The 72,089-nt window shown below is 34.8% G+C and overlaps 4 protein-coding genes across 6 annotated transcripts; 2 read left to right on the top strand and 2 right to left on the bottom strand.

Annotated features, from left to right (window-relative positions):
* The first annotated feature begins 26,405 nt into the window (after window positions 1-26,405).
* On the top strand, window positions 26,406-32,193 carry LOC108987745 (protein PIN-LIKES 6). The gene is made up of 11 exons (XM_018960779.2): window positions 26,406-26,709; window positions 27,007-27,435; window positions 27,542-27,621; window positions 27,721-27,845; window positions 28,118-28,239; window positions 28,402-28,590; window positions 29,205-29,279; window positions 29,750-29,850; window positions 30,971-31,023; window positions 31,243-31,431; window positions 31,759-32,193. The coding sequence occupies exons 2-11, from the start codon at window positions 27,244-27,246 to the stop codon at window positions 31,878-31,880; spliced, it is 1,248 nt and encodes a 415-aa protein (XP_018816324.1). The 5' UTR covers window positions 26,406-26,709; window positions 27,007-27,243; the 3' UTR covers window positions 31,881-32,193.
* A 1,260-nt stretch (window positions 32,194-33,453) lies between these two features.
* Window positions 33,454-36,928, bottom strand: LOC108987626 (E3 ubiquitin-protein ligase Praja-1). Of its 2 annotated transcripts, none has more exons than XM_018960594.2 (2): window positions 36,570-36,928; window positions 33,454-35,553 (listed from the first exon to the last, which is right to left on the bottom strand). In XM_018960594.2, exon 2 carries the CDS (start codon window positions 35,545-35,547, stop codon window positions 33,841-33,843), a length of 1,707 nt encoding a protein of 568 aa, XP_018816139.2. In that variant the 5' UTR covers window positions 35,548-35,553; window positions 36,570-36,928; the 3' UTR covers window positions 33,454-33,840. The 2 variants fall into 2 exon arrangements, with proteins under 2 accessions (XP_018816139.2, XP_018816214.2); XM_018960669.2 differs by lacking the exon at window positions 36,570-36,928 and adding an exon at window positions 35,972-36,278.
* Window positions 36,929-48,498: 11,570 nt separating this feature from the next.
* Window positions 48,499-52,646, top strand: LOC108987537. Of its 2 annotated transcripts, none has more exons than XM_018960501.2 (6): window positions 48,499-48,949; window positions 49,528-49,707; window positions 49,905-50,024; window positions 50,778-50,969; window positions 51,486-51,650; window positions 51,858-52,646. In XM_018960501.2, the coding sequence occupies exons 1-6, from the start codon at window positions 48,746-48,748 to the stop codon at window positions 52,254-52,256; spliced, it is 1,260 nt and encodes a 419-aa protein (XP_018816046.1). In that variant the 5' UTR covers window positions 48,499-48,745; the 3' UTR covers window positions 52,257-52,646. The 2 variants fall into 2 exon arrangements, with proteins under 2 accessions (XP_018816046.1, XP_035543936.1); XM_035688043.1 differs by lacking the exon at window positions 48,499-48,949 and adding an exon at window positions 49,295-49,437.
* A 3,475-nt stretch (window positions 52,647-56,121) lies between these two features.
* Window positions 56,122-64,419, bottom strand: LOC108986275 (RING finger and transmembrane domain-containing protein 2-like). The gene is made up of 9 exons (XM_018958847.2): window positions 63,956-64,419; window positions 63,066-63,712; window positions 59,948-60,024; window positions 59,495-59,663; window positions 58,790-58,878; window positions 58,448-58,612; window positions 58,201-58,278; window positions 56,899-57,002; window positions 56,122-56,527 (listed from the first exon to the last, which is right to left on the bottom strand). Exons 2-9 carry the CDS (start codon window positions 63,685-63,687, stop codon window positions 56,422-56,424), a joined length of 1,410 nt encoding a protein of 469 aa, XP_018814392.1. The 5' UTR covers window positions 63,688-63,712; window positions 63,956-64,419; the 3' UTR covers window positions 56,122-56,421.
* Between the last annotated feature and the right edge of the window lie 7,670 nt (window positions 64,420-72,089).

Here is a 72,089-nt window from a genome sequence, read left to right as displayed (position 1 = left end):
GATCCATGTTATTATTCTAAGTTTTCATTAATATCTAAAACGTTCATGTCATATTATATTACCATATTTCATGAAGCATGCATATATGTTATGAAATATGAGTCAAACATGTAACTAATTTTTGTCACGACCCCAATGCTAGAATGAGAGACTATCCTAGGGGAACTCCCTCATCCAGTTTGGAATGTATAATGGAATGGAATCCCTTGGATTGAAAAAGAACTGTCAACGGATTTTGAATGGGATCAAAAGATTTCCGAAGTGAAGTCGAAAGCACCTAACTCTGGTGGGTGCGAAATGAATAAATACTCTTGTAATGGTTAATTCGAACTATCTGAGTATCTTTGTATGGCGTATACATAGCTGGTCTAAAAACCTATGATGTGGTGTGGTAACCAGTAGGAGCACACAGTTTATGGGGAACCGTGAAGCGTCCACCCTCTGTAAGAATAAGAACAAGAATAAACAAGATGTTTTATGAAAGCAAGCATGTCATGAAGTATGAGATTCTGATGATGTTGACTTTTTGTTTTTCAAACAAGTTCATGGCAATCATGCATACATGTCATGTTTATTATTGTGCATACTTTGTAAACTATTAGTAGATTAGTAGTATAACTTATTGAGATTTGTGAAAATTTTATATTGGTAGTCCCAACTACCATTCCCACCCAAAATGGTAAAAGTTGTGTCGGGTCATCATGAAGATGAATGATCAAGCCTAGACGAAATCGATTAACGAGGGATTGGACCTTTGAGGAGATTATGGAGATCATCCTCTAATTTTTTAATATTATTTTGTTGTTGATAGTCGAGCTGCGTAAGCAACTGAACCTGTAGATTGGAGACTTTGTAGACATTTGTAACTAAGAAGGTCCTACTCCACTACAATATTTTCTTAGTTTAAGGTTATGTCTTTTATGGATAATGAACTAGCATTTATGTTTAATGCTATGAAAAGTATTTTGGGATTTTAGTTTATTCTGGTGCAATTTATAATTGAACAAATTTTTTGCTGCGATTATTACTACTGCTATATGCATGCTAGGTACATTACATATTATATATCATGAACTCCGTATGTAACCTTGCATTGTATGTCCTAATACTTCAGTCTTAGTTCAAGCTGAAGCGGAGGTTGGAAGCATCACATGTGCTTTGTATATTTTTGCTGCACTCATTGCATCAAATTCGTTCTGTAAGCTGCATCACAACCTACATAGAAATATAAGACTTGAGTTGTGTCACCTACGATGAAATGGAGTGACGATTGAGGACGTCATGAATTTAAGGAGTGAAGATTGTGATACCCTATTCTTAATGAGTATAGGTGGTAAATAGGATCTCATATTGTTTATATATATATATATATATATTTCTATTCAAATCTAGAAGACTATTCCTTGAGACTACGAAAGATAAAAATCCGTAAAGATAGAATCGAAGAGAAAATTACAGCTAGGCTACGATTCAGTGGTCTGTTGTCTCAACAATCCTCTACAACGACATGTCATGATAACGTTTACTTCTAAAAATCCGATACCTATCGATCGGATTGATACCGATACCCCTCTTCAATAAGCTTTTGGTACGAAGGCTTTTGACCCAACAAAGAAATTAAGAACCCATCTTTGAAGCATGAGACTCTATCTGCATACCAAAGTTGATGGGAGGATTGAGTCTAAGCAAAAGTGTGGGACATGAATAATAGAGCCTTCTTAATTAGTAGAAGTACTTGGAGGTTTGGTTTTAAGAAATTAATTCGTTTAGACATCTCAGAACCCCGACACGTATATTACCATGCATTAATTCTTCAAACCCATTAACAACCCATCATATAAACATATATATATATATATATATATTATATTGTGAAAAAATTCAATATTGCTTTAGTTTTGCTACTGGTACATTGAATAGGAACAAAAAATACATGCCTATATATACAATCTTCTTCCTTCTTCTATTTAAATCACAACCTAGAGTCCTCCTCTAAGGGCCTGTCAATCTATGGTGCATCAAGTGCAGGGAGGGTTACTCTTCCAATGGCTTTTGAAGAGCTAGCTCTCCATTGAATAAAGCAATATGGCTGCCAATCTGCTTGTAGAATCACTGCAATCCCAGCCCCTCCAGGGGCAATATATATATATATATATATATATATATATGTATATCAATCATCCATGAATCATAATTGCGGTGTGATGCTACTTTATATATAATAAGTTTAATTATATTTTGATTATTTGAGATTTAGCTAACTACAAGAGAACTTAATGACCACAAACAGGGCAGATCTGTGGAATGAGCTTGGAGGACTACATTATGTCGCCCTCACCTCCCTCGGAGAGATCTTCACTTGGTCTATTCTAATTCTTTTTTTTTTTTCTTTTAATAAGTTGTTCTAGATTTACTTTATACTCTCGAAATAGAAGACCTCATGATTTGCTCATATTTCAATTATGATTTTACTAATCTTATATGCATTTTGGTTGTTGGAACTAAAAATACTTCATTGATAAATCAATAAAATATGGTGATCATTCACCAGCCATGGTAGAATTTACAAATGTAGCCAATGTTGCTAGTTCGTGTAGGAATTGAATGGTTAGATAGTAGTTATAGATTGAAAGTCAATTGTTTGGGATTGTTTGGATTTGTTCTGGAATTAGGATTATCAACATCATATATATAAATGTATATATATATATATATATATATGCCAACATATCTATATATATGAGAGAGAGCTCAAGTAGTATTGTATGTAGACAGATTTGACTCTTGATCTCTCTTGCAAGTATATTTGGTTAGTTATGTCAAAGCTGCATGAAAATCCTGAAGAAACCAAACAGTTGCATCCCAGGTAAATTTTCTCCAGCAAAGTGTTTGGTGTGAGCTAAGATCACTCTGTTTTGTAAGAGTCTCATGTTGGCATAATGTTAGTTCATTGCTTAAATATGTAGTTGAAGTCAGATTTTCACGTGTCAGAAATTTTAACACAGTGTTGTCTATTACCTACCACCTTTAAAACAGAATGAATGGATTAATTAACTGAGATGGTTTAGAAGTCCAAGCTCAGTTGTCACACCTTATTTCTGAAGTAGGGTTCTTTTTCATTGACAAGAGAAAAAATAATAAATTGGTGAGTTTTTGCCCTTTTCCTAAAGATTAAGTAATCCTCCTCTTCTATTAGAAAAATCATGTTTTGCCTATCAAAATATGGCAGACTTTAGTATTCAGTAATCTACAAACCTATGGGTCAATCTTTTTAGAAGTGACCTAGTGCGTGGCAATAGCATTAGCTGCTATGGGTGGATTTGATAAGTGAGCACTTATCTGAAGTAATTCATGATTGCTAGTAAAATAGGTTGTCTAGAATTTATGTTTTGAGTTTCACCTTCCTTCTCTCACATCTTTCTTCTATATCATTGTGTATTTGAGTGGATAATCATAAGGAAGGAAAATAGGATATGTAAATAGGATTAAACCCACCTGTTAGAGCTCAAAGTACATCAGGAAATTTGTGATGTTTTCTATTTTTGCTACAGTAGTTTTCCCTTCATTTTTAGCTTATATCTTCACTCTACATGGCTGGAACTTTGGCTTATATTTCATTTGTAAGACGACTAAGTTCAGTTTAGTTTAAAACTCCATCATTTTTCCCTCTCTTACGTCACGTTTAGCACCTAAAAAGATAACAGTCAAGTGTCTTCCAACCTCATCTGTCCTTACATTTTTCCCCTAATACTTGTTTAATTGGGTGTGTAACCAAGTGGAAGGAATGTAGAAACATGCAGAATTATGTATATCTATATATACACACATAAATACATACATATATAAAACTTTGTTTCTTCTTTTCTCTTCTAGTTGATAGGCTTATAGTTCTTTTAACTTCTGAAAGGCCCAATGGCAAATTGGTGAACTTTTTAGCTTTATGGGATTGGATTGTATGTGTATGGAGGATGGGTATTGGATGTGCTTTGTCCTATGAATGTATTGTTCATCTTCTAGCTCAAAATTTCTAAAGTAGATTTTTATTGACATTTTTGAAGTAGCTCAACATTTCTATATTTTATATACAATTGGTAGATTGATGTTTGCATGTCTATGAAAGTGGTATTAAATGGATCAAATGGTTGCAGTGATATTAAATGGAGTTCCACCCACCTTGCCAGCTTGTAGTCAATTGATAGTTGCTCTGTCTACTTAAATAGATGTATTGTTATTTGACTCTATGAGGAGTGCAAAAATTTGTTAGGCTTTGATGTGATGGAAAAACTTGATATATGTGAATCTTCAAAAATTTGGATGAATTAATGAATGTCCTTTATTAAATTGGAATGTACCAAAGATGATTGCACATAGTTGTTTTGATGTGGATCCTAGATGCATGCTCATCAGAGTAGATAAGTCATCAAATTCAGAAAGATTTTGTCCTTGGGGACACTTGTTATTGATTTTTAGATCATTTGTAAGTCTGGTTTTGTGCTTCCCACTTGTGCAATTGCATTTTTGAACAAGAACATATAGGTAGTGAGCTTTTATCATTTTCCAACAAAATCTCTCATTTCATTGCTTTATATATATGTATGTATGTATATATATATATATATATCTGTGTGTGTGTGTATGTAGTATTAAAACAACAGTCATTGTAAGGGATTGCTACACTATTTAGGTGAATTAATTATATCTTACAGTTATATATACATATATTATATATAAGTGTAACTATATATAATGCAGCATGCAGCATTCCCTCACATATATTATATATATATGTGAAAGGGGTTGCTGCATTATTTTGGTTAGAGATGAAGTATAGCTTGGGTATAGTTCATCTCTATTTTTGTGCATTTTTTTTTTTTTGGGAACACCATTTTCGGGGAGTAAATGTCGCCGAAAATAATTTTTTTCATCGATTTAACTTATTTGCAAAAAACTTTAATCGCCTTTAGCGACAATAATCGCTGGGACTACATAATAGCAATGATAATTTTAATCGCTGGGAAAAATAACTAGTCATTTACGAAAATTTTACAACGTTTTGTAACAATATATATCATCGTAATTGATTTTTTCAAAAATTTAATGGTAAACGGAATGACCATTTTTGTCAATTTTTGGAACAATTGCGCAAAAATCGCCGAAAATAGTAGTTTTTTGCGACAATTTTTGCCTATCGTTGAAATGGATTAAAACAAACACTTTAATTTCATCAAAAATGCAGTGAATTAAAAATCACCGAAAATGCTTAAATGTAGCGATTAATAAGAGTATTTGCGACGATTTTGAGCGCTAGAAAATGCATGATTTCTTGTAGTATAAATATTTATAACTTCAACATTCCCTTAGAGCATCCACATTGGTCTATGCAAAGTCATATTTGCATAATATGAGCCTAAATTCCTCTACATTGACTTATGCATATCCAAATATTTAGCTAGCTATGAACAATGTTTATGTAAATTTGGAGATATACTATTCGCTCTACAAAATATATTTTACTCATTATTTCGCTTTCCTCCCATTCTCTCTCTCGACATCACCCCTCCCAACGGGATTATTTTCATCTTGAAAGTATTCACTTCTCCCCTACATTCTTTCCTCTTCTCCATCCCTCTCTCGACTCGAACAACCCCAACGGAAGATCAAACCCGTGCAACTCTCTCTCACGACGGCTGTCGACGAAGCTTGCGACGGCTCTGGACTCATCACGGTTGGGTTTTCTGTTGGCTCTCTCTATTTCATGTATGAAATCACTAGGTTGAAAAGCAAGTATTTATCCTTCTGTTTCTTCATGGTTTCGATGTGCTATTATTCCTTCACGGTTTCGATGATGTTGTTATTTCTTCATTTGTTGTTCTTGGTTTTAGATTTGGGTTTCGATGATGCTAGTTTTAGATTAGGGTTTTTTCATTTTAGACCTCATGGACTAGATTTTCTATTCATGCTTTTAGATTATGGTTTCGATGATACTACTATCCAATCATTTAGTCCTTTGATGAGTTATAGAATAAAGAAAACCCCTACATGTAAATTTTAGCCATTGAACTCATGCTTTGTTCTTTTTAAAAAATGATTTTCTAATTGCGTTTTGTCTAGGAAATCAAATTTCTCTGTTTGCATCCATTATCAAATAACATGTTTGGAGTATATTTCCTTTTGTGGTTGTAGTTAAAAATCCTAGTCTTAAATATTGATGCTAATGTTCATATGGGTTATATTCATGATTTGTCCCACTGATTGTTAAATATTGATGCTAATGTTCATATGGGTTATATTCACCTACATGATTTTACCCATGCATTCTTTCAACTATGGTCTATAGCAATACAGCAAGTGCACTATGGTTCTTTTTGGTTTGTTATTGAAGCCCTACAAAACCATAAATCTAAAAGTCTAGTCATGAGTCTATTATCTTGGCCCTGTTTTGCTTAATATGTGCTATTTTAGTAACATTTTGTCCTTCAATATTTTGTTGAAGGATGAACAATTTAATTGATGAGGATACTTTCTTCACCACACTATTGGAAAGTGGTGAGGGTAGTATTAACAACTCTACTATAGATGCTACTTTCGTTGAGGGTGCTTTAGTTGTATGCTTTGTTTTGTGCAGTTTTTGATAATTTTTTTTTATTGTGGTGACATGTTTTGGGTATTGTTGTACTGCTGGTTGCTATGAAATGGAAATCATTTTGTTGCTGTTTGCTGGTGGTGGAGCCGTTGGAGGACCCAATTCCAATGCTGGTTTTTGTTGTTGCTTGTTGGCAGTGGAGCCGCTGGAGGACTTGTTGATGGTTGTTAGATGTGGTTGTTGTTGCTGGAAATCTTTCATTCCATACTCTTGCTGGATATTTGTGTTGTAATGATCTTGGAGAAATTTGTATTGTAATGAATTTGTATCAAAATCTATTTTTTGGAACTGTATCAAGTTGATTTTGATACATAGAATTTGTATTAAGTTCACATTACAAACTATTTTTGAGCACAGAAATTGTATTAATAATTTAATACATGTTAATATGTGTTGTTTATGAGCACATGGGATTCATTTTTTGTGTATATTAATTTGATGTATTTTATTATATATGGAATTGCTAAATTTATATGCATAAAATTGTATTAATACATGTATACATAAGGCTAAGGAATGCATATTGATATGATCATCAATCGTGATCTCCAGTTTTTGTTTTGAACCTTTTAATAGGCTGACTTTGTATTACCCGCTCTTAGACTTGTGTCCTCCATTTTAAAGTAAATGGAATCGGAGAGCCTAGAGAAAACTTATGTTCTTTAACATTGGTCCATTAAAGGAATGTATTGATCAAAATCATAGCCACGTTACAACCTGCCAATGTGAGGATGTTAGGATAAACAAATTTGCTAGAAATGCAAGGATGCGCCACATATACAAAAAAAGGCAGGCAGTGCACATCAAAACGGATAAGTCATCTAATATTTGCTATAAAATAGATGATTTAAGAGATATTTAGTAAAACCTTATGTATTGGACCATATATATTCTGTTACAATAGAGAAATTCTTCATCGCAGTTTATATTTTATAGTCAAAACTACTTGTAACTACAGGAGACTCTTTTTATATCACACACCTAAAAAAGAAGCATAAAGGAAGTGCTGAAATTAAAAGGATTAATAAAATAAAATAAAAGGATATTATATGAAATAAAGTCATCATGATTTATGTATAAAGGATTGGAATGGATGGTTGGTTATACAACACCCAATATTGAAGATAACACTAGTTCTAAGGTGAGACAGATTGGTTCTAAACTAGATTGAAGATAACAATGGTATATTCTTATTCTCATATCATTTCTTATTAATAATTGATTAAATCAACAAATGAGGGAACTGATTTTGCACATTTGAGAGAGATAGGCTAAAAAAATTTCTATAACAATAATCGAGGGAAAGAGCACCCCGAGATATCTAATCGGATCCCCCAAATATGCTTGTATGGACAATGAGGAGAGGCATGAAAGTGAGGAGTTAAAAAAAACTAGTCTCAATTCACTTATAGAGATGTTATTTCCAAGAAGGCATAGCTTAGAGATGAAATGCCCGTACATAAGGCTAAGGAAACCATAGAGCAGAAATCTGCAAGTCATGTTAGACTCGAGCTAAACTGTTTTTCATTTCTTTCACTTTATTTCCTGATGCTTCTAGAGCAAGTGAAGGTAGATTATGTCCATATTATTGTTAGGTTAAAATAGATCATGAGTAGCTCTAGATAGTAATAGTTTTTGGAAGGATAATAAAAGTAGAATCAAGATGAGATCAGCTAAGGGAGGATCGGGAAGCAGTTTTAAAAAAAATCAAAGAGAAACATTTCCCAATAAATAAATGAAAAAGATTGGATAAAAGGGAAAAACTAATCAAATGAAAGTAAAAGCGGTATAAGATAGAGGGTGGCTAGCGTCTTCATAGACGGGAGCAAAGTTATAAAAGAAAAAGCAGATCAAAAGTAGAAGAGAATATAACAATTAGATCAGGAGATTTAGTTTGTGATTGAGAGGGAGAAAGAGAGTTTAGGAGTGATCAAAACCCACCTTGGTCCTCCACATAATGCGTTAATAACACAAACTCCTAATCTTTTGAAAAGCCACAAGCGACAAATTCCCTTCTTATGCTTTTAAGGGTTCAACAATTTAAAGTAGAGAAGATAATGATCTTTTGGTGATTCTAAAGTAGCAACATAATTAAGGTTTAAAGAATAGATGCTCATATTTGTTGGTGTGACACAATTCACTAGCTAAGAACTTAATCATTCTGTAAATTGCTTGATATATATATATATATAACTCTAATTCTGAATTGAAAAAAAAAATAACTTAGATTTAAAGAAATGTGTCCTATAATTAAATCTTAGGAATTTTAGCACATCTTCATAACTTGTAAGATTAAAAAAGATCTCCTTCATTTCATTACTAAACAAGGCTTTAGAAAGCCTGATTTTGCTTAGTTGTAATGGCGGTATAAGAATCATGATTTTCAGAGGAAAAGTTATATTTGAACGCATGTAGATGTCGAGGATACACCATTTACATTATCAAATCCGCTATGTCCGAAATGTATATAGGAATCACGAATTTCAGGAAAAACAAATTATATATGAACGCATGTAGATGTCAAGGATACACCATTGACAGTATTGAATGTTGTTATTTTTTTTTCTCTAGTAAACACCTAAATTTATTTTTTTATATAGTTATCGACGTCATTGATAAGAAGAAAAAGAAATCAGTTATCATTGTCTTGTAAATTTTACGCTTATTTTCTATTTTCGGGCGCAAATAGAGAGAGAGAGAGAGAGAGAGAGAGAGAGATACTTGCGCTGGTATGTTCCAAGATGTTGTACTTGTCTGCCAAGGTCTTCCAAGCTATTTTGGCAGAACTAATCTCCCGAATTGCAGAAAATGCATCCACCCCATAGGCAATATCTAAGCTATTTTGGCCAAACTAATCTTCCAAGCTATTTTCTTTAAATCTTAGATGCTCATCTAAGATTTTCTTTAAACCTTTTTCCTGTCAGGGTAACTTTAACGTTTTGCTTCCAAGGGTGAAAATATCCAGTTGTATAGGGTTCGGGAAAGTTCTATTTTAGTGGCCAGATTTGTTTTGATCCACAATTCTTGTATGTTACCCTATTCATTGATTATTATACGTGTTTAAATGTCAATATAAAAAGGGATTTTACATGGCAAAAAGTCCAAGTGTATCCTTCTTCTATGTGTGCTGATGGTACAGTTAAGTGGCTTAAGCATTGCTAATAGTTAAGGTGTGATCATCAATCCCTCTATCTTTATGAGGCTGAGTTTTGGACCTTTAGACTCTAGCCTTAATTTTTTTTTTTCTTGTCATTAGTAAGTTATATAAGCAGACCTATATGTGAAATGTCCCGTAGCGTGTGGAAATCCCCAACTTTGTGCAACAACTTCATAAATTCATATACTATAAGGAAAAATGGCAGCACTTTCTTCAAGCATTATAAGAAATCACTTGGTAAATAAGGTTAAAAAAACTAGGCCATAAATTCTACAAGGAAAAGCTTCTGATAAGCCAAAAAAAATATATATATTTGGTGAATTAAAATTATCTAATATCCACAACTGATTGAGCAGCTCAAACACACGAGGCAGATACACAACATTAAACCCGTAAAAAAATAGAGAAACATGCACATCAGTTTCACAGAGGACAAAAAAAATTATTGTAGATCTAAAAACGACAACATAATGCGACCTACTTGCGAATGGGGGAAGATAAATGCAATGGCAGCAAGAGATACCTGGAGCCTCGATCGATCATTTTTTAAAACCCCAAAATATTAACTTCTATGTCGAAATGGAGGCACAAAATTGAAATTTGTAAGAGCTGGAAACGTAGGACCTTGCTTCCCAAAGAGAGACAATAGGAGCAGTAGAGAACACTAGGGTAGCCGATTGTGGGATTTGAAGTTCTGTGAAATTGGTGAACCAAGAACAGAAGGGAGAAGGCCGATGTGGGGAAATGGGACTCGAAAAATGGGCCAAAAGCTCACGACGAGGAAGTTGACGCCATAAGATAACGCTGGAGAGGTCAGATCTTGCAGGGTTTGAAAATGGAGTATGTTGGTGCAATGGGTTGAAGTGCAGAAGAGTTCTCGCGCATCGAAGTGACATGGGGGAAATAAAGTTGGGGGGAAAATAAAAGGTATTTCGTGCGTTTGGCACCCATGCTTCAATCTTGGTGAAAATCACAGCAACGAAAAGAAAATTTCATCTTACAATGCACAAAATCGTCACAAGTAACATATTAATTCGTCGCAAAAACTCATTTTAATGAAAACCCAGCGTTTGAGGTAGACACGATTTTAGACGACTGTAGCAAGTTCTAAATTGACGAAATAAAGATCTTTTGCGTCGTTTTTTTTTTTCCACGATTTTATAATCGTTGGAAAATACCAATTTTCTTGTACTAGTATTGGATGCTATGAAATTGTATTTAGATAAAAAAAAAAATTAATAATATCTTAAATATGCCTAAATAGTAAAAATAAATATATAAAAGATATGATTTTGTAGAAGCTTATGGTTGATGAAATGAACCCTTATTATGGTTGATAAAATATATAAAATACTCATATGAATGCTTTTAACAGAATATATATTATGGAATGAACCCTTATTAAAGAATCAATGCCTAATTTGCCAGCTCTTGGATCTGGTACTGTTACTGTATGCAGTAGGCATGCAGAATCAATTCCTAATTTGCCAGTATATATCCAACTGGAATCAATTAAAACAAAGAAAATAATATTCCCTTCTGAGCAAAATGAAAAATTATTTGTCAAATTATTAGCCTTCAATTAAACTTCTTGTCGTAAGCCAAAGGCAGGACTGGATCGAATCTTTGGAAATTGGGACAAGGTTGGAATTTAGTGAGAGTAATTAATTCTAAGGAAGTTGATCTGCGGGGATCAATACTCTCAATCCCAGGCCATTAAGCTAGCCGGATCGACAAATTTGATTCGCATCATATGACTCCCACAAATTTATAATGAAGCTAGCGCCAGTACTTTGCATGCGCAGATAATGCCAGGCCCAGTTTTAATTTTCTAGCTAGCAAGTTTGCATGAGCCAAATTACCTAAATTTTCTTTTCCATTGTATTAATTACTACTACTACTTATATAATTAAGTATATAGTACAATATCTGGTCTTTACAGCTCTATATATATATATATATATATATATATATCCACAGTAGCAAGTGCGCATGCAGAATATATATATAATTCAGGAATTAGTACTACACGTTTAAATTGTAGAATATTCCTAATTCGCCTTTAATTTAGTCATTTCGTGTACCCGATGATCATCCAAGATCTGTTTCAATCGAACCAAAAATAAAACGTGTTAAATTGCAATTTAGCATCGTATATAAACGATCGATCGAGAAGAAACTAGTCGCAGAAAAAGATTCTGATAAGTATATCTTACTCAACTTTATATATAATGGTACCGCGAAAGAAAGATTGCGACTTCAAATTAAGTGATATCAATACATGATCATGATACTCCATTCCCATGATTAGAAAATCAAGAGAAAAGCTGACAAGTACTGATCAGACGTTCCGTAAAAGCATCCTGATCATCTATCTATATATTAATCCTGGTACATGATCATATATATAATATATCATCAAGGTTGGTTAATGATAGATTTCATGGTCATTATATATATATATACTAATAAAGTGGTTTGTTCCTAAGAATAAATTAAATCTCGGTAAACATGATGGTTTTAATTGGCCGTAATTAGTACGTACAGCTTTAATTATGTCATGTCATTAATCATGAATGTGTTTAATTATATATATATATATATATTTATGGTACTGATGTAGCATGGTAAATATGGTTGATGTAAACCAGACACAATATTACGTAGCAAGCTAGCAGCTTGCAGTAATAGTACTAGTAGTACTCATGATGGCGCGCATGGTTAAATATTGGCAGCATTCATATATGCAGTTAAAAGCAGGCACGTACAGCAATTTGGACCCTGAGATTTAACATAGAAATTAATATACGCATCTGTCCAAACCAATCAATTAATTGATGAAGAAGTGATCGAGCTGGGTAGCGTCGACGAAGCTCATCAATAATGCTAGCTTCTAGCTAGGAGGGAAGCTTCCAATGTCTCTGTCGGCAAACAATAAATAGTAGCTAGCTCATGAGAATCAAAAGCCTTTACCGGACAAACATTTTTTGGAATATTTGGTTGGGACAAAGGGACAAATTAAAGGGACTTCCCCAGTCCGACCCCGGCCAATTCCTAAACGTCCCCACCACGTTAAGCACATATACATGCAGCCACTTCCCTGCAAGTCTCCAAAATCTCCGAGATAGAGATCATATGTATTAGGGCACGCAAGGACAGTTTATAATATATATGCATGACACATCTAAATCAACCCTCGGCCCCACGGATCAATCACTATGGGTGGGGAGTGTGACCTACAGCTAGCTAGCGAAGCAAACCTTTATTTCACATACTTTTCCTCGATCGCGGCCCTCTCATGATCTTCATCTGATCTTTAATGAGTAGTGTTATAAATCATATTTTTATTTTATTTTAATCATATTAAATAATATGTGATATATTTATTATTATTAAATAATAAAAAAAATATATAATAAATAATTATTTAATGATAATAAATATGTCACATCATATTTAATAAGATAAAAATAAGATGATAATATAGTGTATAAAAATTTTTTTAAAAAAAATAATTTCAGCTTTAAGCTAATTTTGTCTCTGAATTTAAAACTTTAAGAGATCAGATATTTAATATACATACAAATATATCATTTAGATAATATTAAATATTGAATAAATATCGTCAATCCATTTAATTTGTGTAGTACTGATCTCTGATCTAGCTCTCTTTTACACAAGCCTCGAGCTTAAATTTAGATTTCTCGATCGATCAGTATTATTTGTTAGCTAGATACGTCACATGATGTATATATATATGCGTCCTGATCAAGTCTGATCAATTAATTAAACAAGTCGTATATATACTAATTAAAAAGACCAAAATGATGATCGATGGAGATCCACAATAAGTAAGCCTTCTTTCACATGCAACGCATGCACTGTCCATCACATGAAAGTGATTTATTATAATAAATTTATACGCAAGAGCTAGTGCTCGCGGAAGCGGTAAGCTTTGATTACTTCTTTCAAACGAGCACCACAACAAGTACTACTCGATCGTAGACATACATGCATACGGGCATGCAGAATGTATGAAAACGTACAAGTACCGTTGATAGCAGCTTCTTCCATTTTCATTCTAGATCAGAGTTTGAATTAAGAGTTTTACTATATACAAGTAAGTTTACGTATCAATTTATATATTAATATTGTTGCTTTTATATTATAAATTTAAATTAGTACTGTTTTCAATAAAATTTATTTTCTGACCAATCATATTGAATGAATGCGCGTATTAATACACAAAATCACTTACAATTATACTTTTTCTTGAATCAATTGGACTAAGCTAGCTAGCTTAACAGCACTCACAAAGGATTTTTTATCCTATTCTTTGTGCATATTTGGAATTATAGAAAAAATAATTTATAGTTTTATAAGGGCTTATAATTTATAGTTTAAGTAATAAATTATATTATTAAAAAATTATTTATTATTCAGTAATCATATTTTTAAAACACTTTCAAACATGTTACGTACATTTGTTTAGAAACAAATTAAAAAAAAAATTATGAAGTAGAAATGACCATCCTTTGATTTTTTTTAAAGATTATGAACATATTCTTAAAATTTTGAAAATTGAATTATCTTAAAGTTGTATGGATATTTTCATCTATTGATAGTTTTTTAAAATTTTAAATAGAATTCCAGATTATTCGAAAAAGCACGTTTGAGGAAATGATATCATCGTAATTTTTAGCTTATTTAAGATTAAAAAGTCTTTTAATATGTAACACATAAACAATCTAATTTTTCTATTAAATAGCTTTTAAGGCTATTTAAAATACTTTTTAAGACTCCTAACGCAATCCTAAATAGGCTCTTTAAAATACATCACCAAAACCCATTTTTCCTATTTTATATATTCACTTTTACAATATATTATACATCAACTTATCTATTTTTTCTTTATATTATTTAAATATTATACTTATACATTAGTTAATTTATTTTTTCTTTATATCATTTAAATATTATATTTTTTATTCATTTCAAATATTTCATTTAACTATCAATGAATTTATAATATATCTTCATATATAATGTCATACAATTACGCCTTATACACAAAAAATAAAGATTTATAAGCCAAATAAAAATTAAAAATTAATTAAAAATATAAAAAAAAAATGAGATTATAGTATGATAATATTAAAAAGTATATATACTTATTTCTTTTATGGCACATTTGCAATGTCTTTACATCTTTCAATATTTTTAATATTCCCTATTAATGTGATTGTAATGTGTTTGTCCAGTGTCCACACTCTAAGAGCATTAGCATTGGTCTATGCATATGCATATGCAAAGTTATATTTGCATAATATGACCCTAAAATCTTCCACATTGGCTTATGCATATCTAAATATTTAGCTACCTATGAATAGTGCTTATCCAAATTTGGATAACTACTATTCACCCTACAAATTATATTTTAATAATTATTTATCTCTCCTCCAACTCTCTCTCACACAATCCTTTCATTTTCTCTCTCCTTCAACAACAAAACAAACATTCACTTGCACATGCATTTTATTATTATAATATATTTTTTTTTTTTCATCTTATTATATTTTTAATATATTATTATTAAAAAATTATATTTTTTATTATTACATTTGTATCATTAATGTCAAATGTATGTAGTGGATATTAATTGTAAAATATATATAAAAAAAATTGATTTTAGCAAAAAAGTAATAATAATATTTTATTATTATTTTGTTTCAAATATGCATAAGCCAATGTGGAAATTTTGCTTGAATGGCAAAGTGGAGATGCAAAAGAGGTAATTTTGCATATGCATATGCATAAACCAATATCAATGCTCTAAATGATAAAAATAACCTAAATCAAAAAAATAAAAATCAGAAAATGAAAACAAAATGAGTTTATTAAGAATTTTTCACACTTGGCTTATTAAACTTTGAGATAAGATGCCACTATGGCAGGAAATAGTGAAAAACAATTAGCAAAAAAAGAAATCCTTACTAAATACAAACGGTTTGGCGCACTAAATCGAGTATTGACCCTAGCATAGTTTTCTTTATTGAAAAGAAAAATAAAAGAAATAAAATTTTGAGAGAAGAATGATGTCCTCTATCTCACGAAAATTATTTTTGTCTCAATTTGCATTATTTCATTAAACGGATGCCTTATATGTCAGCATCGGTGAGCGGTTTGGTGCACGAACTCGCTTGCAAGAAGACTTTTCTAAAAAAAAAAATGCTGGAAATAAAGAAAGAGAGAAATGGTGAATAAAAAAATTTTAGATAGATGAACAATTCACTCTACATGTAGTGGGTTACTGTAGTGAGTTGTATTTTAGATTTCCTTATACATGATCAGATGGAATTTCTTTTTTAAGCAATTCTTCAAATAATTTACATTGCTTGTATAATACATAAGCCTTTGAGAATGCTCTGCTTGAGGGACTTTCTATTTATAGAGACTGGTGTTTCTTTAAAGCATGGTCTTGTGTACTTTCGAAATTACATTAGTCAAAAACTTTAAATGCAAGCATAAAGGGGAAGGCCTCGTGCAAGCCAACCAGCATGTATTAATGATACACTGCCTTTAGTGAATTGAGAGGTTTTAGAAGGATGCAAATACGCTGCCTCGCGAGACAGAAATCCCTCATGATGAAATGATGCGTTTCATTAGTGTTATCCTAAGCCCCCTGCTCGATTCTTTCTCAAGGCACCTAGGGAAAAAACAAACGATTCTTTCTAAGGAGAAAAGGAAGTGAAATGAAGGTATTGAAGGGACGCACACATATTGGAGACAAACTAAGGTTTTTAAAAGAGGTTTTCATAGAAAGTAACCCAAATGGGTTTCCACCAAGATTTAACTAGAAAGTTCTAGAGAGAGAGAGAGGGAGAGGAGATAGAGAGGGAGATGGAGAGGGAGAGATGCATTACCAGTTGAAAACAGGTTTGTTTTCCAAGTGGTTTGAAGTATAAGAGAAATGTGAGAGGCAAACTCTTGAAGAATGCGAAATGGGTTTCTTTCCAAGTGGTTTGTGTATGGAAATGGACACTGTATTTTTCTTTTTTCTTCCTCCGTTTTTAGTTTTATTTTTTTTAATATTATAAGCACTGACGTGGCGGAATGCCACATGAGCATTCTGCCACGTTAATGGCATGCGCAATGCCTCTACACCTGTGCCTATATGTAGCAAAAACATTAATTGTCAATAGTCATAGTTGTTTCTTGATCTGAATTGCATCTTGTATCAGCGTTCTTTTCTCTTCTTCTTTTTTTTTTTTTTTTTGTTTTCTTCTTTTTAACTCCACAATTTTTTTACATTTTCACTCTTTATCATTCTTGTCAAAATATATAGATTAATTTTAGTCTGTTGGTCTTCAAAATTTTTGAAATGGGCTTTTTCGAAGTACTTGTTTTAATTTGTTTGGTTCTTTAATTCATCTCAACTCATCTCAACTCATCATTATAACTTTTTTAAATTTCAACGTAAAATATAATAAACAATTCAATTTTTTCAAATCTCAAAGTAATAATAATATTAAAAATTAATATTCTAACAATATTTTATCATCTCAACTCAACTCAACTCAACTCACTTCAATATCTAAACACAACCTTAAGTTCAGATAACTTGGTGTTGGGCGAAATTATGACTAATAGGCGAGGAATGAGCCACCAGCGACTAAAGACCAGTCACGTGTGGCTTACGGAACAAATGGCGATTAAAGGACTGAAGTACCTTAAACGTAACGTATGGGCTTAGAGATAAAAGTCAACCATCATAGGCATCTCTATAATATCGAGGCCTTTCAATTAGGATAAACCCTACAAGGACATAACCGACATCGAAACCTAACAAACCATATTACGATGAGATTTGAATCTGTGAAGATACATCCAAGCAAGATATCCACGTTGGATAAACGCCATTAATGGTCAATCATGCTAGAGAAGGTAATATATCAAAACTGAGAGTCATACTATGAAGTCTTGTCAATTAAGTTAGTCCAACCTCTATAAATAGCCAACCAGGTAAGCATCATAGATGAATTCTTTGGATTGTAGAAATAGTATAATATATCGCTGACTTAGGTATCAAAATATTTTTCATTGAGTACCCTAAATTATTCTTTCTGATTTCAGGTTGTTAGTGAACTTTGCAAACATACTGAAAATCGTGTCAACACTTGGTTTAGAAAAATGACAAAAATAACAATTGTGCATCTCTTGATATACTATTCAAACTTAAGGATTCATTATTATGTATAAGATAGTACCTAGATTAATTACTTTAATATAATATGAAAAAAGAACACTATGAAGTTATTAATGATCACGAAGAATTGAGTATTTAGTAGAGGTGCTACTCACACCTTTGGGCGGGGGTACAATTTGGGCCCCCGAACCCCCAACACCACCCCCCATGGATGGGTGGGCCTGTCCCGATGTTGATGGGCAAATTGATCCCCACAATCGTCCGTCCACCCTCACCCACCAACCAAATCATAGTCAACCACCAAAAATCGGAAACCAAACAAAAATCAAGATCATTCAACCACCAACTAAACAAAAATCAAAGAGACCAAACCAGTGAACCATGGTGAACAAAAACAAACCATATATATATATATCGCTTGAGATCGACGGCAAGAGAGAGAGAGAGAGAGAGAGAGAGAGAGAGATCCTGACAGCAACCGACTGGGGGCAATGGCAGGCGAACATACATCATAATAGAGAGATTGAGAGAAGACTCACTAAGTGGCGTGGCATGGCGTGGAATGGTAGGTTGAATGGATAGAGAGAGAGGAAAGAGTCAAAGAGACAAACGCGAGGCGGGGAGGGGAGGGGTTTTATATCAAACACTATAATAAAACGACATCATTTATTAAAATAATTTATTTTTTAAAATATATATATATATATATATATAAGTGGGCCGAAGGAGGTATTTCTCGGGCCCCCATCTCATCTTAGGTGTAGGCCTCCACCTGCACCCCGCATCTGAACAGTTGAGCCCTAGGCCACCTCTGGCGGTTGTCGGACTGGTGGCGGAGCCCCACCATCTATCCCTAGTATTTAGAAAATTCCGGCCTCTCTTTTATCCCCCATTTCTATCAAATTAATATAGGATCGATTATGCCGTACTTACTGAAGAATCAAGTATTTATTAATCAAATTATTTACTCCTTTGCAACCAGATTGTAAAGGATCGAGCTGCCTGCACGGGCGGCTTGGGTTGTCATTTTGGTCCGTAAGGACTGGATAAAAACATTGGCAACGGTGGCTAAACATTTCTTTTGGCATTCATTATGGAGAATATTTAAGATTGGGGACACCTACAGTACTACATATATATATATATATATATTAATCTAGAACATATCACCCGGCCACAAATTAAGGATAATTTTTATTAAATATACATGATATCCATATCGAAGCTGCGGGTTTTTCTTTTCAAGTACGATAAGCTGATCGATCAGATACAAGCTAGCTAGAGAAGTGATATTCCAGTTCATTGATCCCATTAAAAACTATATGAAGTTGTTTCTAGGTCATATATATGCGTGCATGCGGTTTGATCTACTAATTTTCCTATTCCAACTCCAAACATCTTAATTTACACGTATGACCATTAATTCAATCTCAAATATATCATCAAATTAAACATTTTACTCACCTTAGCTTGGCCATAATCTCCATAACAAACAAAAATGAAAACAACTTCTACAAATTAATCTTCTCACAAGTACAATAATTTCTTGCTTTGATCATATTTTCAATGGAATCCACCCCTAATATTAAAACATCCATCTTTAGGCTATGATGCCACGTACGTACTGCATGTATATATAATATATAACCTATATTTAATTGAATGAAGCATATTGATTAATTCTATTAATTATATATATAGTAATTACAGTAAATTATACGTGTCATCCTATGTATAATATATATACAAGATGTTATCCAATAACGTAAATATATAATCCAAATGATAAATTAATGACAAGTATTATAACTAGAGAGGATATCCCGACTGGTTAGCCCCCACATGGGCCTGGGCCTTTACTCTAGCCTAAAGCATGCCCCATTATCGAAAAGTCCAATGATATTATGAGGATCCGGTCCATTGCCAATACCGATTGAGTAACCACTCAGCGGTGGCAGAGGATAAAAACAATTATTGTTTGAATCTAATAAGGGATAAACCTTATCTCCAGATTTGAATTCGAATGATGGATAACTATTATCAGATAGAGAACAAAAGCAGTACAGGGAGCTCCATATAAGGAGGGAACCCAGGTACGTAAAGGGGATCGGATTCTTGAGAATTACAGTATTATTTTCAATGATTGACTTAGGCATCGGAGGTGTTTCATCGAACCCCCAAGCCGTCTACTCTTTGGTTGCAGGTGATCGTAAAGGGATGGCGGTGAAACACATCCATAGCAATAACATATGACACTAGATCCTTGGGCTTGGGATTAGGATTGCGCATATGACAGTAAGATTATAAAAGCTAAAAAAATAGAAGAAAAATAATTAGATATTAAAATTTATATAAATACAAAAAAAAATTAAGGGAGAAAAATAATTGTTCAAACCTATGGGCCTATGGGAAATGACAATGGTAGGTCCAATACCACAAAGTCATACTGCAGCACAGGTAGACGTCGTCTCATGTATTGCTACAATAATTAAATTTGAAATTAATACCATATAAAATTATGAATAAATCAAAATAAGAAAATGAAATCAACGATTATTAGATCTAGATTGATCACCACTCTCCTCCTCGTCGGCCTTCTCATAGACAAGAACATCCAGAACATGAATTTTCGTCCAGTAGATCTAATTCTGCTTGCAAATCAATGCCTCTACAGTAATAACAGACAATGAACTCTGGAATAGATCCAATATGTGCCCTTCGGTACTAAAGGCCGACTTTGAGACACTAATAGGGACGGTCAAAATGCTGCGGGATATCTCTCCAAGGACGAGATACTTTACGGCATTCGTCTTCCACCATGCTAATATATCAAAGTCTCCTGTATATGGGTGAAGATCTGCTATCAAGTATCTGTCTACCTCCAATTAAGCCTCTGTAAATTGACGGACTAGTAGTAGTTCTGCTCCAACCTCTCAAACCATGCCAACCTACACCTCCTCCCTACCCCAGCTTCTAGAGGAGGCAAGGGGGGGAAAGGGGTAACTGTAGGTGTAGGTGTATTACCACTCCTTATCACGGTAAACTTATCAAACAGTCTAGTCAAGGTTTCTCTAACACTTGTCGCAACAAGCTCAGCCCATGGGTTCCCGTGCGCAAGTGTCAAGTCATATACTATGCCATCAATCTTATACTAGGAGTCAAGAGCAACAATCACATATAACAAAATATTTAGCCTATTCAAATCTCTCCAATATTTGTCATATTTGACCTTCATCATCAATGTCATCTATTGCATCCTAATATGGTCACCCCTACACATTTCATCAAATTATTCTTTCATCATACATATTTGCTTAAAGAAATCATTAAATGTAGGGTATAAAAAACCAAAAAGCCTCAAGGTGACCTTACAGAAAAGCCTCAAAAAATCTACAAAAGTAGCAATAACCTCTTAGTTATCATCAATAGGCTTTCCTAGTCCCACGTACTCATCAAAATATTTGACATATTGAATGTCTTTATCACCCAATAATGCAAATGTCGCCTTATATTCTTGGGCCGCCTCTAACATAAAAAAATGTTGAGTTTCATCTTGTAGGAACATCAATACAAATGCCATTCTTGGATATTATGCCCACATTCCTCACAGCAGCCTCGCTCTAATCTAGCAGGAGAAGATCTCACAAATCTTACAGTCATTTTGACCTGTGCAATCGAGTCATCAAAATCTTTCAAACCATTAGTGACAATTAAATTCAGAATATGTGCAACACATCTTATATACAAACAGTCACCACCCAAGATTGTCTTATTTGCCTCTTTAAGATAGGTATTAAGATGTCCTAAGGCGACATTGTTAGACGATGCATTATTAATTGTAACTGTTAAAACTCGTGTCAACATCTGCTCCTTTATTACAGTCTCCAAGGCCTTCCCTATTGTCTCACTTTTGTGATTGGTAATTTGACAAAATTTTATAATTTTTTTGTGTAGTGTCCAATCACAATCAATAAAATATACAATCAAAGACATGTAATTATAATTTTGGACAGATGTCCAAGTATCGATAATGAGGCAAACTACTTGACCAACCAATTGGCTCCTCAACAAATCTTTTTCTTTCTTGTACTTCTTTTTAATATTTTTTGACACTGTATGGCGAGAAGTAGGTTCTAAGTAAGTAGAATATTCTTGGGACCTTTTCCCCTCTACAAACTGAAAAAGGTAACTCATCTATGATCACCATATGAGTTAACTTTCTCCTACACTTATCGGGATCATACTTAGTATACCCTTTCAACGTTGAACCCCCACTACTCTCATCCGTCATTTTTTTTTTAGTTCAATCTTTAGTCTAGATTGACTCTTTTCTTGTAATGATTTTAATATTGAACTCTTCTTATATTATTCTTCTAAATAGATATTTAATTAGGATGTACCATGTTTCCTACATTGACACCTATAGACTTTACCACAGTGGTTACACTTAGTTTGGTTGTTATTGGGGTCACCACCTTCTAATTTGGTGAAGTGAGACCAAACTATGAAAATTGATTTTTTGCTTTGTTTAGGCAATGGGGCAAGGCAAGGATCCGTAGGCGTAGTGGAAGAGTCTGTAGGGTTAGTGGCAGGTGTAGGATTAGGTGCTGGGGTAAAGGTAGAAGAGCTATCACTAAAATCTGTAATTAAGTAAATATCATAACAACAATTAAAACTATGCAACAATCACCCATGCAAACATTTTAATTATTTAAGCAAGCATACACATTAGGTACAAAAATAGTGACAGGTAACCCAACAAACATTTTAATTATATAAGCTAAAACAGTACTGTTTATAAAAATGAAAATTATACAACATCAGATGTGTTATTATTACGTCATATTCGGTACAAAATAATAATTACTAATATAATAAAACAAACATGTTATGTAATCAGTAATCCTCACTCTTATATTAAATGTTTGAGTTTGACTTACATCTTAAAATCAACAGAGTAGTACCTTAAACTACTGATGATTTCTTTCAATTTCAACTTCCATCAATCTGAATCGTTAAATACTTAAATGTAATCAAATTTTCTAGAATTTTCAAATCAATTATCTAAAATGCTAATTCAAGTTCAATAATAATAATAATAATAATAATAAAGATTCTTCTGTATGATGTGTTTCATTGTTTTATTATGCAAATAAATTGAAAAAAAATCAATTGAGGGTTAATTTAGGGTTACAATCTAAAACCCCAAAGTCACAACTCTGACAAAAATTTAATAATAACATCAAAACACATGCACAAATCAATTCTCCACAGCACATAATTCACAATCTCCTCCTCCAACTCCTCCATTTAATTTCATCATCCATAACTCAACCAAAATAAAATAAAAAATCAAGTGAAAGTCAGTGAGAGTTCGAGAATCAATTTAGAAACTTACCTTTGGCGACGGAGATGCAGACAGATGGCGACAGGCCTGACGGTGTACAACGAAGTCACAAACGGAGCGGGAGATTGAAAGCAACGGCAATTGAAGACACAGAGATGAGAGAGAGAGAGAGAAGGGGGAGTGAAAACAAAGAAGGGGAGTGGCTCGGGGGTCACCCGGGACTTAACACCGCATACCAAAACGAAGTTGGGCTATTTTAAAAAAAAAAAAACTCCAGTCATAAAACAACGCCGTTTTTTCATAGACAAAACATCGTCGTTTTATGACTAGGGTTTTTTTAATATATAAATAAACATAAATATATTTATATTTATATATATAGTGGGGCGGGGGAAAAGCGGGTCGGTGTTGGGCCCAGCTCGCCCCCACCTCCACTGGGTGGCCAGATGCGTACAGGGCCACCCGCCCCCCGCATTTGGCAGAACAGTGATCTGCCTCGCCCATGCGGTCGCCGAGGGGGTGGGGGGCGCTGCCCACCTTTAGAGAGGACAGTGGAGTACCATAAGGTGTGAAAGGAGGGGAAGAAGAGAAGTGAAGTGAGAGAGGTAAGGACAACAATAAATTAGAGAAGAGAAAAAAACTATCTATTTATGGTTAGAAGATATTAGGAAACAATTTTCATCTCATCTCGTTTCATTTCATTCTCAAATATCATTTAAATACAAACACTTTCACACTAATAATTACAATTTGTTCAAACTAATCATTACAACTTTTCTAAACTTCTAAATAAAAAACAATTCAATTTTTCTAAATCTCAAAATAAAAATAATATTAAAAATGATATTCTAACGATATTTTAATTTTATAATATTTTTTATTCAACTTTCTCTCTCTCTTTTCCTAAAACTCAATAAATACTTAAATCAAACTATCTCACTACTATTTACAAATCATCTTATTACTATTAATAAAATTATCATCCCATCTTATTTTCCAAACATCTCCTTAATCTTTTTAATAGTATATGGGTCGGCGGGTTAAATTCCAGGCATCCCCTAGCGGATTGGGCAGACAGGCTTGGTTGCAGGGGCCTGTCACCCAGTCCTAATATTTATAACTTTTTATTTATATACTTTTTATTTTTTATTTTTTACATTTAGTGATCTTTGATTACCATAAATTAACTCATATGTACTTCTTTTATTTTTTTTGAGAACTCATATATACTTAATTAAGATGATAGCATATGTTTATGCAATGTGATATATATATATATATATATATATATGTTGTAAAATATACATAATTTTAAAGAGTCATGTTATGGGTCCCGAATTCGAGACCTAAAAATTGTCTCGAAAAGAGTAAATTTTTTTACACTTTTTTTCTCTTTTTTTTTTCATGTATTTTTTTAATCATTATAAATATTTTTAAAAAAATAAAAAATTTATAATATTATTAAAAAATAATTTTTAATCATTCTGTATAAAAATAAAAATAAAAAATCTCATTCGGGTTATTTTTTGGGTCCCGAATTCGGGACCCAAAGCATTTCTCAATTTCAAAAGAAAGATTTGACCGCACGCCGTCTGTCTTATTAACTTACGTAAGTCCAACCACTCTTCAAATTCGCTCAGTCGGTTGGGAAGGGTAGGTGGCCCGCTAACCGAAATGCTTCCACCGTCTTTTTCATATTTTAGATAATAACATGCCCTGCTATTATTCTGAATAAATTGTGTTCTTGGATGCTAATAAGTAATGTCTAGGTTCCTGACTAAGTGCTTGCATTATTGACATTGAAATGTAAATGAAATCTGTCTTGTATAAATAAATAAAAAATTGAAGGGAGATTTTAGGTCGGTCCAAATGTATAAATAATATTATAAAAATACCACTTATCCCAAAAGCATAAGCTGATAGAAATTGGTAGATTTTATTATTTTATATCTTAATACTTCTCTTTACTTGTGTGTCAGACTTCCATTCAATGAGTAGGCCCAATAAATAGAATATTTAATTAAATAGGATAGAGTATAAAGTCAGGATTTGAACTTAGGACTTCTATTCTGATATTATGTGAAAACACCACTTATTCCAAAAATTTAAGCTGATGAGAAACGGTAGATTTTATTATTTTATATCTTAACAAATATATATATATATATATGTATGTATGTGTTAGATGCATGCATGATTGCATCTTCCTCGATCCATATATATACCATTACATATATATATATATATATATAATTAGATAAATAAATCAATAATGAATAAAACAGTAGAGGGGAGGGGAATTATTTATTGCCATACCTTGCAACATTCCACATCTGACATCTATGATTCTAGAGGAATCTGTCGTCTTCCATTTACATACATACATGATGTAGTTTCGTATATTATAAAACAAACATTTATCATCAATAAAAATAAAAAAAAATCAAGAAATTAAAGATGGTTTATTGGTAGCCTTATATTATATATAAGGGGGTGGGGGATTTCGAATCTATCTTTTTTAATTGGAGAATCGGATTATATGCCATTAGGTTATCAGGCTCTTGACGTTTATTGGTAGTTTTTAATTCTAGACAAATATGTTTTAAAATTTTTTTAAAAAAATTAATAATAACAGATATTAATTTGTAGATATTTGATGCATTAATTATAATAAATGTTGATATAGATCTAACCACATCATAATCATCATCAATTGATATATCGGAATATAAATAATTTTGACACATAAATGGATATGGTTAAAGATTTTTTTAGAAATTCCAATAACAAATGTAATTGGTTCTGAATTGTTTGTTTGTACTTTGTAGTATTGTTTTTATCCAAATTCTTGTTGGATGGAGGGAAAGGGAAACTCCAGAGGAAGGTCGAAAAAGGGAAGAGATAGCACGCGAGGAAATTTCCGTTGGTACGGAAGAGCAGTCCCAGTGGCAACAATTGGATAAATTCGACATTATGGTGAAAACCAAGGGGCATCTTTGACAACTTACAACCCCTCACCAATATTAATACGCTTCTTATATTTTTCTTTTCTAAAAATCAATTTTACCCGACAATTCACTACTTTGATCGGAAGGTAGCATAGATAGCTAAGCAACCGGCCCCATGAGTGACAATCCAAGCAAAACTCAAATATCTCTCTCCATATTATATATATAGAGAGAGACAGAGACGGAGATAGAGAGAGAGCAAGCGAGGGGATTCGACGAGAGGCAACTTTCTTTTGTTTTCTTTCCTTGCCTTCTTTTTGTTTGCTTGGTTATTATATATATAGATCTGATTCCATTTTTCCAGAGCTACTCGGATTCCCATGCTCCTCCTCTCCAAATACAATACATGTACATCTTCTACCTTCTATTTTTTTTTTTTTTATAATTATGTTCTACCTTCTATTTTTATAAAAATAAAATTAAAAAAAAATTAATCGCTCCAGGGGTTTATTTCAAATTCTCGTACGCGCAGTATATAATTCGAAATCTCGAATATTAGGATTGTTCGCGCAATTGTGTTTAGTTTGTATTATTTCCAGCTGCATCAATCCTTTAAAATTCTCTTTTTGTTCGTTAATTTACTTACGCTCTCTCTTTATTGAATATGGGTTGATAATCTTCTGTTCGTTTGATGGAAACTTGCAGAGTAAAATTCAGAAGACATTGTTGCCGATAGGAACCCTCCTTTTTTCCATCTGAAAAAAAAAAAAAAAAAAAAACCGAAAAGCCAGGCCTTTTTCGCTTTGAATGTTGAAGCTTTTTTCGATATTGATATTGGGGCTCGGAGTAATTAATATTTTAATTTAGTGGATAATTGGGTCTAGTGAATGTGCTGCGGAGGAGCGTCGGTTATATTTGAAGTTGGGAGACGAAGCCGAAGGCATGCAGAGATTGCTATCGGCGGTGGCAATGGTGGATCAGGCGGCGGCAGCGGGAGGAGAGTCGTTGTTGGGGACCATCAAAATCGCGGTATTGCCTATAGCGAAGGTCTTCACAATGTGCTTCCTGGGATTTCTTATGGCTTCCAAGTATGTCAACATTTTGCCCGCTAATGGAAGGAAACTTCTAAATGGGGTATGTATGCCATTGATTACTTGTGTCCTTCCCCACATGAGCAACTCTGCAATTTACCACTTTCCCTTCTTCGTAAATAATTGAAATTTTGTGTTGGTTCTGACAGTTGGTCTTTTCGCTTTTACTTCCGTGCTTGATATTTTCTCAACTCGGTCAAGCTATTACCGTAGAGAAAATGCTTGAGTGGTAATAATTATATATCTCTGTTCCTTATATTTCTATCTGTCTTCAGCTTATTAAGCATAACATTTGTTGTTAATCAACTACAATTGTATCCTTTTGTAGGTGGTTTATTCCTATGAATGTTGTTCTGGGTAGCATATCAGGCTCATTAATAGGTTTCGTTGTCGCATCGCTTGTCCGCCCACCGTACCCTTTCTTCAAGTTTTCAGTCATACAAATCGGAATTGGTAAGCCACTTCATCTGGAAATAAATTCAACTAGAAGACCTATCAAAAAATAAATATATTCAACTAGAAGAATCACATTTTGTGTCGCTCTGCTGTTATTCAAATTTCATTTCATACTTTTGAACTTGACATTCAAATTTAGCTCTCAGAAGATGGGATTAATGGTGTATTGATGGATTTTTATATCTATATAAACCACTCTGGCTACTTTGTCTTTGTGCTTTACGAATATTGGCTTATCTTGAATTTGTATGCATGCACATTGAATACAGGGAATATTGGGAATGTACCACTTGTCTTGATTGCGGCTCTATGCAGAGATAAATCCAACCCTTTTGGCGACTCAGAAAAATGTAGCACAGATGGGACTGCCTATATTTCATTTGGACAGTGGGTAGGTTTCTATTATTTCTACTTGGCCATTGGACTTTTTGATATTGTTATTCTAATCGCAAATATTTTTTTATTAGTGAGCTACAATTTTAAATATACAAGTTTGTTTCTTATCTTCAGTTTTCAATGAGTATCGCCATCATCTTATGAAAAATGTATGCAGGTTGGTGCCATCATCTTGTACACATATGTGTTTAACATGTTAGCACCTCCTTCCGAAGGTACCTTTGACATCGACGATGGAAGTCTTCCCATGAAGAGCCCTCCGAAAGATGGCTCACCTGAGCAAGTTCCACTGCTTACACAGGAGGAGGCTGCATCAACAAATTCAAATGCTTTGCCGAAAGGAAAGGTGAGACAAATTTAAATGTTGAGAACTGTGTAGCCACTTGCTAGTCAAACAGAAATTCTTTTGCATAAGGTGAAATTATGGCTCTTGAAAAGAGTCTCCTTAGTATCTAAAGTGGCTCCTTTCATGTATCTATGGCAGCAGATAACCTTGGCTTATAACCCATTTTCCTGTTGATGTGAAACTATATAACATCATATACATGTTGATGATTTGCCCAATATGAAGACAATGACTTTTTGAAATTCATATATTTACTTTAAGTTAAAAGTTTAATTAATGACTACTTATAAAAAAAAGTTTAATTATAGACTGCATATTATACCTACACGAGGTAGGAGGTGGAGTGCCATACTTAAACAATCTCGGATTCTAATAGTTGTATGGCAGATGTAATAATATCTTCACAGTACCAGAGTAGAAAGTCACTATTTTTTTTGAAAGTAAAAGATATTATAAAACTTGAAAGTCCCAATTTTGAGAGGTACAAAATGTGATAATCATGTATACACCATCCATTTACCGCTGTAACAAGCAAAGAGACCAAAAGATCTTCCAATGGACTAAATATCTTTCTTTGGTAGACTGATTGTTGCATTTTATGATTATTGATGCAGATTAAAGATTTATTTGTGTTTCTATATGAGAAGTTGAAGCTCAAGCAAATACTTCAGCCCCCTATCATTGCTTCTGTAAGTTTCTACTTATCGAGCTTAGTCTGGTTAATTTCATGTTATTGTAAGTTGACAGAGATTTTGTATATATGAGTTATATATAACCAATTGTTAACATGAGTACTTTTTATTTGATTTTGAAAAATCTCAATCACTAAAATCTTAGCTTTTGTTTGAATCCAAGATCAAACTCATCCAAAATGGTGAATTGGCAAAGCTTCTGAGTTATGCAAGAGCTTAGTGGCAAGGGTTGAGATGATTTTCTAAATTTTAGCTGTAAAATCTTTATATTTTGAAAGCTCTTGTATGATCCTGGTCTCGAGCTAAGTTACCTGATTTTGAAATGGCAAGCCATTTATTTGTAGCAAACACCTGATGTGTGGTACTTCCTAGTTGAGTATGTTTGTGCATTTCTCTCCCGTTTCTTTCTTTAGGGTGAAAAGAACTCTGACACACTCCATCTAATTGGTATTCACAATTTGATGTAGATGCTAGCTATGGTACTTGGGGCAGTACCATTTTTTAAGCGATTGATCTTCACAGCTGATGCTCCCTTTTTCTTCTTCACTGATAGCTGCATTATTCTTGGGTATGCTCAATTGAATCTGATACGAAGTATATGCTTACTATTCCTGGTTGTTTAAGTAAGTTGATTTGTGCTGGATTTTTGTTTTGAGATACTTGTAAGCACTGCACATTACTGTCCTGATAGTGTTTGTAGGTATAGGTTACTTCTAGACAGATGATATTTTCAAAAATGTATAAAAAAAAAAAAATACAGGAATCTCAACAATGCAAGTAGTGGTTGGTATATTCCGTTCAAAACTGCCCTGACCCAATTTCTCCATCTCATTCACTGCACTTTTTTTCTTTTCTTCTTCTTCTTCTGCTCTGCACTAACCAAGTAGTGGTTAGTACTTAGGTGCATGTAAATTTCTTAAAAGTTTAAATAGTGGTGATAATGTAGAATGGGTATGGAACGTATGTTTAATATAAGATTTTCAACTGCATCGAAACATGTTATTCGAGGAAGTCTTTGGGATGTAGCTTATATTTTTGTATATCTCAGATTAAATACTGTGTTTTTTCTTCTGGATGGTTGCCCAATCTTGTTCTTCTATGTATAGTTATTCAGGATTTTTACTTATTTTCCTTTTTCTGCTTAGGTGTATATACTGTATACTCCGTGTGTCTGGGATTGCTTTCTTTTTGTTATCAATAATGTTTAACTTAAATAAGAAATAGTCCATTTTAACTTTGGAAGTGTTTTAATGGTTATTTTGGAATTGAAATTATGAAATATTGATAACCTTTGATTCAAAATTCAGAAGTTTTAAAGCTAGAAGAACACTCTTAAAGAAAAGGTTATCAACATTGAAATTTACATACTCTAATTTCTGGTATACAAAATAGCCAAAATTTTGCAGTGCCACCTAACGAGTACTTTGTAAATTGAAATCTTAAACCTTACCAAATTAAAAGGATATGGTCATCTATGTGTTCATATATTTTATTCTATTATATTTTTTTGTTTGAGAAAAGCATCTTTAGCATGTGTTATAGACGGACGTGCTCTGTTATATTGAATGCATGAGAGCACTAAGAAAGATACATTTGTTTTGAATGATAGGATGTTAGCAGCAACAAAATAGTTGTTTTTCAATCTCTTAGACTTTTATTTTATTAACGAAAATTCTTGTGATTATCAGGGAGGCCATGATTCCATGCATTCTGTTAGCATTGGGAGGCAACCTTGTTGATGGTGAGTACAAAATATAGATCATGTTTCCTCCAATTTCTACCTGTGACTCATTCTGCATTTTGAAGAATGGATATACTGCTACTTGGCCTTAAAACAGTTCTGTCTAAAAATATCAGTCTGTTGGCCTTTCAAAAAGAGAAGGAATGCATGAGTGCATGCATATTCATGTGTCTATCCTACTTGTCAAGGTTGAACTGAGTGTACATGTGCTACTTGCAGGACCTGGAAGCTCAAAACTTGGTCTAAGGACAACTGCTGCTATTATTTTTGCGCGGCTAGTTTTGGTACCTCCTGTGGGACTTGGAATTGTCATGTTGGCTGATAAGCTTGGTTTCCTCCCGGCCGGTGATAAGATGTTCCGGTTTGTCCTACTTCTTCAGCATTCAATGCCAACGTCTGTCCTTGCTGGTAACACCTGATTCTCATTTCTAGACACATCCCTGAACAAATTTGGAGGAAAAACCTATGGATGCAGATCTTTAATTGAGATCACTCTACTACCATTCAATATTTTATCATAAGGGTACATTTGGGTACTGAGGTGATCTCAGACGATATGTGAATAGTGGTCAAAAAGTAATGATAAAATAATGAATAGTAGTATAAAGTAGGTGAAAAGTAAGGATAAAATTTTGGATAGTAGTATTACCCAAACACAACCTTAATGTTTCATCTTTGAGCAGCAAGATGAAAATGAAAAACTTGTTGTCTTAACAACCTATTCCTTCTCTGTAGGTGCTGTCGCCAATTTAAGAGGTTGTGGAAGGGAAGCAGCTGCTGTCCTATTCTGGGTTCATATATTTGCTGTCATCTCAATGGCTGGATGGATTGTTCTCTATCTTAACATACTCTTCTAAAACTGCAGCAAGCTGTTGCCATGCCAAATCTTCCATTGTGTTTAGGCTATATATATATATATATCCACATAACCAATGTCAATGCTAAGATGGCTAGTAGCAAACTTTTCTTTTTCCTTTTTAATTAGTTATGGAAGACAGTTGATTATTTCCCCCCTTCTCATGGTGATATTTAGGAGCACCATTGTGTATAAGAGCTATTATGAAGACACTTCATTTTTTTCCCCCAGTCCGTTCAGGTAATTTGCCATATATGTTCATTAGCTCCTTGTTCTCGAAATAAACAAAAACAAAACGGCAGTCTTGACATAAATAAGGAGCCGATTATATTCATTTGGACTCTTTAACTTGAGAAGGAATGTCATTTTGCACCCATGAGGTTTTATTTTTGGTTTTTTTCTTTTAAGGTTTAGTGACTTTAACGTGCTCAAATTAAGAAGGTTTCGATTGGTTTTTTGGGCATTCTTTTCAAGCTACTCAACGGATGCTAATTTTAAAGATGTACGGCTGAAAAAGAGTAGTGTTAGAGAGCAGTCATTGTAGTTGTGCATACATTGTACATACTACGTGATTGGTTCTCATTCTTTGGTTCTTTTTTCTTCTTTTTTTTTTTTCGCAAAATGCCGACTCCATCATCTCTCTCGTCAACTCTCTCTCTCATCAATATCTCTCATCATCGTCTCTTTCTCCTCGACTCTCTCTCTCATATCAGTCTCTCGTCATCACTCTCTCTCATCGTCTCTCTCATCTCGACTCTCTCTCATCAAATCTCTCTCTCATTGGCTCGCTTGCTCTATCTCATCTCGTCTCTCTCTCTCATCCGATATCTCTCTCATCCTCTCTCTCTCCTTGACTCTCTCTCGCCTGCTCTCTCTCACCGTTTCTCTCTCTCATCACATCTCTCTCAGTCCACTAATTTTGAGTTTACGATATTTGAGATGTGTAGTTTGGATGATAACACAGTGTGTGCAAAATGGCTGCCACCAAACAGTAGCTGCTCTCCATATTATTTCTTGAAAAAAACTGAAGATGCAACCTTAAAACTATGTTTAGTTGTTGGGGTGAGTTAAACTCATCATTGATGATATCTATTATTTTTTCAACTTCTTATAAAAAAATTAAATTATTTCAATTTATTTCATACATTCAAACATATATATCAATCTATTTATATTCAAACATATTTCAATAAGACTAACAAAATATTATTATTCACATATCAACTCAAATCAAGATAATCACCTCAGTATCCATACGCAGCGGTATCTGAAGTGTAACCGCTTGGATAACAAGTTAATGGCGCTTGGGAATGAGCAATTTAAATCCCCAAGCCTCAACTCTCCCAATTTCCCACAAAAAAAAAAAACCGTTTGTAAGGGATAATTAACCTGGAAAGAAATCACTTACAGGTTCCCTTGCCATGACTAAAAAGTGAAACCACAGCTTAGTTGAGAACGTAATGCAAGAAGTGATGGTCAGCACCTTCAAACAGTACTTAGTTTGCACAAGCTTGAAGCGTTCAAGTCACCCAAATCAGTTGTTAAATTGATAGAATCAAGCGGGGTATGGAAAGTGAGGAAAACAAGATACTAATGGTGGGTGCGTTATTATGCTTATACAACTCAAATCAACTTCACATCCCAATCGTTTGGTACTAGGCGGTGTAGGGGAAACATGAAGCTGTACAGGGTACACCATAAAAAGACGAAACTGTTCACCTCACCTTTGTTACCAGAGAGCAGTATGAGGGAACAGCCAAACAGTACTAAAGTACTACATCAAGAACTCTTATACCAAGGTAAATTTCTACGACAAATCCGAATCCAGTCGTTGAGAAGTTAATGCACAGCAGCCTGAATATGTATCTTAAGGTCAAAAGCACAAACGGCAACGTCAGGAAAAACCATCAAAAGAATGCATCAACAGACTGATATTTTTTTAGTAGACATCCAAGAGCTTCCTAGAAAAGTGACCACCATCTCCTGCTTCTATTCTCCCTTTGGCTAGGTGAGGAGGCAGAAATGTGAATTTGACGATGGCCCTGTTCTCGGGAGCTGCACTGGCTTGGTGGTATTCTTCCCTGCATTAAAGGATTGCCTAACCACCATACAAGCACAATGCCCACGAGACCGACAATTGGAGCAGCTGCAAGAAAATACCATCTCCCTCTACCACCCTCTCTGCCAGAGATATCAGTAGCAGGATCCACATCCAGCAGCTCTCTCTCCTCCGAGCTGCCTGGATAAAATTCAAGCCCTCCTCCATCAGCTTCAGCTCTATCAAAGACATCAGAGGAGCTATCCTCACTTACATTTTCCTGCTGGATTTCATGGATTTCCACTCTACCACTACTGTTCTGCTTCCCCTCCTCATAATCCTTGTCATCAGTAGGAAGCTCATACCGACAAAGGGGGCACGAATTTCTTGTGCTCAGCCATGGCAGGATACAGGAAGGGTGATAAAGGTGAAAGCAAGGAAGCTGATTTGCTTTGGTGCCACTGGTTAACACTTCCTTGCATATTGCACATGCTAAGCCTTCATGCTTCTCATGCTGTTCATCAATTACTACACAAGGCAAACTATTTACTAAAGACAATGCTGCAGGAGGTGCTCCCCGTCTCAAGCTGTCAGTCTCAGCAAGACGCACCAGCAGTTCTTCAAAGCCACTTGCATCAAGATAATCCCCAGAATTCCTCACATAAGGCAATAACTCCGCTTCCTCCAAGTTACCAAAGATAGTATGAACATAACCTTCCCTAAGCCTCCAACTGACTGCATCCTCAGAAGTCAAAAAATTTTGAAGTCGACCTCTTGCTTCTGCAGATTCAACTGTGTCTTCCTCAGCATCAGCTTCTTCCCACACACCATCTTCTTCTTCTTCTTCTTCTTCTTCTCCTTCATCCTCCTCCTCCTCCTCCTCCTCCAAGTCCCATTGGTTGAGGCCTGCATGCATTGGATCAATATCAGTATCACTATCAAAAATGCTACCCTCATCTGGTTGAACAAACATCTCTGGGTCCAGGAAACTCTCTGGGTCCAGGAAACTATGTCCTCCAACAGAAGCATCTGAGTCCCCTCCATAGGCACTAAAAGAAATTGCATCACTTTCACCATGCAAAGCTCCATACTGACCAAAACTGAAATTTGACTCACTCTCTCCATAAAGAGAATCCAGATGATCAACGCCATCACTTTCAGTATCAGAGGGTACCCATCTTACACTTCTAGATCTACTTGGGGTAGAACGTGAACTTGAGTGCTGCAATAACCTAGTCATAGCATCACCCTCTAGAGATCGATCCTCATTCCCAGAGATACTCGATTGGTTTTGCCTTGCTAGATTAATCATATGCGAGAATTCTTGTGAGAAAAGATTTTCAACAGACTCAGAACTGCTGTACCTGGTTCTTCTTCCTCTAGGCAACCTACGCAGATATGAGTTTCGCCTGGGGGTGCCATGATCTTCAAGAAATAAGAACTTACAGTCCCCACATACACCAACAGTTTCAAGATCACCACTTGCATCATTTTCAGGAGAAAGGATTCTTTGGCACAAAGTACATGCTGCTGGTTGGACAGAATTGTCAACAAGCAAACCACTGTTCATGCGGCCTTGGGCAATGGCTTGAGACAACTGTTCTGAGATTCTTGGTGAGTCTGCATCCATTTGAAACTGGACCAAAGACCAAAAATTTAGAAAAAAAAATGATAAGTTATCAAAGTACAATTGGGGACAAGTAAGGCTGAGGAATGGCAGGCAACTTAAATATAACTCTATGCAGATGCAAACGACTAGTGAATATCCTTGGCAATACCCAGCACCTAATCTTTGGAGTTTTAGATTTTCTGTACCTTGTCCCCTTTTCATTTATCTATATGAATGCAGCTAGTTAAGTGATAAAGCTATATCTATGCAGCTACTATGTATACAGCAGCATCAGAAATCCTTCTTCATGGATATTCCTTGAATGAACCAAGGAGGAAAAGGAATAGATTCTACATTGGAAGTTAAGTATTTAGTGTTCAAGTCACAAAAAAGGTTGTCCGCCATAAGTCCAGAAATAATCAGCTTCCCAGTTACACGCGTCTACCTTCTATTTCAAACCCTTTCATGGGAAAATTCCGTACTGCTATGAAATGGGCAGGATCTTGCTCGCAAAGGCATGCCAAGTAGAAGAAGGAAAGAAGCAGACCATGACAACCTTTATCTACAAGTTCTTCCTTAACCAAACCGTCGTGATAAATAAGTAAGAAACCCGGTTTTCCGTGCTTCCTCTGCTAATTTGTCCACTCCATTTTACTTGCATTTGCCTTTATGGCTCCGACTTGCAATTGGTACAGAAGACCCAAATCTCGACAGAAACGATAACAGCTAGCTTCTTCCAACGTTCTCTCCGTCCAAATAATTGGAAAACCCCATGAATGAGAGCAAATTCACAAAATTTCACACCAATTAATACGCAAAAAAGAAAACGTGAAATGCCCGATTTCCATATTAGATGTACAGTACAAAATGGGTGTATCTGAAGCTGAAAGACGTAACAGACATCAAAATTGAGCAACAAATATGAGCATAAGAAAACAGAAGCAAGACGCAGATTAGCAGAACAAGTAATCAGAGCTACACACACACACACACACATATATAAAGTGCATCCAAAAAAGCATGGTATGGGAGTCAATGATTACCTGGATCACGATTATATAGGAATGGTTTGGATCCGATCTGTGAGAATTACCAGATGTTGGTCCTCTGAATTGGAGGCAAAAGGGTATCAAGTATGGGTCTTCAGTTCCAGGACCAAGCTCAAAAAAAAAAAACAAAAACAAAGGTACAGAGAAAATCAAGAAAATATATCAGGCAGCAAGGATTTAGGGCTAATGAATACTGTTTTGAACCAGGGAGAGAGAGAGAGACTTTCCAAAAGACCTCAAAGGGAAAGACCACTTCAACTCACTCCAACAATCAGCTACTCTCTCTCTCTCCCTCTCACGGACTTTTCTACCACCTGAAGAAACCCTCATGCTTTGTTACTGTTTTCTTCTTTACCTGTGGCCCTTTTTTTTTTCCCATCTAAAAAAGCGAAATAGCTTTTAGGATCAAATACTAAATTAATTCTTTTAAATTAAATTACACAGTATTTTCTTTAATTAAAGTTGTAATCCCTGTAATTTTAAGAAGGGCTGTGTTGCACATCAGCTGGAAGCCGCAGCACACCGCCTAATTTTTTTTTTTTTTTTCACTCAATGCACTAGGTGTGCGCCGGCTTCTATAAACAGTAGGCTTACATTTATATTTTCTCTTTTAAAAACGAGTAACACTTAAACCAAATCATCTCATTTTTTTATATAATTATTAAAAAATAATAAATTTTCACATAAAATATAATAAATAATTTTTAATTTTTTCAAATCTTAAAATAAAACAATATTAAATATTTTAATAATATTTTATTCAACTTTTAACTTTTATCTTATTAGTATAACAAAACGAAACCTAAATTAGGTCAAAAATATATTTTTTTAGGAAAATGGACGGTACTCCTAATTTTATTAATAACTCTCTCTTGTGTTGGAAGAATACATTTTACAAGTAGTGTAAGAGTTTTGGGGTTACATAAATCTCAAAACGAAAGCTGTTGTAAATTCATGCATTCTAAGCAAAAACTACTACTTACATTAACTATTCCAAAGTATCTATTATAATAACCGAAATAAAGCAAAGATTTAAAAGTATTATTTCCATCTAAAATTTGGTTTACCAAATTTATCAATAACAAAAAAATCCATACAAATGCCTAGATAATTGTAAAATAGAGAAAAAAGACAAAATAATACCTGAAGTTTCAAGATTAACTAATCCATCTACCACAACATTACCTTCTCTTGCAGATATGCTACATCAAAACTTATAAACTTATTAAAGTCAACTATATCCTCTCAAATATTCACATAAATACAAGGGGTATTTTCTTATTTCGGTACCAATCAACCACAAGCAATGCATCGGACTCAACAATAACATCATAAAAATCAAGGTAGTAACATCATAAATCTTTGTAAAGACATTTGAACCAATCATCAAATGAATGGAGAAGCCATATATATAACTGCTCATAATGATCTCGAATAATACCATCACAGCCAGCAAGTCCAGGGTTATCCTTTGAGGCTCCATCGATATTAAGTTTCATTCAACCGGTAGGGGGATTCAGCCAGAGAATTAAACTAAACTTTTTTTGGTCTAGTCATCAGCAATGGAATTCTCAAGAAATTTAAAATAGAAACATCACCCAACAGTGGTATGCCCCTTGATGGTTTAATCATCATATTTAATTTTTGCAAACACTTTAAAATTTTCCAAATAATGCAAGAAGAATGTTTGATTCTACCTTCATATTTGGCTGAGTTTCTTGCTAGCCAAAACTCTCAAAGTATTAAATAGGGAATTAGCTAAACAATTATATAAATTTGATTTATGCCAAGAAAAACCGACCACCAAGTTAACAATTTATCTCTCCACCCTAAAATTGAAAGATCTAAGGAGCCAAAAATCTGTGAGAAGTGATGTCATACATATATAGCAAGAGAACAATCATTAAAAACATGTAAATCGAACACTACAGCCTCACAACACAACTACACTTAGAAGCCAAGCTTATGCCATACTTGTTAACATTAAAGTCCAAAGCTACACCATTATTCCACAATTTCCATACAAAACAAAAATTTTCAGCAGAAGATTCTTTGTAAATTTACCATCATTTGTATGCTTCTAATATCTATCATTATCACCACTTCTTAGCTTTATTTGAAAACTAAGACCATGATGCATCAATACAGAATTTTGAAGAATTTCAAGCTTATCTCTTCGCCAACCATCTACAGAATATAAATTATTTAATCTCAGATTTGATGAGGGAAACCCAAGGATGCAAGGGACCCATTACCCATCCAGTTATCATCCCAAAATTTGATATTACCACTTCTAATATTCCATTAACTTTCAGATTGTATGAAGGGCAAATCCACATATTGATCTCCAAATATGTGAATGCTATGGTCTTGCTGAAATTGATTCTAAAGGTACAACATTAGTAAAATATTTTTGCCTCATACAAACTACCCAACAGTGGTTGAACTTACCAGATTCCAAGCAAGCTTGCATTGTAAAACTTTTACATCATCATATAAACTCTTTATGCCCAGTCCATGCTCTTCAACATTTGTACATATCTTTTTCCAAGAGATCCATTTTTGTTTTTGGAATGCCCTTGACTTTCACCCCAAAAGAAAATGCAAAAAGCTTGTTAGATTAAATCCAACATCTTTATCATTAAAAGCACTACATCAACATCAATTATCATTCGAAACATGTCTTTCAACAATCTATGTATGTACCACTTGCTTATAAATCTTAAAATAGTATTGAAAAATACTTAAATACTTGTGAAATTGTAAAAGTTCAAAATAAAAATAAACATAAACATAAAATTTTAAAAAGAAAAAATAATGCCATAAAATTTAAAGAGTTTTGTTACTCATTATTCTACACACCACACTTTGTTTTTAATTTTTTTTATTTACTTTTTGTTTTATTCTAGCTAAACTAATTGAGTTATTCTACTCATCATTCTTACACCACATACTTGCTAAAGAAAAAAATAAAAAGATAAAAAATTATGTATAATTTGTGGTGTAGAGATGATGAGTATAATTTTTTAAATTTAAAAGAAAGAGCATTAAACTTTAAATACAATTTTAGATGACGAAAGGGACAACCACCTTGTGTCTCCCGAAGGCCTAGGCCCTTGATGGCCTTGAGACATGGGCCTCTATGGAATGGTCAAATTCGGCCACCAACAGTAACTTGGTGGGGAAGACTTTTTTCTTCTTCTGTCTTCACCTTTTGCAAAAAAGTACTTATTTTTATTTTTTTTAAATAAATATATTTATTTTAGAATCTCAATATATTTTAAATTTTAAGAAATCGAGTTTTCTACATAGCAGTCTCACATACTATTACATGTATTCCATTGAGTTAAATAGACCTAATTTACGGATGTACCATACTTTAAGTTATCATAGCACAAGTGATTAATCCTTAAAAAATTGCACTCTCAATTGGGGCAAAGCACATATTGCCCCTATTTGTTGTTTTTAGTCAATGCAACAAAAGTTCATAAATCAATAGATCTAAGTTATCTAAGCTATCACAAGTATTAAGCGAATATATATATATATATATATATATAAGTGAAAACGAAATGAAAACTTTTAAAGAACTCTTAAAATAAAAAACTCAAAACCACTTTGGGCAATGGGTTCTCAATCACCACCTTTAGATGCACTAAGAAGTAAATGATAAGGGAAATACTTACTTGCATGCCAATTCAAGTGGATTCTCTTGACACGTGACGCTCGTGATAGCGATTATTTTCACTCTGCTAGGGTTTGAAGTTTCTTGCACGCAACATGGCTATTGCTGGGGTTCTTCAAGGACCCTTGGCGCCGCTAGGAAAATAAAGGTCATTCACAGAGCTAGTAGCGCAAACACCTGAGCCCCTTCCCGAGGTGGAAATCCCAATGCGACCATTGAAATACTTTGAAGGTGTTCCGTATGTTGCCTTCACAAAGGAAGAGGTGGATCGATCTGCTTTCCCTTTTCATTTTTCTCTACTTTTGAAATTCTTGAGACAGAGGCTATCTTTAGACAAGATTCGAGCCTTCATACAGAGCCAATGGGGATTGGAGTCCAAACCTGTGATCTCAGCAATGCTCAAATCGAGATTCGTCTTTATCAGGTTTTACATTGAATTTGATTTTCTTAAAGCTTTTTCAAGGGAATCTTGTGAGGTTGAAGAGGTCATGTACCGTGTGTTCCAATGGTGCCTTGAGTTTGATGAAGCTCATGAATCACCCATGCTTCCTGTATAGATTGTGTTGCCTGGATTGCCACCAAACTTTTACCAAGAGTCATTCTTGCATAACATCACTCTGCCGATTGGGTAGTTCATCCAAAGAGATAACAGTACAAGATGTGCAACGCGCATAGATGGCGCTCGAGTTTGTATAAGTGTGGACGTGTCTAAGCCACCGCTGGAGTCCTTTTGGGTTGGTATGCCCAATCATCCGTCGAGTAGGCTTCAGGAAGTCATATATGAAACCTTGCCAGCCTTCTATAATCGATGTTGCACCGAGGGTCATAATAGAACCACTTGCAAATGGAAGGTTACAAAAGAAGGAAAGGCTGCAAGGAAATGGAGGCAAAGCTCAGAAAGTTTGGATGCATAAGGATGTACAAAATGATGGTAAGCAGGTTGATGATGGTGCACTGGTTGAGAAGGAAGGTGCGAATTCGAAGGTTGATGTGCTTGAGAAGGATGTTGTGAGATCTGCTGTTGTTGTGAAGGATATGGTCACTGTTGTAGGAAATACAGTGCTTGTTCAATCAGAGATGGTGGTGGCTGATAACAGTCTGTTTGGTTCAGAGAAAATAAATCAAGCTGATGGGCCTTTGGTGAATGAAGTGAGTGCAGGGTTTAGGCCTTTAGTGTCAGTTTCGAGATATGACTTTAAGTCCATGTTGTTAGCCAAAAAGGGAAATGTGGGTTTTAGTGGTGGGCTAGCATCACTTGTGTTGGTGGGAGCACAAAATGTAATTAGGTCTAGATGCATGGTTGAGGAAATGGGTTTGATGGGGCCTGGCCTGAAATCTCACGTGGAACTGGTGGAAATTGATCATATTAATTCAGGGGCTTATGATGTTGATGATGAAAACAATCTGAGTCTAAATGCTGATGAAGCTCAATCCAAAAATGAAGCTGAGAGAGACAAGTTAAAAGCAGATATGCAAAAGGACTATATCACAGATTCGGAAATTCCAAGAGTTGTAACTAGTCCATTTCCAAAAAGGAGCTCCATTAGGGTGGTAATTCACCATTCAAAACTTAATCTATGATTAGTCCCATCCTTTTTTGGAATATTTGAGAAGTGAGAACTTCTCAATTGCAGTTGAGAAAAATTATTAAAAAAATATAGGCCTAATATTTTAGCATTGACTAAGCCATTTTTGTTGGAAGATAAAATTCTAAATCTTTTGAGCAGATTTAGTTGTGATTCTTTTATTACTAATGAAGCGATGGAAGGCAAAATCTAGCTGTTGTGGAAATCGGATGTTTCTGCTCACTGGTCGGCTGGGTCAAATCAATTTGCGACTGTGAAGGTGCAGGAGAATGGGCATGTTTTTATTTTGACCATTGTGTATGCAAAGTGCAACCAGATAGAGAGACGACCCATTTGGGCAGACTTGGAATCTACTGGAAATAGAAATCTTCCCGGCTTCTTTGTGGAGACTTCAACATTATTAAAGATGATTCGGAAAGAAGAGGTGGACATCCCTACCCATTCACTGCAATGGAGGAGTTTAACCTATGTATTCAAGCTTCTGAAATGATGGATATGTACTCCAAAGGCCCAAGGATGACATGGAGTAATGGTCAATGCGGACTGGCTCGGAGCTGGGCAAGGGTAGATAGATGTTTTATTGATTCTAAGTTTCTTAACTGCTTTCCTAATGTTTTTTACCAGGTTCTGGCTCGCACCACTTCGGATCATTCTCTTTTGACAATCCAAATGGGTGAGGACCATTTCAGGTATGGACCCAGCCCATTTTGGTTTCAGTTTATGTGGAATGATCATGTGGATTTTCTTAGTATTGTGGAAAGGGTGTGGAATCAAGAGGGGATTGGTTATGGGCTCGAAAATTTTTCCGTTAAATTAAAAAAATGTCAAGGTGGCTTTAAGGGAGTAGAATAAGTGTGTGTTTGGTAGGACTCAGGTCCTTATTAATGATTTAGAGCAGCATATTGATAGACTGGAAAATAGTCTTCAAGCTTGCTTTAATCACGATGATGAGAAGGACTTGTCGGTGTCTAAATTGGAATTATCGATTTGGATGGGTAGAAAGGATACTATTTTGTCTCATATGGCTAAGAAAAGTTAGCTTAAAGATGGGGATCAAAATTCAAAATTTTTTCATGCTATTCTCACTGCTAAGAAGCAGAAAAGAGTTAATGATATGTGCTTGACTGATGATACTGTTTTAAATACCCCTTGGATATTCATAATGCTTATGTGGACTATTTTCAACATTTTTTGGGCCAAAGTACCACTTGTAATTTGCCAAATTTAAGTAATTTGATTTCTCCTATGATTAATAGTGATGAAAATTTGTTGATTTGTAGAGCTTCTTCCCTTGAAGATATAAATGATGCTCTTTTTAATATCCCTATTGATAGTAGTCCTAGCCCGGATGGTTTGGGTCGGGTTTTTTCAGAGTCTGTTGGGATATTGTTAATAAGGATTTACTGGCAGCAATTCTCGAGTTTTTCCTAAGTCGTTCTATCTCCAGATTTTATACTGTCTCTTTTATTGTTCTGATCCCTAAAGTCAACAAGCCCTTTGCTTTTGATAAATTCAGGTCTATTAGTCTTTACTCGGTGATTTACAAGATTTATGCTAAGATTATTGTGAATCGCTTGACTAATTTGCTCTCTAAGATTATCTCTTAGGAGCAAGGGTCGTTCATTCCTGGTCGTAGTATCTTTGAGAATATTAGCTTAACCCAAGAGATGGTTCATTCTATTCATAAAAATTCGAATGGTGGTAATGTTGTAGTCAAGCTTGATATGTCTAAGGCTTATGATATGGTTAACTAGGACTTTCTTATTCATGTCATGGCTTCCTTTGGTTTCTCTTTGCAAGTTTGTGAGCTGATTAGAATGTGTATTTCTACGCCTTGGTACTCTATCATGATGAATGACACTCCCTTGGGCTTCTTTAAAGGTGAATGTGGCTTGCGCCAAGGTGATCCTCTTTTGCCCTACCTGTTCATTATTATGCAAGAGGTGTTTTCCCGTCCTCTAAAAAATTCATTCGATAATGGTAAAATTGGGCAGTTTTCTCAAGATAGAGGTACTCCTCTTATTTCTCATCTCATGTATACTGATGATATAGTTATTTTTTACTAATGGGAATAAGAGATCTATGAGAGGTTTGATGCAGGTTTTGACTACCTATGAAATTTGAACGAGTCAAGTCCTTAACAAGGATAAAAGTGCTATCTACTTTTCAAAAGAAATTCCAGTTTTCAAGAAAAAATTCCTTACTCAATATTACTGGCCTTACTGAAGGTTGTTTCCCTTTTAAATATTTGGGTGTGCCTATTGTGGTTGGGAGACTTAAGGCCTTTAACTTTTGTGAGCTACTCATAAAATTTAAAAAGAAAATAGTGGGATGGAAAATGAAAATGCTTTCTATTGGTGGTAGAACTATTTTGCTGAGGCACGTGTAGTCCAGTATGGCCACTCATCTATGATAGAGCTCACTGTGCTTAATAAGATCTTGAGTTCTTTCTTTTGGGATGAGCTGATGGAAAAAGGTAAGAGAAAATTGGTGGCTTGGAAACATATATGTCACCCCACTGATGAAGAGGGGTTGGGGATTCGGGATTTTGGAGACATTCACAAGCTTTGCATTTAAAGCTTGCTTGGCGTCTCATCAAGGGTCACTCCTTATGGGCAAATTTCTTTAGAGATAAGTATGTTAGGGGTAATCACTTATCCCTTTGGGTGGCTAATAAAGGTACTCAGGTTTGGAAGTCTATTACTCGTAGTATTCCAGATGTTTTGAATAGTTCTAAATGGATTGTGAGAGAGGGTGAAATTTCTTTCTAGTTTGATAATTGGGAGGAGGGGGGCCCTCTGCATGGTCATTATCTTGTGATTGAGAACCCTTTACTTAACATTAAAGAGTGTCACATTGAAAATGGGTGGGATATTCCTCTTTTGGATTGCCTAGTGGGTCATCATAAAGCTTCTGATCTGGTTAATTTCTTGGCTACTCACAAGGGAGGGTAGGATGTGTTAGTTTGGTTGAAGGATTCTCATGGTAAGTTTACTACGAAAAGTGCTTGGGATTGCACTCGGATTTGAGCACCGCTTTTACCTTGGGCTCAGTGGATTTGGTATAATAAACTACCTAAGAAAATTTCTATTATGATGTGAAAGGCCTTCAATAATTGTTTGAGTGTTGATGATAAAATTAAAATGGTTGGTATTCACATTGTCTCTAAATGTAATTGTTGTGCCACATGTCACAATGAAGACCTTAATCATGTTCTTCGTACTGGTGACTTTGCTTGTCAAATTTGGCATTTGGCTACGACTGAGTTAGGGGTGCATATGGGTATTTTTCGCACTTGGTAGGAGCAAAGAAATTTTTGGTTTCGTTGTGTCTTCTCAATTACAGACTGTTTTTTGTCTCCTCTCGTCGATAGTTTCTTGGAAGCTTTGGCAGAGGCATTACAAAGCTTGGTTTGATGAAAAGGTTGACACGATTGAGTCTGCTTGGCATGCTATAAAATTATGGTTTTGCCAGATTATGTAAATGATCATGAAAGTGTTGAGGTTACCTAATCAGGATGTGGCTATTTTAAATCGGTTGGAGATCCCGGTTTTACTCCCCAAATCTAAGAAAGTTCATGTGGTGAGATGGCATAAGCCTCAACAAGGCTAGGTTAAACTTAATACGGATGGGAGTAGTTTTGGTAATCCTAGGTCATCAGGAGCAGGGGGTGTTATTCGGGATGCCAATGGTAATTTGTGTGCGACTTATTCTGTCTTCTTGGGTCAGGGCTCTAATAACTTTGCTGAAATTAGGAGTTTATTGGAAGGGGTTTGAAGGTGCTATCAGCTTGTCTTTCACAGGGTAGAAATTGAGACTGACTCCCAAATTCTTGTGGATTGGATCACTATGGGTGACTGTAATATTTGGTATTAAGAGGATTTCTGGGATGAGCTACTTGTTTATCTTAAGTCTATGGAGTATTGCGTGAAACATATTTTTCGAGAAGGAAATGTGGTGGCTGATTCTCTTGATAAGAGTGGAGTTAAGGGTTTAGATATGGATTGGTCTGGTGATAGTTGCATGTTGCCTACCTGCTTAAGAGGTCTTCTTCGCATAGATAAAATTGGTCTTCCTTATTTGCGGATCTCTTAGTGTCGTTCCTGGTAAGTTGTTCATACTTTATTTTTTTTATATATTCTCACTTGCATGTGTCTTTTTTGCAGGTTCTTATATTTGCTTAGGGTTGGTTCTCTTTGTCTTTGTTATGTTTTACCCTGTTCATACCTTAATTTTTGTGCTGTGTTTGGTTGTTTTAGTATATTGATGCCTGGTTTTTGGGTTTTATACTTATTTGTATCTCCCAGATGTCTGGATGTAACCACTATTTTTCTCCGCCATAAGTAAGGACTATCAATAAAATTGAGATACCATCTTCTTCTTAAAAAAAAAAAATACTATAACCACAAAGATATTACACAAAAACAATCCCACAAATTCAAATTCTAGCACTTTCCCTTGATCGAGATTCTAACGTGAAATCTAGAAAATTTAATGATTAGCCTTTTTAACCTTGTAAAAATTAAATGATTACCGTGACTAAGTTAATATGACAACATCTAACAACCTTTATATTCTTGTAATTTTTGCTCCAATTTTGACATAGACTTTACCCAACATATTTACAACCGATCTACATTTTGTCATAAGAATGTGTCAAACACATTATTTTCACATTAGTGTACACAGAATAAAGGTAGTGATTATTCTCAAACTCTCTTGTGGCTAAAATGGTGACCATTTGTTGTTTGCTTGCTTTCATTGTTGCCAACTATTGGTGTTTACATCAATTGGATGTAAACAATATTTTTATACATGATGAACGGAATGAAGAGGTTTATATGTCATTACTTCTAGGTATGATTGTCAACTTGTTTGCAAGCTTCACTTAAGCCTCACGACAATGGTTATCAAATTTTTCTCACACTTTAGTTTCTAATGTATTTACTCAGACATATTTTCCTCTCTAGTCGACAAGAAGGATCTACATTCGTTATCCTTTTGGTTTATGTTGATGGCATCAACGTATCTCCTGCCATCACTATTTTAGCATAATATAATCTTAATGATTATTTCAAACTCAAAGACCTTGAATCTCTCTTTTACGTTTGGATAGTGAGAAGTGTTGAGAAGTGTTGAGAATGTTTGTGAATAGTAGTAAAAAAGTAATGAAAAAGTAATAATAAAATATTGAATAGTATTAAAAAATAGGTGAAAATTAATGAATAGTAGAAAAATAGGTAAAAAGTAATCTTAAAGTAAAGAATAGTAGTGAGAAAATCTCACTTGCCAAACATACCTGAAGTTTGGAATGTCTTGAAGCTCCAAGGGTATATCTATATATCAAATGCAAAAATGCTCTTGAGCTTCTATACTCACACTAGACCCAACCAATATCACTTTTATTGTTAATGTACTTGGTCAATTCTTGACTATCCAAGAAAACCTCATTTAGATGCTACTATTAAATATTTTAACATGAATATTAATATTTGAATCTTCAATTTTTTATGATCCACGATATTAAATAATAATAGTTAAAAGATATACATTTCTCCATTCTACTTTGTTGGAGAATTTGAACTAATTATGAGAAAACGATCATCCTAACAATTTCACATTCAAGTGTCTCTCGATGGTTAAAGGCACAATTATGTTATAGGTGAAAACTTTTAACTCTTCAGTATTATAAATAGACTTTTGACTATCATAAAATCTATAAATATTCATATGCCACCATGACTCATTAATTATCATTTAAGATGAGTGATCATTTATTTGTTCCAATATATCATTTTGATAATCAACTTGATGAACCACTCTTTACGAAATATCCATCCTTTTTAAGTTTTAGCTGTAATAAATACTCTTGGGTCACATTGTGAGAATCAACAGCCAGACACTGCTCATACTGACATAGCTCTTCAGCTGTAAGGATCACGTAGCACCTGAGTCCAGTCCTTTTAGGTACACAGCAGACATGGATCCAGTCTCAACAACTCTTTTTTTCTTTTAATTTTTTATTTAATGAAATATTTAATTCTTTTGATGGGCAATCATTTCAGAAGATTTGACCTGTTTCCATTCAGTGCCCATATTATTCATTCATTTATATATTTGGATGTTGGAAAGAAATGAAAAAATGCCACCACCTGACGTTTGTGTTTTGAAAGAACATCCTTAAATTTATTTTATGTATTTGAGATTTAAATGATAAAATATTATAAACCGAAGCAAAATGTTTGGACTGATTCAAAATGGAACAACTAAATGATAGGAAACGAGTAATGAGATTTATAGTTATGGATAATCTTTTTAAATAAAATGAGTAAATACGATTCACATATTTAATATTAAATTTCATTTTTAAAAAAATAATTAAACGATATTTAAACATTTTACGAATACATATAACATTACTCATAACAGATTATAGACATTAACAGCTTCAAATCTACATTTCACATATATATATATATATAATAAATTTCAATCTTATAACCCAAAAGAAAAAAAAGGTCGTTTGTAATTAATTTGAGAGGGAAGTGTGGGGACAGCCACAGCCAAACCCAACAATATTTTACGTTGTCACCCAACAAGTAAAGGCCACCCCGCCTTAATTAGAATATTACATTCATAGATTAACCGGCATTCTCTCTCTCTCTCCAAATTGCTTTTGATTAAAGAACGGAAGAGTTTGTTAAACAAAGACGTGGGAAAGGAACACGTTCTAAGTCCAAAAGGGATCCACCGGACTGACCGGAGAATCTTCCTCCTTCTTTCTTTCTCTTTTCTTGTCATCGCGGCGGTGGCGGTGACGGTGGCGTTTATGTTTTATATGGGTGCTGGTTTTGGAAGAGAGAGACAAATACTCCATACCAAGGAAAAGGAAAAGCAAAATGGCTTACCGGAGAAGGCACGGCATTTCGAGAGCATCCACCTTCAAGGAAGAGTTTCATCACCCGCCTGACGACGATCATAATTTACCCGATTCATCCTCCTCTTCTCTTGCCGCTCAGGCTATTCGAGCCTCCGCTGCTCATCGAGAATCCTCTCTCTCCTCCGCCTACGCAGACTCTGTTCATCACCCCTATCCTTCCAAGGTCTACTTCTCTCTCTCTCTTTTATGATCTCACTTTTGTGATCTTTTTTTACCCTCTTCTCTTTTAAGGTAACGCAAAACTATTAAATGTCTCCGAGGTTTTTTCAACAAGCAGATCCTGTTTGTTTGTTCAATGTGGAATGGCATCTAGTCTTTTTGTTCTTCATCTTTTCCGATATTGGAACCGCTATGATCTTTTCTTATTGGATTTTCTTGCTTCCATTTTCAACACAGGGCGTGTTTTTAACTTCTTTGTCAAAGATTGTTAGTTCTGCTGATGTTTTCCAGTTTTGATCAGAAGTGTAAAAGTTGATCGCTTTCTTCTGTTTCTTTGCTTTAGGAAAATACTTTACCACATGCTACACAAATCCTCAACAATAAGAACAAATCATTGATAATTTGTGAGAATTGGATTACTTGTGCGCCCCCCCCAGAATGTTGATGGCGTTGAAAACTTTCTACTTTTTCCCCCCTATGACGCCTGAGCATGTAAATTTCACACCATTAGTGAAGATATACAAATTTTTGTTGCTTAGATTTTTCTGTGGATGTGATGCGATGTCATGTCTGAAAATACAGAGCTTTCCTGCCTTTCCTGCCTATGGGGATGCATCAACAAAAAGTGAGTCCAAATCTGGATTTTGGGGTGTTCTGGCTCGAAAAGCTAAAGCAATTCTGGAGGATGATGCCATGTCCCAGCAAGATAATGTGCCTGACCGAATGAGAGCGCCGGGCTTTAATACCTCAACAGGTGGCCAGGTAGCATTCAAAGTTAACATTTTTTTCTTGCATGCCGTGAACACCAGCTAGGAAAGATATGATCACTAGTTTTGAAGCTGGAATCCGTTGTTTCTAACTAATCCAGTTTCTACTTACATTTTGGCCATTTCATTCCACTTGCTGAGTTCCATTGTCTGATTTTATATATAAGCTGTCCTTTCTGATATCAATTCCAGCAATCATATCCAGCACCTGAGAACTTCAGAAAAATGGACAATCCTAAATTACGGAAGGGTTTGGATGCAATCACATCTTCCCTTAATCACATTGGTGACACTTTTGAAAAGGCGTTTGAGGTAAAATTTGTTAAATCATTTCATGTTAATGGTTTGTTTTCTTCAATTATGTTATTTTGCTTACCTTGTCATGCCAAATCAATTCTTGGCAAGTTTGACGCTCTGTATTCATCTCTAAATCTTATTCTCATGTTTTCATTTTACATGATTAAAATCTTTTTTTTTTTATAGCTTACATGATTAAAATCTATATCACATCTTGTCTTCACGCCCTTTAAATTACATATATGATGGTTTAGTTATTGCTCCCTTTTCCAGCTGAATATTTTCTAACTGGTTGTATTAATTAGGTGTAATTAAAAATTGAGCAATTCTACTCTTCATCTTAGATTTGTTTCATCTCCAGTTATACCAATTGATTTCTCACATTTTAAGTGGGCTCATAAGTCAACCAGTTAAATGAAAAACTAATTAAAATATGTCACATAAACTGGTGTGACTGGGATTATAAAATTCAATATGAAGAATATTATTTCTCTTAAAAATTACCACCCTGTATTTAGTGTAATTTCTATGAATAGAAACTTTCATTAAGCTAAAATGAAATCCTCATTTTTGTCCCAATCTCACATGATTACTTGGACCTTGATGTGGTTTAGAGCATCGTAGAAGAGGTAGCTATGCTCCTAGTTTTGGGTGGCGGGGGGGTGTGTGGGGGAGAGAGAGAGAGAGGAACCTCAAGTATTCTTCGTATTTCATATCTTCTCAAGTACTGAAATGTAAATTTATTGCTTCAATTTCTTGTTCCTCCAGGAAGGTCGCATGATAGTGGAAAATAAGACAGCAGACATCATCCAAGAAACCCGAAAACTGCAAATTAAGCGGAGAGGAGACAATTCTGAGGCACCAAACCAGGCTCCTGAAGTGAAAAGTCCATGGCTGATGCAAACAACACAACTGCAAATCCAAACCAAACATGAAACTCAACTCAAGGCATCTCGCGACGTAAGGTGGCAACTATGTAATTGTGCATGACTGTTTCAAGTTTTGGACATAGAGAACATTCTAATTCATTAGATTCAATAAGAGTTATATTTCATGTCAACATACTCGGCAGGGGAGGAATACCTGGGTTTATTGATCACTCTGAGATCCAAACAGTGTTAAGCCCCCAAACCTTGCATCCTACTTTTTTACAAAGTGAAAGAAGTTTACAGCAAATGAATTTAAATTTATAAAACCAGCATTTATGGAATGCTTGTTTTATGGAATGCTTATGTGACTCATGCCAACATAAGAGAACACTCAGTTGATTTTAAGTTCAGGATTTGAGATATTGCAACTCTCAATTACTTTATTAACTATGCATGTCGGATTAGCCAATCCAAAGGTTGGTGATGGAGTATGCAGCTCATTCGGACTGTTGAATTTGAGTTTTATCAGTTATGTATTTGCACATTTCAGTTTTTATGAACCTATTTTAGCTTTGAAATGCATAATTGGCCTTTGTGCGGGTTACAGGTTGCGATGGCAACAGCTGCCAAAGCAAAACTACTTCTTCGGGAGCTAAAAACAATTAAAGCAGATTTTGCTTTTGCAAAGGAACGATGTTCTCAACTTGAAGAAGAAAATAAACTACTTCGAGAGAATCGCGAGAAGGGAGACAACCGTGCGGATGATGACTTGGTAATTTTACTTCTTATTTTGCTTTTGGAGCGACAAGAATAATTAAGGCATATGCATCTGTTTCATTTGTTTATTCGGATGTTTAGAGTTCAGCTTGATCGTGAGTATTCTTATATTAGGTTGTTACATTATTTAGGCTAAGAAGCATGAAGAATGAATCTCAGGTCCACCATCAACTGTTCCTAATGAACATATTTCTGATCTCAGATCCGCCTTCAATTGGAGACACTTTTGGCTGAGAAGGCGCGATTGGCGCATGAGAATTCAATATATGCCCGTGAGAACCGCTTCCTAAGGGAAATTGTTGAATACCACCAACTCACCATGCAGGATGTTGTCTATATAGATGAAGGCATTGAAGAAGTTACAGAAGTTTACCCAGGAGTCTCCAAAATGCTCTCCATTTCCCCACCCTCACCTACATCCCCACCTTCACCTTCTGAGGTTCCCCCATCTGTAAGCCCACCAGTAATGAAGGAAAGCTTTCCCGTGCCCATGCCGCCGCAGGAAAATAAGGATGTTCTAGGAAGTAAGGTACCACAGAGTCTGAGTACCTCAGTTTCGGAGGAAGATGATACAAAAAGACCCTCTGAATCTTCTTCCTGAATAGAGTTTGCTTTTATTCATCAAAGATTTAATATTTTGTTCTTTTTTTTCTTTTTTCTTCCATTTTTCATTTATGGGAGAAAGAGGAGCAATGAGGGGAGTTACGTACTTCCTGCAGTTGGTATTAATTGGTGTTTTTGTTTTTCTGATGGAGAGTGGATTGGTGTCTAGTGTTTTCTGTAACTCAGTACAGGTTAAGGTATTTTCCATGTCATTCTCGTACTCCAAGCCAGCAATAGCAAGCGCAAATAAAGTCTGCCGTCATTTCAGAGCAAGAAGCAGAACTTCTTTGGGATGATTTGTTATGTTGTTTTGTTCTTTATCAAATTTCATGACAGAAATGGTGTAGCAACTCTTGCGTCTGTTAATCATATTTGGGATTTGCTGTTCTCTTCAGTCCACCTCAGTACGTTTTCCAGCCCAAGATTAAATTGCCGTGCTTCAATGTAAAGATTTGGATTTACGAATTTTATTTGTTTATTTTAAAACGCAAATGAAGTGGCTATCAACTTAGCTTATAAGAGCATTCATTGATTTTATTATACGTAATTCTTTAGGCTGATAACTAATTGTAAGTCATTGTGATCATGGATCATTGAAAGACAGATAAAATATTATATTCTACACTTTTATTTCATTGTATTGATGTAGCTCAAACTCTTTGATGTTTGGATTTGGTTTCATCACATCTCATCTTATTTTATCTCATCATTATAACTTTATCAAATTTTCACACAAAATATAATGAACATTTCAATTTTTTTAAATCTCAAAATAATAATAATATTAAAAAATAATATTCTAATAATATTTTATTCAACTCATTTAAAATCATCTCATCTTATCTCATTATCCAAATTAGCTTTTACACTTTCTTGGGAGAAAAAAAAAAATCAACAATTAATGGGTAATGTCACATCAACTGGTAGTAGGATGTGAGTAAAAGAAAAATACTATTTGTACTTGTAATTTTTCGTACATAATCATGTGTGCTGTTGTGTCAACTATTAAAATAGTGAAGATTTTAAAATTCAAAATTCAAAATTCGAATTATAAAGAAAAAAGGAAGATATCTATAACAACTCGATCCTAAGATTAGGCCATAAGATAAGTTTTATGTATTTTTCTTATAACTAAAAATATTTTATTATTGTTATTATTATCATCGGATTTTAATTTTTAGTTTGAATTTAAATCTTATTTCTTTCTATCTCTACCCGTAAATCTCATCTCTTGATTCTATAATCATAACCTCATACTCATCATCGTCCCTCTACGTAAACCCAGAAACCTCTGAATTAAACACAAGAAACCTCCAAGCCCGTACGTCTCTCAGTGTTAGTTGTTAGTATTCTAATGGAAGACCAACTCTCACATCAAAGCCCTTATAAATCCTCTCTTCCTCCTCACAATATTCTCATCAACAAATTCACGATCCGCCGCGTTTTCCCTCACACTACAAACCAGAGTTACACAAAAAAGAAACAAAGAAAACACTTCCCTTTAAGCTGCAAACCGTGAGCCTTGTTCCCCAGTAGCCACCGCAACCTCCCTCCTAGCAACCAGGACCACCACAGAAAGCATCGCCTCAGCCCCTTCCTCCCTCTCGTGCTCTTCCGCTACGATCACCACCCTTCTCTCTCTCCCTCTTGTTTCGGCATAACAGAATCTCGTTCTCTCTCTCTCTCTCGGCGTCGCACTACCTTGCCCAGAGAAACCAGTCGTGTCGCCAACCACCTCCAACCACCCAGAGCTGTCGTGCATCATCTCCTCCCTCTCAGTGGCGAGCTACGAAGTAACTAATTTGATCACAAATTAGGATCATCACAATTCAGCTTATATATAATTATTATTCAAGCCAGTTCATTGACAGCCATTATTTATGCACAATCATGTCATATACAAACATGTCATCCAGCATAACATACGATCATGTCATTCCGCATTACGTTCAAATTCAAAAACTACAATTATGTATGTATTATGTCATGCATCTCATGTGTATAAGACACGTAAGCTATCTTAACTTCAAGTGCAAGATAAGACCAGATCAATTAATTAGATGGTCATTCAAATGCATGGTACCAATGCAGTTTAGATCAGGGTAGATATGCAAGTCACAGACTCGAGCGTGGTCCACCGTAGTATGTTAGAATACTATCAGCGGCTCCCCTTACTGCAGGCTGCAGCAGGACGTGGGGCCAATGCACAACCTTGCACACATGATTAAGTATGTTAGCCAGTCAGATCAATCAGTTAAATCAAATAGGCCAGTCAGTTAATTCAGATAAATCAGTCATGTATAGCATAAGAATCAATATGAATAGTCATGAATTTTTTAAGCTCTCAGCATAAAAACTTTTATGAAAACTTAGACCATGATTAGAATGAGCAGTTGATTTAGTTTCAAACTTTCTAGAATAAAATTTACTTTTATGACATAAATTTATTCATTTTATTCATTTAATGTTTTTGGAAGACATTTTTATGAAACATTTTTTTACAAAATAAATTCTATTTTCATTTATAAAATATGAGATTTCTTGCTGAATTTATTTTGTAAAAAATATGTGACACTCCTAACCTACTGAAATGAGATGTTACAATATCATTCATTTAAAAGGAAGGTATAAGAAAGTTGTCGCTGCCACCACTCATATTGCTAGTGGTCCATAATGCGCTCGAGTAGTGAATACACAATGCCAAATCTTCCCCTTCCATGCATACATTGGCTTATAGAGCACTCTCATTGGATTAGCTAAAAGCTAAATCCAATAAGTATTTAGCTATTAAAGAGTAAAATATATTCACAATGGATTAGTCAAATTCCAAATATTTAAAATTTAGCTACAGTGACTTTCAAAAGTTTTTCTAAATTTGAAAGTTACTATACATACATCAAATACATATTTTATTAATTATTTATCTCTCCCTTTCTTTCTATCACATATTTTATCACAGTCAATATATTAATTTGACTTAGTGATATATTAATTTAATAAGAACATGATTATTAATTAACATATAATAAGTAGAATAGTAAAGTATGATAAAATTAAATAAATTAATAATTAAAAAAATTATATATTTTTGAAATTATTAATTATTCATTACCATATAATGAATCAATATATAATCTAATGTGAAGATTTAATGTGAATAATCAAAACCAAATTCATCTTATATTATTTTATTATTATATAATGAAAAAATAGTTATTCCAATATGGAGATCAATGTAAATAGAATAGTCAAAAGTTAAATTTCTCTTACATTCATCAAAATTGTCATTTAACTTTGACTAATCCAATGAGAGTGCTCTTAAACAGGTAAAGGCCCTTTGGTTTTTCCCTTTATTTTATCATTTTATATTTACTTGAAGCCCACTCTTTCCGTTGGAAATTATGTACAAAACACCCAGTCAAATCACAAGATTTAGGACCTCTTACTCATCTAATCATTACAACTTTATCAAATTTTAATATAAAATAAAATAAACAATTCAACTTTTTCATATTCAAAGATAATAATATTAAAAAATAATATTCTAACAATATTTTATTCAACTTTCAACTCTCATCTCAACTTACTATCCAAACCTCAACTAAGTTAAACTATCAAGTACTGTATCGTTCATGATCTGATAAACATGGCAAAGAATATGAATTGTCGGTCTGGTACAGCTTTTCTCCCAACGAAGTATATAGTATCGCACGTTTCCCGCTGTTTGGACACATGAAACTTTTAAGGTTCCACCACACACGATCGAATCGAAGCGCAGAACACTTCAAATTGAGAGGTTGTGAGAAATAAACATTAGGCGCATCGAGGAGAATAATGATAGAGTGGGAGAATTGAGACAAACAGAGAGGGGGAAAAAATCATCCATTCATGGGAAAACGAACAGTTACATATATGGTAAGTCCTCACGAGAACTTCCTCCGTAGTTACATACATTTCCAACCTTTCTCAATTACAACATATGAACATATTGCCAGTTCGATTCTAGCTAAGCCAGGCACTTAAATTAACTTTCCAGAGCAACACATGAACATGGCAGAGTGGCCGAACTACCTGTTTTGATGAAAAGATTGGGAGAAGGCTGCTTCGAATAACGACTCAGGAATTCAAAGCAGAAAAACTCCCTGGTTTAAAGCAATAAGAATTTAGAACAACTGGTAAAACAGACTAGTTGATCCATCCCCAAATGATCTGAGATCCGCAGGTTTGACCAAAGCCCTGCACAACGGGCACGTCCGTTCCCTCTCAAACCTGAGAAAACAGGACCATTAGTCATCAAATGGCCTAACAACGTAAGCAGAGTGATTGCATTGGAGCACCCCCTACCCAATATTTACAGGTAATGCTAGCCTAAACCTTCTAACAATTTAAGGCTAAAAAAAGGGCACAAGTTTTGAAAACCAAAAAATGATATACCAAGCTAAAAGAAAACATATACGAAGTCTGGGAAGTCCCTATAAATTTGGTCAACTATCAACTCTAACCTGCACAAAGCAGGCAAATTGACCACGCTAACTGCTAAGGCACACAACATCTAAAATTAAGACCAGCCAAGCCAATATACCCAAGTAGCAAAAGCAGATAAACAGTATAGAGTGCAAAAATGACAGAAATAAACTAACCACTCTGATACACAGTCTTCACAAAATATGTGTTTACAACGAAGTAGGATGGGAGAATGCATCTTCTCCTGGCAAATAGCACACATGTCGCCCGCAGCATTAACCTGCATTATTAAATACATAAAAACTTGAAATCCTAGACAGGCCCTGAATTTTCACAAACACTGAATGAGATGCAAGAAAACCTCAAAATCTTAGACTAAGCAGGGCCCCAATGAAAACTGTTGATATTAAAGTGTGACATCACAACTTCAGCCTTTTTATTGAGTCATTTAAACTCTTTTTTTTAATTCCCAAACGATGTTTAACATAAGAAAATGTGCAAGGAACCCCTGCCAAACCAAGGACTAAGCCAAAAACCAATGTTTTGTATAATTCAATTGCATTGAACTATCCCAATGATAGGTTGGCAAGATGTTGCATGTGCAGAAAGTATGGGAAATTTGTAGACCAATAACTGGAGAGGATTACACGGCAATCTTCAAATTGCAGCAGCATGGAAGATGGTTCCCATCTGCTTGGTGTGGTGTATATGGAGGGACAAAGATTTTAAAGACCACAAGCGGATGAGGGATGAGCTTAAAACCTTCTTCGATACTTTGTATCTTTGGGCATCTGTTATAGATTTTAATGGGCTGAGTTTTCATTATTTCGTTTCTAATTAGGTGTTTCTATCTCATACGTCCTTTTGCATTATTCAATAAGATTTTTGATTACCTATCACAAAAAAAGGTCAACAGGCTACTTTGCAGCAGGCTTGTAGCTGTTTAAACACGTACTGACATAATTACAAAGATGATGGATGTCATCTGTTGGAATCCCTGGGTTTAAATCATATACTACAAATTAATAACTAAAACTAAAAGAAATGGAAAAATTCAATCCTAAGTGTAAAAGCTTGCATTAGTTTAACCATATCAGTAAAAGAAAATAAGTATGGTGGGCAACAGAAGAATACTTCAAATATCAGCATATGTATACATGTACGCACGCAAACCCAAACTGCATGCACACAAACATGCACAAAGTGATAGGCTGTTAAGGGACTATGACTAGTAAACACATATAAGGTGATTTGCTTCTATGCATAACAAACTGCTACAGAAAAGAAAAAGAACAGTTAATGGGACAGAAAAACCAGCTGTGTCTGCAGCCTAACTGTTCCAAGCCTCAACTACTTTCTTTTGACATTGTGATAATTCCTTTCATACCCGAAAGAGATAAAAAGAAGCTGAAAGACCATGCATCTGTGTGTTTGGATGTGTGTCTGTGTTTGCATGTGGGAAAGGAAATCCACATTACCTGCTCTGATGTTGCACAAGCCCCATAATGCACCTCTTTACGTGATAATGCCTTTAATGCCGCAAAGAAGGATTGCACCTGAACATCACCACCCAGAGAAGGGAAAAACAAAAGGAGGGTTGGAGGAGAAGAAAATAGGCATGTCGAAAAATGAACTCTTGACAGAAAGTTAATCCTTTATAAAAAGATCAGAAACATTGTACCATACAAGAATCTAGGGAAAAAAAGAACTAACAGAAAATAATACCTTCTCAACAACAGATGTAAGCTTGAAAGTAAGATACAACCCTGTCATCAGGGATGAAAAGAGGCTTCCGTATTCTTTGTTTAAGAAGAATCGATACCAGACTGGCGTAGGCAGTAAGGCACGGTACAGCAGCAGCAAATACTCGACCAAAGTAAGCATTTGACCCTGGAAAATATGAACATCTCTGGTCAGAAGTTAATGGCAAATAAAGGCTATACATAAATGAATCGTGTTAATCTAACACTTTTTCTTCATGGAAAGAATGGGAAAATAGAACAATGATTGGAGATGCTCAAGCACAGAAGAGCACAAATAAGCTTTTAAAAAAAGCCAGATGCTCACCTGCTTACGATAATTTCGGCCCCTACTGTTCTTGTAATACATCAATAGAATACACTTGAAGATCATTGCCGCCTGCCGAACCAAGGTATCTGAAAGAAACGCCAACCTAAGAAACTATTGCAATGCTCCAGAACACACCAGCATACTATCATTATGTATAAAAAAGACTAACCATACAAAAAAGTCGTAAAATGAAAAAAAGAAAAGAAAACTCAGAAGAAGCATCCGCACTAAATAATATTCTGTGCTTGAGTATTCTGTCTAAGACATGATGGAGAGAAGGAAATTTGCAGTGATGAAAACAACAAATTACCTCCTTACCATACGTGCAAAACATGAATATAAAAGGCCATAAAAAATAGGGGAAGTCTGCCCTTCACTAAAAGTGAAGTGTGTAGCTGCAAAATTTTAGCTATGACAAAAATCCCATGCCATATACACAAACATATACTTCCCAGATTTGTGGGTGCACAAACAAATTTATGAGTTGTAAAGACCACTCACTAGTAGAAAATGAAATGCTCATAGGAATACAAAATTCAGAAGAAAATTAACAACGTTTCCACAAAGTGACATGTTCGTAGAACTTTCTCACTGACATACAATGAAGGATCTACTGAGTGCACATGTTGAACCACTAAATGTATCCCAACTAAAATATCAATGATTTTATTAGTTCACAATAATAGCCATAGAAAAACATACCATTCACCATAATGATGAAAATAGCATGCCAGAAAGGTGGGATAGCTTTTGGAGGAAGCATCACCAATGGATACAAAAGATCGTCATTTTGATACCACCAGTATACGCCAACAACGTGAATTGTAAATGCAAAAGATATCCCAGCCAGAACAGACAATTTTCTCTCCCCCTGCAGCCATAAAAAATACCCTTGGTTAATAATGGGAATTTTAGTGATGTAGAACTTCACAGGCAGGGCCCTTGAAACCCACTCCCATGGAGTACACCCCGGATACATGACCCCACACGCCATAACTAAATATCAGGTAATTTAGGGAAACTCCTAGTGTGGAATTAAACTCAGGATGTTTGAGTTTACAGTTCATCCCAGGCCAGCCCCTTGATCAATAGGCTGCACCCTAATGGGTAGGCCATACCAAAACATTAAAAATACAGATATACAAATTGTAGTACCTTGAGAGCGGTCTGTTTACGTAGAATATCATTTGACTTGAACATGACAGCAGCAATCCATATGGTAACAAAGAAACCTGTAAACCATAGCAGAAAGGCCAAGGTCATTAAACTTTAAAGGAAAAGGGCCTAAAATGTGAGCATTTTTTAGCCCACATTTGTTTACTTATAAAACAATGTGGGCTAAGACATGCTCATGATCAGAAACCCCAATGCAAGCAATTCAAGAAAGGTAAATTTACTTCCTACAGAAAATTTGATTTGGAAAGCAACAAAAGCAATGCATGCTCAATTCTTCTGTGATTTTCTGATATATAATCTATAACAACCTAAAACGTCAAAAAAGACACTATAAGTGAGCACTTACACTTAATAACCAAGGGAAAAATTTAAAATCATAAACTTATCATACATATGACGACCTTGGCCAATTAGCTAAGGGGACATGAATAGTTGTAATGATTCAAGGAAAAACTCAAACCACGTCTAAAATTATACTTCAAAAAGACTAGTTAATGTTATAATTGGAGCCCCTTGGAATCATTATAAAAGGAGAGAATTTCAAAAGCATCATTAGCTGCAAGCATAAAAATAACTTCCTAAGGAATATTCACCCTGCGATCATCATTCAATCTATATGAACTCCCTTCAAGCAAACTAATTATCATCAACAACTAATTAATGATATCCTAAAGATGAATATATCATCCAACAAAGCTTGCCATAGAAGTTCAATATCATTGGCCCCTTTCCTCCGAAGAATGCATTCACCACCACCATTGTGGTATGGAGGTGCAAGAAATGCTACAATGTTCAGTATTCATATGAGGTTGCGTCTAGGGATGTGCACAAATTTTAAAATTCTGACTCCTGCTCTCTACTCAGATTGGAGTTGGAGTTATCAGAGTTCCAAGTCAGATTCAGAGCTGGACTTACAAAAAGTTGTCAAGAGTCGAATTCATAATTCAAGCAGAAGTCCGAAAAATTTCAAACCCAACTCGACTTTAATTAATAAATAGCCCAGCCCTCCTTTCCCAAACTCTCCCAGCTCAGCCCAACCCTACGCATATTAACCTAAAAAAAAAAAACTGTTATAATTAAATAGGCCTCCCTCCCTCTCTCTCCACTGCATACACCTTTGGTCAAGCCAAATCAAGCCTCTTGGGGATTCAAGCGAATCAAACCCGCCATAGCCACTATCCTTCCCATCTCCTCTATCTCTCGAGCTTTGCCTTGACATTTATCACACCTATTACCGAATCACAACTCTTGGGATTTCAGGCAAATAGGACCTAGCATAGCCACTATCCATCCCATCTCCACTAGATCTCGAGCATTGCCTTGACATCTACCTCCCTAGTCTATAATGATGATGCAAGAATTGATGCTGAGCTTTGATTAGGTGATCCATAGTTGCTTGCGGACAATAACAAGACTCCCATCAGCATTCTCTTCATAATTCATTTAAAATCATTATCTTCTGTTTACAGATTTGTTGTGTTAAATTAATTTTGTACAGAATATTTATTGTTCACCACTTTTTATTTTTTCTTTGCCTTGAATTATCTTAGGTTTTTACACACCCAAAACTTTATTCAAGGGCAAAACAGGAATTTTATAATTGTGTTTTCTTGCAATTATTATTATTTTGATATGTCCTGGAATCCTTGCAAAAGTGGTATAAGAGCCTAAGTTTAAGAGATTTTGCTAACTCATATGTCAAGATAAGCAAGGAGAAAGGAAAAAGACCTTAGATAAAGTATTCCCTAGGGCATATTCTAGCTTGCATTAAGGTTTGCATGGGACTTGTTGCTGGAAAAATGTTGTTTGTTTGATTCAGTTTGGGAGGAAACATAATTTTTTTTATTAGTAGTACGGGAAGAAACATCATAAGGTATAGAAATCTAAGAAATATAAAATTCTGAGAACAAAATATTTGTAAGGGAGAGAGTTTGTCAAACCTGACTTAATTAAATTTAAAATAGGAATTTCGTAATTTTGCTTTGTTGTTGTTGTTATGATTATATAGGTTTATTTTCTGGACTTTGCAAATAGTCACAAATTTTATATGTAATGACTCAAGGAAAGCGCCAAGCACATCTGGGCTAAACCTAAAGACTAGTCGACTTGAAGCTTCCATAAAATCACTCATAAAACCCAATTTCACCTAGTAAATAATCAATGCGGGACTTGGCATCCATGATCACCTTTATAGCTTATCCGCTCTATGTGAGTCATATCTTTTCTCAATTTGGGACAGGGGTGTTACAAATAGCCCTCTTAAATTCTCGACATTCTCTAATATTACATGACTGGCCTTACTAGGTGGTTTTTTGATACCACATGTAATGGCTGAGGGAAAGAGACAGTTTTGTGCCATAATCCCAGAAGGACTACTCAAATTTGAAGCTTCCCTAAAATCATTTGTAAAGCCCAATTTCAGCTCGTAAGTAGCCAATGTGAGACTTGGCATCCATCATCACCTTCATAACTTACCCAATCAACGTGAATCATTCCTTTTCTAATGCAGGACTTAGGTGTTACAGGCCTCTTTTGCAATATACATATGTTCATGTATTTTTCTTAATATCTAGTTACTAACAGGGATTTATCTTCCGAAATGAGAAATTATTTTAAAATCTCAAAATAAATAGAGAAAATCATATCAATAGGTTTCTAATTCCTTTCTGGTATCACATGTTCATTGATCAACAAATTTCATTAGCTTGATTTGTTGTTTTGTTTCCAGATTTTATTCAAATTGGGTGAAAATAATTTTTTGTGTGTCTAATCTCTTTCTCACGAGACTCTTAAGGCTCCAACTCCGACTTTGTTCCAACAAGAAGCATTCAGGGCAGAGCTGGAGCTAACTCTGCCTCAGAGTCAAAAGTCTAAAAGCAACTCTGACTCTAAGCAAAGTGAGAATTCAAAGTTCTGGATTTGGACTTCTTTGTGTCCGCCCAACTCTGAGGCACTTGGGGAAAAATGGTAAAACTTTCATCACAAATTCCTAAACGGATCAAGCTAATAATATCATATCTCTTCCTGGCATATTAAATAAAGTGAGAACAACAAAAAATAATGTCAATATTAAAGCATGAGTTGGAAAAACAATTACCTTGCAGATGCTGCCGAATGAAGACCACCAAAAGAAGCAAGGAGAAGGGAAGGACCTGTTCAATCCACCTAGCAGCTTGCTGAATATCATATCTCTGGTAAGAAGAATCCCTCCCATTAGCCGCACTTGCATCCGCAGCTTCTCCATCAGCACTTGCATTGACAGATTGGGAAATTCCATCTCCCACACCGCCACGCTCAATCCTAGAGTCTCCTTCCCGAGTCTCGGATGCCATGCCAGCCATCTCATTAGAAGCAGCGACCTCTCCACCCTGATGCTGCCCAACAACCAATCCAGTAGTAGTGGCGGTAGCCGTAGCAGCGCCAGTGGCAGTGGCTTCCCTGTCATCATGGTCGTGCTCCCCTGCGCCGATTATCCTAATGGAGACCTCCCCATGATTGGTGGCACTCGCAGTGGTAGGTTGGTCCTGAGCATGAAGAGAAGATACACGCCCGTGAATCAAACCCTCGGTCTCTTGGTGATTAGACCTGGCAGTGCTGCCACGAACAAGGCCCGAGTACTCCAACAACGCCGAGAGTGGTGCCTGAATGATGCTGGAAGCAGATGGCAATCCGTATCTTCTCCTGTGCGGGGTGTCGGGATTGTTGCCAGAAGTATCCATTCGCCCGAATTCCCTAACTCTAACCCTAATCATTACGTCATAATCAATATCATAATGAGAACGACAATCATCTTAATCAATCCAAGAATATCGTCAATCACAAAAAACGTATATTCATGAGAGGATGGGATAGCATATCATATTCGTGCGAAGCAAGAAAAGGTTGAACCATATATATTCTTTCTTCTTTTTTTTTTTACTATTTAAAAAAAAAAAAAGCGATAACATAGAGAAATTAGAGGAGAGCTTGAAAAAGTCAAGCTTTTACCTTCGAAGGCGAAACTCCGTTGAGGACCTCGGAATTTCAAATATTCATCACGGTCATGCGAGCCCTAACCCTCAGATGCCAGAAGATAGAGGTTCGAGTATAAGGAAATCGCATATCCGCTACTTCGAAATCGGGGGTAATATGTAACATAAATATGGTGGATCAAGGATCAGCCAGCGTCCCTGACCGATGAGCGGGTAGAAATGGGAAAACGAAAAGGAAAAGGTTGGGGCTTCGATCGGTGAAAGCCTGGGAAATGTGGAAGGGACAAGAGGGGGGAGGAGGGGGAAGGTCAGTTAGGGCAAGGAGTAGGAATCTCTCTCCTCGCTGACCTTTCGGGTTTGATGGATGGAGTTGGGCCGTGAGAGTGGTTCTTTATTTATTTATATATTTTCCTGTCTATCTTTCTCGTTCAATAACGAAGGGCGGAAGGAGAGAGACGGAGAGCTCAAAGAAAGGAGAGAATATCGTCTCTCTCTCTCTCTCTGTATTCTTTAATAAAATATCGTAAGCATACACATATTATATTATAAAAATAATAAATAATAAAAATAAGATATGAAGAGGAGAGAAACATAAGTAATATAGTAAAAGAAAATTCTATAAATAATATTATCATTTTATTTTTATTCTATTAAATATGATATGATATATTTATTATTAATAAATAATTATTTAATAATAATAAATATATCGTATATTATTTAATATAATCAAAATAAAATAAAAATTTAATGCATACTATTACTCGTTAAATGTATTGTATAGATATTACTAATAATAAAGAAAAAGCAGGGTTGGCCGGGTCGTGATTGTTTGTGAAGGAAGGGCCATCCAGGGCTGACTATCTCATTTTAGTCATCACCGTCATTAATTATGCTACCCCTTTCATAATGCAATTTACGATCAAATAATTGTAAATACAAAATTAAGCATTAATATGTGCTTTCTTTTTTCCTTCGCAAATGAGAAGGCAGGTAAGGTAATGGTAATGCCTCTTTTCAATTTGTATTTGCTCTTTTTTTTTCTTTTTCTTTTTTCTCATCTGTCTAACGTATTTCTCATCTGAACTCTTCTTCTCCGAAAATCAGGTTTTTCTTAATGTGTCTATCGTTTTTCCTGTTTCGTCACTCCTTTGTTCTTGTATGTATGTTGGTTGTGTTTTTAAAGTCTTGTGTTGTTGATTTCTTTTTTTTTTTTTTTTTTTTTTTTTTTTTTTTTTTTTTTTTTTTTTTGTTTATCTTTGTTTTTTCTCTCAATGTATGTTTGCTTTGTGATTTTTTTCCTTTTGTATTACTCTATGTTTTTTTTTTTTTTTGTGCATGTTTCTTTTTTATTTTTTTTTAACTCTTCTATCTCGGTCAATTTTGAAATAGGAGTTTTTTTTTTTTTTACATGTCATAGCGTTGTTGTGTTCTTATTTTTTTTTTTTTGTTTTAATTGATCTAATTTATTGGTCTATTTCTTGCAGGAAGTTTGGAGTTTCTGGTTTGCAATTTTGTTGCTTTGAGATTTGTTTATGGCTCTTATCTTTTCATCCAGTTTATATATTGTTTTCGAGTTTTGAATATATATTGTCGGATTTGTATATTTTGTTATTAATAGGTTAATAAATATTCTTCTATTTTTTACTCTTAAGAATAGTTAGTATGTTCGTATTATATATTGAAAAAATCTATTCATCATCTATTTTATCATCATCTCATGATGTGACATTAGATAATAGATTTACAAATTAGATAGAATAAATAGTCTCTAATCATTTAATGTCACATAATGGAATGATGAGAAGATGATAAAAATTGAAATAATGAGTAGCATTACTCTTATATATTTGGTCTAGTTTGTATGCTATTGGGTTTGATATTTTTTTTGGTTCATTTTTTTAGGTTTTTAGATTCTTCTTTTTTTCATCAAAACTCAAGGGTTTTCCTTGTATTTATTATGACTTGTTGATTCCCTCCTTGTAGGAAATTTGAAGTATTTTATTTTAGAAATTATGTTGTTTTGAGATTTGTATGTCTTTCAGTTAGTTTTTCAACTTTGTATATTTTGGTTAGTATTTTCTAGTTTGGAGTTCAAATTTCTTTGGACTAATGTATATGTCTTCCAGTTTTATTTTTTCAGTTTGTATATTTTAGTTGGCATTTATTTGAACAAGTGGAATGTATGTCTTTTAGTATTTATCCCAGTTTGTGTATTTTGGTTGATAATTTTTTATTTGGAGTTCAAATTGGTTGAGAGTTTGTATCTCTTTCAGTTTTGTAATTTCAGCTTGTATATTTGGTAGGCATTTATTTCAGCATCTGTGTTGACAATTTATATTTTTGTATTGGTGACTAATTTTTTCCCTTTGTATGATAAGTACCCTTCTTTTATAGGCTTTTAGGGTTTTTTTTCATTAAAACTCAAGGATTTTATTAAAAAGAGAGACATGATGTTGATTCGGTTTGTATGGTATTGAGTTTTATTCTTTTTTTTTTTTTTCATTTTTTTAGGGTTTTAGATTTTTATTTTTCCATAAGAACTCAAGGATTTTATTGAAAACAGAATAATGATTTTCAACTCATGACGGTAAAATCTTATTCTCGGTAATAAATCATAGAAATTTCTAATGTAAGCATGTATTTAAAGACTTTATCTAAATATTTGTCTTTAATTGAATGTAGAAAGTATGATTCTAGGTAAAACGTAAGATAATTGTGGTTGACTTGTACCAAATATTTTTTTACCTCTCATGCACTAGCTAACAAAGGAACATGTTATGAATACAATAAAACATTTGTTTGTAATTATTGCAAACACACAAATATTTCACAACCACGGTATGCATTCTTCAATTTTTCAATCTAAGTCATTTACAAAAAAAAAAAATTCAATATATAATTTCTATTACTTTGCACACAAAATCATATTTCAATCACTTATAGCTGTCAAGCATATATTGAAGTTGATGATGGTACAAGACAACTAGGTGCAGTTTTGTTTGTTTAAATTACACAAGAAGCATTAGGGTACTCAGCAATTGATTTCATGAATCACACTAGTGAAGTATTTCTCTTCTAAAATTTTTATTTTAAAAATCATTATTTAAAATCAAATTTTAATATTAACACCTTCATCTCTTTAAAAACAATAATTATCTAAATAATTTTTCTTTTTTTAAATTTAGGAACATTTACCAAATTTGGAGAGTATTGCAACACAAGTTTTACAAAAAAAATGGATGATTCAACTTGGTGCAGACCCTGATCGACAAAAGCAACAACAATACAAAAACATCAATGCCCTCTCAATTGATCGTGTACAAAATGATGTAGAATGATCAATTGCATAACAAACGAGCCACCTATCATTTTGAACTAATCTTTTTGTTAAACTTCCTAAATTTGTATTAAACTATGATATATTTTGAACTTATATTTTTGTCTTCTAATCTATCTAAACATGTAATTATTATACTTCACTAAACTATCATTATCCAAACATATTTACTAACACTTTTTTAAAAGCATTAAATTATTCAATAATCAATTTTTTCTTTTTACAAAATCATAAAAGTTTTATTAAAATAAAATCACCTGACTAGGCAAATGTACTTTGCACGTCGCAACTGTTCTAGTTATATAATATACATATCATGAGTGTCATCATCATCCTGCTCTTATATATGTGTATGTGTGTGTGTATGTGTGTTTATATATATATAGAAAATATATTTGCAACCGTGAATTGTGCAACCCTGCGTAATTGCTTTGAAAAAAATGAATAAAACATAGGACCGACATGAAAAAAATTAATTTTTTCTTTTTCAAAATGATTATGCAGCGTTTACACACTACACAGTTGTATGTATAATTATATATATATATTCCTTTGCTCGACAAGCCGGCCAGCTCGCTAATTAGGATGGAATTGTCCACTTTGCTAAAAACGTACACAACAAACAATCCAGCACCTCGTCTGATTCTTCTACTCTCCGCCATGTCTCCACCCTCACGCCACCCCACCCCCATCACATACAAGTCAAGCTCACCAAACACAACTACCTCTCTCCTGAAAAACACAATTAGTTCCCTATCTCAAAAGCCAGAAACTCTTCCACTATGCTCATGGCTAGATATCTCCTCCCTCCCAATTTCTTATTGACCCTTCATCCTCCAATCCAAAATATGATTTCTAGTATGAACAAGATCAACTCATTATGAGTACCCTTCTTTCCACTCTTTATGAATCAGTCCTCAATCAAGTCGTCGGTATAAATACCTCTCGGGATCTTTGGACCACTCTCGAACGCATGTTCTCCACACATTCCAATGCTCACATCATGCACACCCGCCTTCAACTTGCCACTCTCAAGAAAAGCAATCTTATTATCTCAGATTACTTTTAGAAAGTCGAGGCACATGCCGATGTACTTGCTACCTTTGGTCAATCCCTTGGTGACTCAGAACTCACTTCCTACATCATCGTAGGCCTTCTATCTGACTACGACTCATTAGTCACTTCAGTCTTTATTCACAAGGAATCAATGTCTCTTGATGAACTTTTTGGTCATCTCTTGAGGCATGAAATGCACCTTGACCAATAGGCTCCCTCTGATGACGTACATGGTCCCTCGACAAACATGTCTACTAGATCCTCAAATCAGTGTTCCTCCAATCAAGGTGGTTGTGGTGGAAACTCATCAAACAACCGATCCTATGGACGAGGTCGCGGCCGTACTTTTTTCTCTCATCCTCATAACACACCCAAACCTTCATGTCAGATATGTTTCAAGGTTGGACATTCTGCCTCCACTTGTTGGCATTGTTTTGACCAGAAGTATCAGGCCAACCAACAACCTCAAGCCTATGTTGCTGCTAACTCATCACAATCTGACTTTGCATGGTACCTAGATATTGGGGCCTCCAACCATATTACATAGGATCTGAACAATCTCAATTTACATGTTGAGGACTACACAAGACCAAATCAAGTTCACATAGGCAATGATCAAGATTTGCATATACACCATATTGGCTCTTTTATTCTATAATCTTCCTCCAAACCTTTTTTCTTAAAGAATGTTCTTCATGTTCCGCGCATTAGCAAAAGTTTACTCTTTGTATACCAATTCACAAAGGATAACCAAGTTTATTTTGAATTTCAGCCTCTTTTCTTTTATGTCAATGATCGATCCTCGGGAGTCACCCTTCTCAAAGCCAACAACAGTAATGGTCTCTACACACTCCACTCATTACATCCAGTTTAGCCCCAATCCACAGCGTACATTTGTCAACGTGCTCCACTTGATCAATGTCATTCACGACTAGGCCATCCCGCTTTTTGAACTATTCGACAAGTTGTTTCCAAGTTTTAGTTAGCTAGTGTGTCCAATAATCCTCATTTGGTATGTAATGCATGTCAATTAGGCAAGAGTCATCGTCTTCCATTCTTCTCATCTCCTTATGTCTCCTCTGGTGTGACCAACAGCTCCTTTTCCTTTCGATTGGTCACGAGTCTCGCATTTACGTTTTAAATCTTCAATTTGTGTTTTAAATTTAGTATATGATTTTTAAAGCGAGCTGAATATTTTAAAATCCTCAAAATATTATAAATGTCCAAGTATTATTGAACAAATTTCATATTTCAAATATGCCTTTTTATATTTTGGAGCCCCAGGAATAACATAGTTTTAGCAAATTATTTTATTTAAATAATTTTATTTCTTTAGGAATATTATGTAATATTCACCATTTTATTTTATGTTAAAAAATTTACTTATTTAGATTATTTTATTTCTCATAAAAGTATTTAGTAAACTTCAAGAATTTATTTTATGATGAAAAATATGATTTTGGGATTTAGAAACCAAAGTTAAATTTCTAAATATAGTCCCTTTTCATTTTAGTTTCATTTCTTTACTTCTTTTATTTAGTTTATTTTCATTCTCTTTGTGTTTAATTTCTACCATTGGATCTAGTTTAGGAACCCTTTGATGTATGGCCTAGATTAATTCCCTCCAAAGCCTTAATTTCCTTTCTTCTCTCCCTCACCTCCCTCCAGGTGCCCTCCCCCTAGCAGAAACTCCCCAGCACGCCTCCACCACAACCCAGCCACGCCGCCATTGACTGCACCGTCTCCTCACTCGCACATCACTGGCCAACCATTGAAAGCTCAATCCATAAGCCACTGTTGTACCCCACTCAACTCCAATGCCTTTGACAGCCCTTCCGTATCTCACCCCCTCTGTTTTATCATTGTCTGCTAGCCACAGCCGCTTGCAGCACAGCCAACCACCGTCCGCAACGCCAGTCCATGGCAATCAATCGCCCAACTTCAATGCCTAGATCCCCTTCTCCATTTCTCTCTCTTTTCCCTCCTCCCTCAATCGGCCTCCAACACACGCACACACACACCTCTCCGTCTCCACCGTACACGGTAAGCCCAACTGCCACTCACTAGTCATCAACTACCATTGTGAGACCACAATCGTCGCACTTTTTGTAACACACCCATAGCCGCCAAACCATAACTTTAGCCACCCAAACAACCCCTATTTTTAAGGTCATGACAGTGGCCACCAAGCCTCAACCCAACCCCTCATTGCAAGTATGTAGTCACCACCATGAGACCTTATCGGACAGCAAGCGACACAACAATTTCAGCCTCTTAATCTTGAGTATAAATCTTTATCACTTTATCACGAGAATTATTATGTTTGTGAAGTTGAAATGGAATATTGTGAAATATGTTGTGTTCTGAACTGTGGGTTGTGATTATGAAGTGGTGGGATTACTATGAACGGTGCTCTGTGGAGTAGTTTGTGATGTGGCTGTGTAGTTTGAAGTGATGAGCATTATTGTGTAGTTTGTGTTGTGGTTGTGCGTAGTGTGAAGTGACAATGTTGTTGTGCAGTTGTGACGTAGTAGTGATATGGCGATATGTTACGAACTGACTGGATTAAATGTGAAGTTGTGTTGTGTGAATGATGGAGTGATTGTGTAGTTATGAAGAGGTCGGATGCCATGTGAAGTGAAGGGATCACTGTGCAGTTTTGGAAGTGGTTGTGAACTGTGTGAAGCGATGGGATGTGGTGCAATGTGATATGGTTGTATTCATGTGAAGTGTTATGTTGGTTGGGTTTAAGTTGAATGTTAGTGTCGGTGTGTATGAAACTTGTTTAGACAAGCAGATGTTTTAGTAAGATGTATGTTGATCTTAGGTAATAAAGAAGGTAGGGTACATGTATAAATTAGTTGGATGTATGTACCGGACAGATTTACCATATGTAATGGATAATTTGTCTTAAGTATGAGTACACGATGTTTAAGTCTCAGAGTTAGCTTAAAGTTATGTATTATACTTAGTTTGGATTATGATGAAGTGTTAATTAGATTATGCATGAATGTAGGAAGAGATGTATGTATTAACTAGGATTGAGTTGTATAACTTGGTCAATTTAAGTTATACATTGAAATAGATGTTTGGTAGGAAGAGTGTGATAAAGGTCATAGTGTGTCATAACCTTTCAAATAAATCAATGAGGTTCACTTTAAATGATAAGAACATGAAATAGAATGATATGTTTGAAATGTGACCTCTAGTGGGTCCCAAGCTATGGGTTTGAGAATTTAGAGAATGGTGATAAAGGAAAGTATGGAGGATGGACATGGATAGTAGAGTATGTCCAAGTGAAGGAAGTCCAAGTCAAGAGTAGTTTATGCATTTTTAGAATTTTAGTTGCTTACGTACTTGAAAATGAAATTATGTTAATGTTTATATGCATGTAAGTTGTCATTTGACACGCACATGAATGGATTGAATGAAATGAAAATAGCATGGAGTCCATATAAGCATTATGTTTATACTCTTTTAGAGTTTTCTAAATGATACGAAAATAAAAATAAAAGGCTTTTATGAAAAATGTTCTTTTTATGCAATGAAAGAGAATATAATAATGTTTTATGAAAGTATGCTAAGTATTCATATTTAAATGTATATATATGTAATGGCCTTCTTTGGTAACCCCTATTTATGCACCCAAAGTAATAGTTGTATGCATATGAATGGATGATATATGTAGTAGCTATTGTATTTATTTTCCATGGAATGAAATGTTGAGATTTATATTTGATGCTAAGAAATGATA

The sequence above is a fragment of the Juglans regia genome, chromosome 3, assembly GCF_001411555.2.
Source record: "Juglans regia cultivar Chandler chromosome 3, Walnut 2.0, whole genome shotgun sequence".
Classification (NCBI taxonomy): domain Eukaryota; kingdom Viridiplantae; phylum Streptophyta; class Magnoliopsida; order Fagales; family Juglandaceae; genus Juglans; species Juglans regia.
This window is presented reverse-complemented; position numbering and strand designations above follow the sequence as displayed.

Coding starts and splice junctions, on each gene's coding strand:
- LOC108987745 (XM_018960779.2), top strand. CDS start 27,244: ATGCAGAGATTGCTATCGGCGGTGGCAATGGTGGATCAGGCGGCGGCA. Junction 27,622..27,720: donor GTAGAGAAAATGCTTGAGTG/GTAATAATTATA, acceptor ATCCTTTTGTAG/GTGGTTTATTCCTATGAATG. Junction 29,851..30,970: donor GATAGCTGCATTATTCTTGG/GTATGCTCAATT, acceptor TGTGATTATCAG/GGAGGCCATGATTCCATGCA.
- LOC108987626 (XM_018960594.2), bottom strand. CDS start 35,547: ATGGATGCAGACTCACCAAGAATCTCAGAACAGTTGTCTCAAGCCATT.
- LOC108987537 (XM_018960501.2), top strand. CDS start 48,746: ATGGCTTACCGGAGAAGGCACGGCATTTCGAGAGCATCCACCTTCAAG. Junction 49,708..49,904: donor ATACCTCAACAGGTGGCCAG/GTAGCATTCAAA, acceptor TATCAATTCCAG/CAATCATATCCAGCACCTGA. Junction 50,025..50,777: donor CTTTTGAAAAGGCGTTTGAG/GTAAAATTTGTT, acceptor TTGTTCCTCCAG/GAAGGTCGCATGATAGTGGA.
- LOC108986275 (XM_018958847.2), bottom strand. CDS start 63,687: ATGGATACTTCTGGCAACAATCCCGACACCCCGCACAGGAGAAGATAC. Junction 59,664..59,947: donor GTAAACAGACCGCTCTCAAG/GTACTACAATTT, acceptor TTATGGCTGCAG/GGGGAGAGAAAATTGTCTGT. Junction 58,279..58,447: donor TTACATCTGTTGTTGAGAAG/GTATTATTTTCT, acceptor GGTGATGTTCAG/GTGCAATCCTTCTTTGCGGC.